General features: G+C 39.6%; 5 protein-coding genes and 1 long non-coding RNA gene across 10 annotated transcripts; 4 read left to right on the forward strand and 2 right to left on the reverse strand.

The window, feature by feature from the left end:
* Positions 1-449: 449 nt before the first annotated feature.
* On the reverse strand, positions 450-6,595 carry LOC104425808 (probable protein phosphatase 2C 8). Its single transcript, XM_010038612.3, is given in 11 exon segments — positions 450-853; positions 855-881; positions 1,580-1,627; positions 1,715-1,804; positions 2,994-3,077; positions 3,484-3,624; positions 4,072-4,124; positions 4,687-4,731; positions 4,839-4,875; positions 5,523-5,631; positions 6,214-6,595. Coding segments are annotated over 11 exon segments (1,008 nt in total). The 5' UTR covers positions 6,504-6,595; the 3' UTR covers positions 450-769.
* A 1,688-nt stretch (positions 6,596-8,283) lies between these two features.
* On the forward strand, positions 8,284-16,630 carry LOC104425807 (2-oxoglutarate and iron-dependent oxygenase domain-containing protein CP2). 2 transcript variants are annotated; one of them, XR_721729.3, is made up of 10 exons: positions 8,284-8,817; positions 9,653-9,700; positions 11,163-11,339; positions 11,423-11,573; positions 11,651-11,737; positions 13,610-13,734; positions 14,700-14,818; positions 15,543-15,654; positions 15,859-16,026; positions 16,160-16,630. XR_721729.3 is itself a non-coding variant. In XM_010038611.3 (9 exons), the coding sequence occupies exons 1-9, from the start codon at positions 8,515-8,517 to the stop codon at positions 16,193-16,195; spliced, it is 1,158 nt and encodes a 385-aa protein (XP_010036913.1). In that variant the 5' UTR covers positions 8,284-8,514; the 3' UTR covers positions 16,196-16,630. The 2 variants fall into 2 exon arrangements, 1 of the variants encoding a protein (XP_010036913.1); XM_010038611.3 differs by lacking the exon at positions 15,859-16,026.
* Positions 16,631-19,169: 2,539 nt separating this feature from the next.
* LOC104425805 (nuclear poly(A) polymerase 1) lies at positions 19,170-25,815 on the forward strand. The gene is made up of 12 exons (XM_039304656.1): positions 19,170-20,114; positions 20,205-20,282; positions 20,510-20,617; positions 21,396-21,458; positions 21,556-21,717; positions 22,380-22,493; positions 22,599-22,661; positions 22,739-23,068; positions 23,712-23,876; positions 23,957-24,835; positions 25,183-25,295; positions 25,495-25,815. Exons 1-12 carry the CDS (start codon positions 19,998-20,000, stop codon positions 25,538-25,540), a joined length of 2,238 nt encoding a protein of 745 aa, XP_039160590.1. The 5' UTR covers positions 19,170-19,997; the 3' UTR covers positions 25,541-25,815.
* A 5,109-nt stretch (positions 25,816-30,924) lies between these two features.
* Positions 30,925-33,072, forward strand: LOC104425804. 2 transcript variants are annotated; one of them, XM_039304846.1, is made up of 2 exons: positions 30,925-31,262; positions 32,343-33,072. In XM_039304846.1, the coding sequence occupies exons 1-2, from the start codon at positions 31,123-31,125 to the stop codon at positions 32,920-32,922; spliced, it is 720 nt and encodes a 239-aa protein (XP_039160780.1). In that variant the 5' UTR covers positions 30,925-31,122; the 3' UTR covers positions 32,923-33,072. The 2 variants fall into 2 exon arrangements, with proteins under 2 accessions (XP_039160780.1, XP_010036909.1); XM_010038607.2 differs by having other exon boundaries at positions 30,926-31,284; positions 32,365-33,072.
* A 423-nt stretch (positions 33,073-33,495) lies between these two features.
* On the reverse strand, positions 33,496-37,125 carry LOC104425803. 2 transcript variants are annotated; one of them, XR_001982501.2, is made up of 3 exons: positions 35,433-37,125; positions 35,146-35,325; positions 33,496-34,773 (listed from the first exon to the last, which is right to left on the reverse strand). It is a non-coding gene; the product is annotated as an uncharacterized LOC104425803 (long non-coding RNA). The 2 variants fall into 2 exon arrangements; XR_001982500.2 differs by having other exon boundaries at positions 35,146-37,125.
* Positions 37,126-45,081: 7,956 nt separating this feature from the next.
* LOC104427642 (UDP-N-acetylglucosamine--N-acetylmuramyl-(pentapeptide) pyrophosphoryl-undecaprenol N-acetylglucosamine transferase) lies at positions 45,082-48,501 on the forward strand. Of its 2 annotated transcripts, none has more exons than XR_005547904.1 (5): positions 45,082-45,285; positions 45,382-46,209; positions 46,936-47,012; positions 47,783-47,918; positions 48,011-48,501. XR_005547904.1 is itself a non-coding variant. In XM_010040704.3 (5 exons), exons 1-5 carry the CDS (start codon positions 45,194-45,196, stop codon positions 48,136-48,138), a joined length of 1,293 nt encoding a protein of 430 aa, XP_010039006.2. In that variant the 5' UTR covers positions 45,082-45,193; the 3' UTR covers positions 48,139-48,501. The 2 variants fall into 2 exon arrangements, 1 of the variants encoding a protein (XP_010039006.2); XM_010040704.3 differs by having other exon boundaries at positions 46,904-47,012.
* Positions 48,502-52,954: the final 4,453 nt, after the last annotated feature.

Consider the following 52,954-nt stretch of genomic DNA (forward strand, 5'->3'; position numbering starts at 1 on the left):
TGAGGAAAGAGAAATGCACATGACAATACAAGTGGGAGAATTTGTGTCTCTAACCTCATTAATCATCTCCAATCAACTGGGTTTTAAAAAAGCCCCAGTTTGGAGGAACAGTCAGAATATTCCCTCTTATGGCTCTGATTGGGGACAAACTGTCTGCCATGCCATTAAAATGAGGAAAATTGGCATTTTTTTTTTTAATTTCATAGACAAATCAGCCTTATCCTAATCTAATCATTTTCTATGGCCAACCAAACCATCAGGTCAGTAGCAACTGTTAATTCCAATCAAATTCAAAGAACAGGAACTGCTGAGAGGACTTCGGGTCAAACAATCTTCCCCCTCCGCTCCATTCTATAGGTTCAGCGCATTAGAGTGTCAACGCTACTGCTTTGCCGCAGTAACAAATTCAAGAGATCACTTACTCTGGAAAAAGCTACCAGTCTGATGCATGAAATAAGTAGCCTAAGAATGAATTGCCAATGATTTTCAAATGATTTTTTACATCGATTGATCCAGGACACCCCTTACCATTCAATACAAATGCATAGTGTTGCCAGGATGCCCTCTTCTTGAGTCACCTTCCCATTCAACAAAGTGGGTATAAGTTTCACAAACCAAACAACACTAAAACCTGGGGCTTCAATATTAGAGATCGGACACGCTTGCAAACATCAAGAACTCTAAGCCAAGAAGATGTTTGACAAATGACAACCATAATAAACAAATTGATTCACTTAAAACATTCCACATTTTCACAGACAATTCATGTCTACGTTGGCCTGAAGACAATAATAAGAGCAGTGCAATTGTCTTTGCAACGCCTTTCACGAACAGCTTCCCTTACCAGACGACGGAGCAACTGCTGTGACTGTTAATCCCTCCTGCTATGTGCCATAACAAACGGTTAGCAAGTACACCAGCCATTCAATCTAGTACACTCATATGTAAATAATGTAAGGCAAAATGTTGTGATTAATAGTGCAACCGATGAAGTCCTTTTATTTCCCTCTTCAGAATAATAATTTTCTCTGTAGTCAGACATAGAAGAGATTAGAAAAACTGCAACAGGAAAAAAATAGAAGACATCATCTAAGGCAGAAAAGGATGTGTTTTCTGCACTTATTTTTCCACTACAGATAGATTGCGCATGTATTTTTGCACATTTAAAGTAAAAGATGTCATCCAGTAAGAAACAAAAAATATCATTTGGTTTGTCTCACAAGCAAACCAAGTACCAGAAAACAAGGCCAAAAGTTCACAGAAGAGAATGTGCCATTACAGAAACAAAAACCTAGACTCTGCCAAATCAAACAATATGTGAGTTTCACAATCAAAACACGGGCTATCACTTCCACATACATGAAGATGATGATGCTAGAGAAATGGTAAATGAAGAACACCACAAAGTCAAAAGAGCAAATAATAGAAGTACACTTTCTCAAATCACCATTTATGTGTTGACACATAATATCAGCTACTTACAGAACTGAGCACCCCCAACATCAAGTTTTGGGGAGGTAAAGATCAAGATCTTGTTTGACCGGAATTAGCAAAAGATAAAATGAAATGCTGCACCAACCTTCAATAACTTGTGAACGAATTCAACTGCATCACTTGTTCCAAATACCTGAAATAATTTTTTCTCTCATAATCAACAAGTCTTAAAAGTTTTTCTCAGACCAGGAGATTGGTCATATTGAAAGTGGAAGCATACCCCCCATAAGCCATCACAACCAAGAATGAGGAACTGCTCTCTCCCTGTAAGCTCAAAAGAATGAATATCTGGAGTTGCAACAACACCTACCTGCAAAGTCGAAAAACTCTATGAATAGACAAAATAAAAATAATCATTGTATAGAGATTATCTTCCCATTATTATTTTCTTTTTTCAGAGGGGGAAGACCCATCTATTATCTTCCTATTCCTACTCCTTTTTCTGCTTTGTCTTTGCGAATCTGCTGTTAGGATAGGTCGTACCAAGTATCCAACAATAGCCATTATTAATTGCAGCAGTGTGCTGCAATTTTTTAGAGCCGTTGAATGCTAACTCAGTGTAGCAAAGTAGACATACCTCTTTTGCCTATCTAAATAATAATTCAAAAATAATTAAACATGGGACGAGGAAAAGAGAATTTCTTTTACTCCATGGCCATTTTATTCCACATATTATTTCATCTAAGATAATCGAATTTTTTTTCTGTTTACAGTGGCAGAAATTATTTTCCCCTGGGGACTGAGCATATTGACAACCATATACAGCTAACACAGTAGTCCCTAAAATCGAAAGACTTCCATACAGAGAGAAAAACTCCATGAATTCCCTTGCAGACATCACAGGTCAATCAGTCTTCATGACTATGTCATTCTTTTCCAATCATAATTGATGTCATGATTGTTACCATCATACATCAGAACCAACAAACTCAATTTAAGTAGAATGGTTCTTTCGTTCCTTGGCTTCACTTAGGCATATCTCTTTATGCTTAAAAAAAAGCAAAAAACAACTTTTTTCTTTCCCGCCAAAATTTAAAACATCATCCAAATTTAAAAAGAAATATGAAAAAATAATGTATAAATCAGGATGTCTATATTAAGAAAGTTTTGGGTGTTATGGGCTACACAAAAGTCAAAGTGAATCCGTCACAAGTTTTGGATTAAAGAAAAAGAATATAATAAAAGCTTATCCAGACACGCCCCAAGTTTCATGAGCTATACACTTGAATCTCATCTAGAAAAGCAACTGTGCACATGAAATAGAATATGGAGCTGGAGTACAGTTAATGCATTTGAAGAAGCAGATGCATATATAAAGCAGCAAATCCACGTCCACTAGTAACCACATAGCCTAGATATTGTATTGGCTGATCCTGTGATGCAATATGCAATGGCTAGACTATCAAATTAGGAGCCAAAGGCATGCACAAGTACTCTCATTTTAGATGCAACGACACTAAAATGGAACAACAGGACCAATGTTCAAATAAAAGCCAAACCTTTTTGAACTGGCGATCTCCAAAGGCCCTAGAAACTTCAAGGCGACCCTGTAATCGGCCATTGGAACCCACAACACCCCCAGCCTGAAATAACAACAGATGCAATAAATGGCAAGCAAAACCGTGATCATGTGTGAAGACAACTAGAAAGACAACTAGAAGTTCATATGGCATGTAAATATCAATTTCTTGGCACTAGCTAATAAAGAAGGCAGCTCTCCAACAAACAAAAGCAGCATAAGAATTCACATATTCCTAAATAACAAAATGTAGCTGCATGACCAAAACATTATCTCATCAGGGAAAAGAAGTTCATTAAAAAGGCACAGAACACTTGTGCTGATGACCAATATATCACAATACAAAGCATATGCATTATTTCAGATATCGTATCAGAAACAAGATAATCCCCATTTCATACATTGGAAGTCAACGGAAAATATTGGAGGAAACTGTTCAACCAAAAAGAAAGTTACACATACATCCTTACCTTTTGGATACGAGCACGCTCTAGAGGGTAAATGGCTTTGTGTTCCCTAGTCAGAACAATAGCCTTTACAGTACTATCACCATCTTCAGTCGATGAGCGGGCTAATACTGCTTTCGCATCCCCAATGTTAGCAATGAAAACCTATAAAATGCACTGAGACTTAGTCCACAAGCCAACATTGTTCTGACACTATTAAAGCATAACAAAATAAAAAGTAGCACAATCAAAAGATTAAGTTGCTGCCTCCATATCATCAACTATATGCAATTTATACGTCATCTTAGTCAGCAAATGTTAAAAATCTTAAATGACAAAATTATCCATTATATTCTTATTCTGGACACCTACATCCACATAGTTTTCAGCTTCCAAGGCTTTAAATGATTAGAAATTACTGATAGGTAAGAATATCAGACATTTGTTTCAAAAAGAGAAAACCTATTATATTAAGAGACCACCGCATTTGATCCAAGATTGGCACTTTTATATCATCTATAATTTTGATCTCAAGAACAAAATATATCCACGCTAGTGATTCCTCCGGTTACATCTGCCTAAACGCATGTGGGGACAAGGAAAGAAACTCACTCTTTGTCCCAATACCCAAACGCATACAGCTGTTGCACCATCCTGCCATCCCCCTGAAAAAGGATATGCACAGATATTATCTTAGGTAAATCCTTGTGGAAATAAAAATCCTTCATAAACTTCTCTAAACCAACGAGGCAAAAGAAGTACAGGAACCTGATATTTTCTAGGACGTTAGAAGAAAATTGTTAACAGAACTCTATAACAAACATTTCCTAGTATCTCTACCATCCAAAAAAAATTTAACATTATGTTAGTGAAAATAGCACCAAAATACGTTAGTTAACAATGGGAGTGAGAATGAACTAGTTGTTTCCGGTACAAGCTATATGACAGTCCCAAAGCGGATACAGGTGAATCCTGATTAATGTGGTATTAGTAGCCCATATTCCCTTGGAGTTGCAGTCACCACAAATCACAGATAGAAACCATAAGATGCTGCGAGTATCTAACAGTTCTAAGTCATCAAAAGGCTATCCAAGCACAATGAAATTTTAACTAGAGTCTCCCTACTGATTCAAACGGTTAGAGGAGCTCCTGTTTGACATCATGCATCACAAATTGAAAGACATATAATTAAGTGGACTCTATACAAATTAAATGTTTGATTGGTACCTGTAGCGCTCTCTTCAAGAAGAGATTCGTCGGTCTTTCGAAAACCTAGATAGCCAAAAAAAAAAAAAAAAAAAAAAAAAGAAGGCATGAAGATGGAAAATAAAAGTTGCAGTATTGGTGTCTGAATTAAGCATGCATGGAGAGAATTATACCATCAAGAATGGCCTTTTTGGCTGCTTTGACATCCATCTGCACCATCATGATAAAAACATCGGAGTCAGCCAAAAAAGAACAAAAAGAATCTCCCCCAAAGAATCTCCCCCGTTGAGCCACATGGTGCCAATAGTATTGAAACTTCATGAAGAAAGAAATAACAGAAACAATAGACAGTATGGGAGATAGATGTAAAAACAGTTCAACCAGGAAAATCTATAGCTCTAGTCTTCCTCGGAGATGAAAAGAAGTCTCTATACTAGAACATGGACATCAACCAAACAGAAAAGAAAGTACTCTAGGACATGAAAAGTGATCAACACAAAGAATTGCCCACGCATTTAACCATGATTGAGGTGAATCAAAGATCTCTTATAAACCCAAAGAAGCATCGACATGGAATCTTTCAACCTATAATCATCTCTGAAACTACAATAATAAAATAAAAGGTAACGTGCAGTGATGAAAAAAAGAGTACAATCACAAACCAAACTGCATTTTCATTTTCAAGTCCTGAACCCCAAATCCTAAACAATGGGAGACATAGATACGCTAAACACACTCCTATTAAAGGCTAAACTTTCTGGTTTTAATGGGCCAAGTGAACTTGGATAAGTAAATCAAGAAAACCCGGAGAAGGCTCATAAAGAATGTATACGTAAAATTAGACCAAGCACACACACCAACTCACGTGGTAAGCCTGCAGAAAGAACATTTGCATGTAAATTCTTCTGAGCATATTCTGCTGCTAGCCGACCTCCATGTCCGTCATATATCGCAAAATGTGCACATCTGTCCAGAGAAGCCAATATATTATCTTCCTGAAAGTTCCTTCTCATTGCAGAGAATTTTAAATGCACAGGAAAATGAGCTTTTCTATAGATTTGCGATGTAGACTCAATTTTGTTCGTGTAGATTTTTTAACACCCATTCGATGTGAATGGGAAGGAAAAGGAAATCTTATGAGATAGGACGACTACGTATCATTGGTGCAAAATTTGACAAAACTAATCATAAAATAAATAATACCACATAAACATTCTAGCATAACAAGCATTAAGCGATTAAATCAGTATATATATAACTTGATAATTTTGATGGGCATCGCCCTCCTCGTGACTGAAAAAAATACTGATAGCAAGTACAGAGCCGTGGACAAATCGCCCCTCGGTCTGTCATTGATTGCTGCTCGAAGTGAAGTAATACCTATAAAGTCTTGGTTTTTATTTTCAAAGAAACATTGATAAGCATGATTCTTGAGAGCATGAGCACTTTGCGGAAGACTATAACACCCATCCCACAAGCCATTTATCCTCAAACAGCAGAGCGAATAGAAAAACGGAACAGGAACTGCGGAAGAGAAGAGCCCAGAACCTCAGCTTCCCGGGGGAACCCAAGCCAGCGTCCTTGGGCAGGACCCACGCGTCCTCCATGGCGTGCCTCGTCCCCTTGTCCTCGGCCGCGTCCGCTTCGATCTCGAAAACCCTAGCCGCCTCCCCTCCCTCCTCGCCGGCGTCCTCGGCGGTCCTCGGCTTCTTCGCCGCCGCCGCCGCCGCCGCCGCCGCCGGCCCGGCGTCCCCGGGATCCGCCTCGCGCTTAGGGTTCCCCGCGACCTCGGAGGCGACTCCGTTCTCGTCTCCGGATTTGGCGGCGGCCTCGCTCATTCTTCTCCGCTCGTTCGCGTCGCGATGTCGATGGAGAGTTTCAGAGGGTGGGGGCGCGAATCGACGAGCCCCTCGCGATTTTGTTAAACCCTAGAAGTAGATGAGGTCGGTTCGACCGTTAATTAACGGTCGCAACCGTCGCAAGCAGAGGGCGCGGGGGACGTTAACGGCGACGAGCCGGTTTTTTCTGTTCCCGCGCGATTTCCATTCCAACGGCTCGATTCTCTCCCTTCCTTTCTTTTTCTTCCTTCTTGTCGAGAACGCTAGTTGTCTTAGATTTTACCGCGGTAAATAAAATGATATCGGCCGAGGGACATGGTTATGTTTGTTTTTTTTTTTTTTTTGGTAACTTTATGTTTTTCTTTCCGTTTTCTTTTTACCCTTTTTTTCTCTACTGCCATGCAGATTTGGTGCCATTTCACCTTCCTATGTGCATGAATAATGTTCACAAACCAGCATTTCTTGCCGTTCAAATTAAATTGCATTGAAAAAAGCCCTCAATTGCGCTAATTTATGATAGGAACGAGGAAATAGATTTGGAAAACATAATATTATTTGTAATGAGGTAAAAAGATAATGAGTGATGATGAGCGATCATGAAAACAAATTTCATGTATATTTTAAATCACTATAAATAACGAGGGATTTGTGTTTTGGTTGGCTCTTTTTGTTCACTCATACCTTATTTCTATCTATTTCTAAAACATAAAGGGTCTTTACATTGTAATCCAATTTTCTTTTCTTTTCCTTAGCAACGATATAATTCAATCATTTATCTTCTTTCTCTCATGATTATTTAAATCCCTTATTTTCCTTTTTATTCACCCTACCAAATGCAGTTTAATCGAAGTTTTAAAACTTAATTGTGCTATTTGTAAATTTCACTATACTTACATAATAAGTTAAAACTTCTTATTTGTTTCTCATCATGTATATTTTCAGTGATGAATGGAGAGAATTGAGTTGGTCATAACTCATAACTTGAAAAGTAATTGATCATTTTTTACTATAATTTAGAAAAAAAACAAAAAAACAATGCCCGCTTGAGTTTCATCAATATAATTACTTTACATAGTCAACCTTTAAAATCTCAAATTTGCATCTCATATTAGAACCGGATGAACAAATAAAAAAAAAAAAACAAAAGAAATAACTTCAACTTCCAAAATACATATAGAAATTAAATCCAACAATCTCGTTCAACTACTGCCATTTGCTGCAAAAGTCACTAGAGCAATAATCTATAATGGTCATGTTTAGAATAGTGGCTATCGTAGAAGAAAAATAATCTCACAATATCATGTAATCAACCAACGAAAATGTACATCATAAAATGTACATTTTATGATGTGAAAATGATTTATTTTTGAAGCAACGATTGCAGCGACTCAACGACTAATGATGATTGGAATTATTCCGATAATTTACATCTTCACTAGGCACAATGGCACGACAACACTAAACTTTGAACTACATCTTTACATGATCCAGGCGCGAGTGAAAATGTTACACCACGAGGGAAGCTCGGCAAAATTTGCCCTAATGCGAGCACCTAACGTTAACTAGCGGGGGGGGACTCTTCCCGGAGCGCAAAATAGATGGGGACCCCCCAACTGGAAACCTCACACCAACTCTCACTGCACGCGACTCCCGAGCACGCGCGATACCCGAGCCCTCGATCTCGTGCGTGCGGCACACGATCAAGCGCCCAGCTCGTCGACCCGGGCCTGCCCCCATTGAAAGGGAACAAAAAAAGAAAAAAAAAAAAAAACAACGGAGTAACTGAATCGGAAGGCGAAGCAGCACCACCACCACCAGTCCGAGGCGGAACCACGCGAAAAAAACCCTAACCTGCAAACCATCCTCACCTCCCCCGGCCATCCACCACCGTCGACCCTCCGATGGCGGTGGCGCCACCGCGCCCCTGATCCCGCTCCTCCGCGCCGCGTACCCTTCCCCATGCCCTGATCGCCCCCCGCCCCTCCCAGCGTCTCCCGGACACGCGGCGGCCATGTCCCTCGGCGCGGCCTCCGGCGACCTCCCGGCCACCGGAGGCGGAAACGGCGCGGTCCCGGGCGGAGAGCTGAGCAGGCCGTCGGTCGCGATGACGAGCCAGCAGAGGCTCAGGCCGAGCCCTAACAAGGACCACACGCCGGACAGCTACGACGACCTGCAGCTGGACTTCAGCCCCGCGATCTTCAGCTCGCTGGAGCGGTACCTGCCGTCGACCATGCTGGGGGTCTCGAGGGACGATAAGGTGAAGTTCATGAGGGGGATTCTGCTCAAGTACTTGCCTCACGGGGAGCGAAACAGAGTATGTACGATTCCTGCTTTGCATTGCATTGCATTGTAGTGCAATGCTGCTTCGTGATTTTCTGGTCCCCTTTCTCCTCATCGCTTTTCACTACCGAGTTGACCGAACTCGGTTTCATGCATTGAATTCTACGGAAGCAGATGATCCGAATTTTCGAGCTTCATTAGTTGTCGTATTCGTGGACGTCGAATTATTCGTTTTGCCCTTCTTGCTTCATCTTCTTTGCGCTGTTGATTGAATTGGGGCTCCCTTTTAACGTAATCCTTACTAACTTACGTTGGAATTTAAAGGAAATCTTTTGGACTCGAAGTTCATAATTGCCCTCACACTCAGCATATTCAGCCTGTCTCCACAGCGGGGTGTGGTCTTCTGCGTCCTCTCTGTGGCAATCCTCACTATTTTGAAGTATTCATTGAAGTGCTTACTGTTAGTCCGGACTTGATTTCCTGTGCTGAACCAGACTAGAGTGTCGGAAACTTTACTTCCATATGTTCTTTTTAAAACTGTTGTCGCAGCAATCAGTCTGTCGAGTGTTAATGCTTGGCTGTGTTCATATCTTGTTAGATGATAATATCTCATTCAGTTGGGCCTAGGTAAAATACCCGGTGCCTCCAATTAATAAAAAGGAATACTCAGTTCCTAGGATTTGCCAATATTTCTTTCCTTCTCAATTTCAAAATGCATCTTTGTAGGCTCATGTGTGTTTGAGGGTGTAGTTTCCTGCTTCATGTGTCACTTGTAGTTTCTTGAGGCATTAGGGTTTACAACCATATCGATTTTATTGATGTTTCCATGAGGAAGCTGGTTTTATGTTGCTTTGCTATATCTTTACCAGGCTCAAAGGCATAGAGAATACAGGCAGAAGATAATCTCAAATTATCAGGTACCTCACCAGCAATCTCTGAACGGTTTCTTACTTTTTGACTTGATGGGTAATGTCAGCGTCACACTTCACCTCTCTTAGATATTGCAAAATCTTGTTTTCCTCCTTTGGCAAACTTCAAGTTGCTGATTGGAGCTCCTATTAATAAAACTTGATATGTACATTTATTTATTTATTTATTTTTATTTTTTTGGCCGTCTTTACTTTTTGTGGTGGTGCTGAGGTTTTGGTGTTTAGAGGCAATGACATGATAGAACTTAATGATTGGGATCACTGTCTTAGCTGAAGAAGAGAATGAGATAATATTTTGATTTGCGATACCATGTTTATCATGTAGATAAACTCTTGACTTGTGGATGTCGAAATTTTAGAGGCATATATTAAGCAGAAAATTTTCAGATGTGCACACTCTGTTGGTTTCTCTTCTGCATAGTTGTTGACTAATGATTAACTTCGAAAACTGCGTACCTCCATGTCATGAAAACTTACCATTTAGATACTTGGTCTCCACTGGCTTTGTAGTTGCTTTCATTTTGAACTCTCATGTCTTGTCTTGATCACATTGGCTGTTTAGTCTAGTTGTGATATTGCTTTACCTCCATTTATCTAAAATGCCTACTCTATGGAGGTGTTACTAGCGTTCAGACTCTTGCCCTGTCTATGATACTCATCTGTGATAGTATGTTAGACCTCTTTTTGGAAAACGTTTCCCTTTTCCCTTCGCCTGAAACAATTTAGATTGTGGATTGCTTCAGCAAAGAGATGAACATGCTGTTATTTGGGAGAACTAAAGAAACTGAGTGAATGAGGCAAGAGTGTTTGCTCTCATAAAACTTGAATTCACCTGGCATCCTGCCATATAGATGCTCCAATTGGTTTTTTAAAGATGCAGTCGTGTGTGGAATCAGAGAGAGACCCTAAAACTGAGCCAAAAAAGTTATCTTCTCTTTGCAAGATAATGAACTGATGTGGCTTGTGGTTCATGTCTTATATTTAGATGGAATTTCCCTATATAAATAGAGGTAAGGGGATGTTAATGATCTGTTCTTGGGTGCCAAATTTTCATGACTCTCTTTCTTGGAAAGAAGGACCTGAGTTATGATGAAAAGATTTGAGTGTTGATTTTATTATGCTTGATCTAAATGGATATGCTGGGAATAATGTAGATACCTGAAGTTTGAGATTGTATGAGATTGTGCATCTTTGGAAACTCATCTTATTACAGTGCCTTGGGTTCCTTCCATCTCCTCACCTTGTCCGCTTCCGTCTTTCAGTGATTGATTTAGTTTTGAGCGCCCCATTCAATTCTCTTAATTCTACTCTGAAGTGCTTGGTCCATCTGATTGTGAAGTCACTTTGGTTTCCCGGGTTTGATGGAAAGGCCCAAGTTTTTGATGTAATTTTTCTCCATTCTTGCTTTTTTGTTGAGGCCTTTTCCAACAAAAGATCTTCTGTTTTGCAGCCTTTACATAGAGACATATACATCATGCACCCTTCAGCATTCTTTGTCCCAACGTTTCTCAAAGCAATCAATGATAATACAGAGGAGAGTTTGAGAAATATTATGTCTGAACCGTCTCCTGGTGTCTTTACATTTGAGATGTTTCAACCGCAATTCTGTGAATTGTTGCTCTCTGAGGTATCTTCTGATTCAATATATTCTGTTAAATGACTGTTATTTTATTGTCTTCTTGCCTTATGATTTGTGCTTTGACTGAGTAGGTGAAAAATTTTGAGCAATGGGTAAATGAGGTAAGATTTAGGATAATGAGGCCCAATACCATGAATAAATATGGAGCTGTGCTTGATGATTTTGGCCTAGAGACAATGTTGGACAAACTGATGGAGCAATTTGTTCGTCCTATATCAAAAGGTTGTTCTGTGCTACTATACTTGCTGGAGCATTCAAGAGCTTATAATTTACTGAGGGAGAAATATTACTTTGTGCAGTATTCTTTCATGAAGTTGGTGGATCCACCCTTGATTCTCATCATGGCTTTGTTGTCGAGTATGGTAACGATAGGGATGTTGACTTAGGTGAGTACTGTTTATGCAATTTATTTGACACTTACTCTGAAAAGTAATGTTGTCCATCCACGTGCTTTGGTGATTTTCATGATTAATCTAATGTTCAAATATTAGTAGAGGATAGATGATTTCAGGCTGTTGAGTGATCAAATATTTGGTTGATTTTCATTCTTCACAAAATCGAAAATGCTTTCTCGAGCTGCACTGTTATTTCTGTGTATAATTTTGGGAAATGCGATATTCTGGTCTTTATGGTGAGGCATGTGCTATTGCAGTGTGAGAAGTATGTTGAACATAATGACTTTGCTGGTAAATTTTCTTTTAGGTTTGTGCATTTCCTATTAGAAGTAGATGTATTAGCGGTTTTTTTTTTTGTTTCTGACTCTCAATTCAAGTATGAATGTTGAGCTTCTTTAGTAAATATAGACCATAAAAAGTATGATAAATTGCTGTAGCCTGTGAGCTGGCAGGCTTAGTATTATAGCTCCTCAAAATTGTTCGACTCATGTATTCTCAGAAGATTCTGTTACGGATTCTAAATGATTGCTGAGGTTAGTGGCTCAACCATGTTCTAAAAAAAGTTTTTTCCAATTTGGTTGATTTCTTAATTCGGTGTTTCACTATGGCCATGGTGGAGTTTGGGTTTATTAAGAGATGTCAAAATAACTAAAAAGTTAGAGAGAATATTATTTTGAAGGAAGGATCTCAATGAAAGTCAGGTATCTGAAATGAGGCATTCTAATTTGAATGCTTAGCCTTTGGGAGTTGCATCCTTTGAAGGAATATTCTCCCCCAACAATGTTAAGTGATGGAGTAGTTGCAAAGTATTACATATATGCAGGTTGGCCTTTTGGCGTATGTCTTATTTCTTTCTTAAGTTAATGACTGGGGGGTTATATGCCGCACATATGTGTCCTAGATCTTCCATTATGTCAGCAAATGGCAATTATGCATTACTTCCCTGAGATGTCAGTGTTTGGAAGTCCATGCTTGTCTTTGGTATTACCTTTAGCTTAGAGGAGAAGATTTAAGGGAGAAGGGGCGACAAAATTCTTTTGTAAAACCCAAGAATTTTAGTCAAATGGTTCCTGGTTTCTTATTTTTTTTCTTTTGTCCTTTCTTATACTCATATAGTTATGCTTATGCATAATTTGTGTATCTTATTGCACAACATCTTCCCTGAAAGAGTATCACTCATCAGCCTTGGGCAACCAGTCTTGCAGAAAAAAGTAGTAGCCATAATTTAGAAATCAATGCAAGTGAGACCTTTGTGGTTTTGGGTGGCTTGAAGAGTGAAGTTAATTGTATTTGTCATTTGCAACTGGTTAAGTGCACAGGCTTCTTGCTATCACTCTTAGAATAGTGGTTGGTCTGTCTGTTTGGTGCTGAAATCTTCTTTGCTAGCAATCTGGCTAGCCATTTCTTAAGCAATATTCTTCGGAAACACGTGGCATTCAATATGCTGGGCTATTTCTTTTCCTCTCTTTTTTATTTATGTTTTTCTGCCTTTCGAGCTCTTTTTTATGGATGACTTCAATCACCTTGAAATTGCTTTCCAATTTTCTGCTTTCTTTATTTGATTCTCTGTAATATATTTTGCATATCATGGTCCAAATACTTGCATGCAAGCACACATATGTACACCTGCAAGCTCAATTGACTCAAGTATTTTCATTTTGGTATATTGTTCTTGTTTGTGCTGACTGGGGAATTACGGAAACAATTCTAGTAGCTCATATGATAAGTTTCAAGAAAGTATGAAAAGTACTACTTATTGACATGGTGAATTGCAGGAAATCATCATACATCATATATGCAATTTGTAGGCTGAAACCTTTCCCCATGGATGACTGACTTTCTCAGTTTCATTTACACTTGCAGGTTTTCATGTTGATGACTCAGAAGTAACTCTAAATGTGTGCTTGGGTAAGCAATTTTCTGGTGGAGAGCTGTTTTTCCGGGGCACACGTTGTGATAAGCATGTGAACACAGGCACTCATTCAGAGGTACATTACTAGTTAAATGTGAATCAGCATGTAAAATGCTAACAAGATTTTGTTATCTTACTATTTAAACAAGCCTTTGCTTGGGATGGAGGCCCTACTTCCCCTTAAATTATTGATGGTTTAATTTAGCTATCTGGGCAACTAAAATTCTCTTTTCAGAGGCAGTGGAATCGTATTGTTCTCCTAATTGTATGATACAAACGTGCCAATCAGCATTGATCTACCTTTAATTATTCTTTTGATCTCTGTGAAAAGTTTCTTCATTTCTGTTCCTGGCATTGCGCTTTGTTCACTATGGCTTAAACCACGAATCTCTGGATTACTTACGGTGGACAAGCAATTGATAATTGAACACACCAAAGTTTAGATTCTCGTGATGTGTCATGATCTTAGCTTGAGTGGCCGGGGGCCACACCACCTAGACAAGCTTAGAACATAGCCTGATGCCTTTGCTTGTGTTAGTTGTTGCATAAGGAATAGGTTATACATGTAATCAAGCTATGTTGAATTGATTTATTGTTTTAGAGTAATGTTTCATGTACATTTCATTTGATTTTGCTTACTTTGTATATCCACAGAGATGCATGTTAAGTCTGTAAATTTTAGAACAAGCCATGTGCACGTGATGCACATGGTAAAGTACAAATATCCATCACCATTGCTTGCTGCTAAAGCTAGTGGGGTCAAGTATAAAGGTCTGGATTCTACCGGTCTGATCACGTTGTTTCATCACTTAACTTGTTGCACACATTGATATTTATTCAATGGACATGTAAGTGCTCACATATGCACATGCATCCCTGTCCACTGATATTCAGGCTTTTATGCTTCTTTCTAATTGATAATGCCATTTACTTTGGCAAGTTATGTATGTCTTGTATGTCTTGTTCGTCACTTGGATATTTTCTTGCTTCCCTGTGCTTGTACTGATACTCTTTCTTGGCACTGTTTGTTGCTCAAATTAGGAGATTTTCGACTATAGCCATGTACCTGGGAGAGCAGTGCTTCATCGTGGTCGTCACCGACATGGTGCTCGGGCCACAACTTCTGGTCACAGGATTAATCTACTCCTGTGGTGTAGAAGGTAGTTCTCACTTCTTTTGTTGAGCCATTGGTGTGTTAAGGATTTCATTGATCCTTCTTTCCTTTTTTGGACTGCTTAAGGGCAGGGTAGATTATAGTAATGGAAGACTTGATGAGTTAGAAACAATCAGCTATCTATGTTGACAGGGTGACTGATGATAAACTTTGATAAACTTATAATAAGTCATTCGAAACTGTTTTGGGGCGTATTAATATTGTTTATGATGAGATCAAAGTTTGTCTACATTCACTTCTGGTACATGTTCGGTTGCAGCTGGGCATTCGCTGGTTTTTATTGTCTCTGTCTCCATGGGAGGTCCCTGTTATGTTGGATTAGACTGTGCTTGCCTGGGGTATTGATTATTGAATAGATCATTACGTATCCACTAATTGAGGGTCTGCTGATAGCTACCTTACAGCTCTATCTCCTTTGACTCAGGGCTGCTATACCATACTGGTTTAGATCCTTCAACTTGCTTTCTTTGTGGGATTGATTACAAGGCTAGGTAGACACAGTTGCAAAAATTGGACATTTGATAGAAAGCCAGTCAAGGAATGATATTCCTAATAGTGGTCCCTTTCATTTCTTTCTCTCTGTTTGGTGCGCTAGAAAACTGCTGGAATCTTGTCAGTTCAGATAAAATGTGCAGGCACTTCTCTCTTTTCTGCATATGAATTCAGAGTCTGCTCTATGTGCTCAACCCCCCTCCATTTTCTTGGCACAGTTCAATGTTTAGGGAGATGAAGAAGTATCAAAAGGATTTCTCCAGTTGGTGTGGAGAGTGCTTGCGTGAGAAAAAGGAGAGGCAGCAACAATCAGTAGTTGCTACCAGATCGGTAAACATTCCGTTATTTATGCAATCATTTGGTTGATTCTGTGGAACTAACAAATGCTAATTCAGCTCCACAGTTCACCTAAAGATTCAGTTGGATTTACTTAAAGTTTTAATCCCTCTAAATGGAAAAGATTAACTCTTTTTTATTATGAAAGAAACACTTAGTTCTTAGTTCCTAATCCTGAAAACTTCTTATCCCTGAAAGCTTTTCAATTCAGCATTGATGGGGGACCTATTACGTGTGCTCTGGACTTCATGAAGAAAGTTAGATCCAAAGGTCGTAGAAGATCTAGCACACTAGCTCAATCATCCCTCTGCAATCTCATTGAGTTGTGCGGATCCAATAAAACAGTTATGTAAATAGGGTTTGATGGTATGCTTGCTTTGCTCAATTAGGCCACTCTTCTCACCAAGATTTTGTTACTCCCTTGGCGATGCTCCCTCTTGATGTTTACATGGATCCGGAAGTGTGTTGATAATTATTTGCTCTTATCATGCTGCTGCAGGAGCTGCTTAGAAGGGAAGGAGAATCAAAGGCCTGACTTGATCCAGTACCAATTTGTGCTTGGGCTCTTTTTCAATAAGCTAGGCTTCGTTGAGACACCAAAGCTGCTGCTCGGAGAAACTAAACATTGCTTTGTGCTTTGCAGCGATGCACAACCAGTGTACGTAAAGAATTGTTAAAATAAGGGGGAGTATTTATCCGAGTATCCAAATGGAAATGATCATCTGTTCGACTACGTATCATTTGTCTTTCTTCAGGAGGAAATTTAGCAGCTTCTAGGTGGACGTTGTATATCTGCTATCTCTAACGAATTCTGCTTATGTCTTCTTCTTTTTTATTATGTAATATTGTGCTTTTTTCCGCCTTTGACATCAAATAGCAGCAGCGGTGAAATGTACATTATTTCCTTTGCTAGTGTTTCTTGTCGGATGTTTTGATCCACTGATGTGATGAAGATTCATTGATTTGATCCCTTGTTTTTCTTCATGCTCGGTGCTGCTTCTCTTTTCAAGTTTCTATTTACGGTATCATTATGCCAAGAGGTTTTAAAAGTTCCCATTGACTTTCTCCATGACATCAATATGTTCGATTAAGGTCGTGAAAATTAATTTTTTTAACATTATAATGTTTAATAAAGTACTTTTGAGATTAATAATATATTAATTGATAGTTACATGGAATACATTAAACATGTCTCATGAAGAAAGTTTCACATTTCAAGGTGCCGATCATACAATTAGTATTTTGGAATTGGCCTTTATATCGAGCCTTTCAAAACTTATGTTTTTTCTGTTTCTGGTATTCGAAAGTTTAGGAGGAGAGAGAGTAAATCCTACGCTAAGGTCATGGTATATTATAGGCCCACTGGCAGCCGGATTTGAACCTGACATGGCATGCGGACAGTTTAAACTTTACCAACTAAGCCAAGCCACTTTTGGTTTCGAAACTTCAGTTAAGTACCTCTAATATCGGTTTGATTAACAGAAAATGTGACATTTCTAGAATACATTTTTCAAGAAGTTATTTTTGAGGAAAATAATAATATTTTGAATGTTTGATTGAGATATGAAAATAATTTGTAAATACATTTAATCGTTTGGTAAGGAAAATCTGATTTAATTTTCCTAAATAGAGATATATTATTTGAGAGTTAGTAACTTGCACTAAGGTAGTTGGGAAGTTGGGCATGAGCAGAGAGGTCTTAAGCCCAAATCCCCAGCTTTTGAGCACAAGCACAAATAGCGATTTCAAGTCCACCAAAGCTGAGCTTGAGAATTCGGTAGTAATGCTTGGCTTACTAGCCACTTTAGCCGATATCCCTAGAGGCTTGGGCAAGGACTCTTGCGCCTAAGGCCGAGTCCATCAAGGTTGGGTTCGATACCGTCACGTCTGTGCTTAGGCTTGGGTTCATTGATGCTAAACCTCGAGTCCATCAAGGTGGGTTTTGGGTCCCCAACACCTTGACTTAGATAAATTGAGGTTGGTTTTAGGACCCTTGTGCCTATGCTCGGATCCATTGAGGTTGAGCCAATGTCCATTGAGGCCAAGCTCGAGTCCATCAAGGTCGAGCTCCAGATGTCAATGTCGAGGACAGGGTGCCTAGGGCTAGAGCCCATGTTCATTGAGACCAGGCTCGGGCACCTAGGACTAGGTTCTTGGCATTAGGGACTTAGGCTCGACCTCGATAGACTTAAGCTCGACCTCTAGCAACTTTGGCTCAGCCTTGATGAATTATGGTCTAGACACTGGGGACTTGATCTCAAGTGTCAGCCTTAGGCTCAATAGATACGTGCATGGGCATTAGGGTCAATCTCAATGAACTTGGGCATCGGTCACGGGATCCCAAGCCCAATTTGGATGTACTTGGGCATGGGCATTGGGGTTCTGGGTTTTGGCCTTGATGGACTTGGCTTGGCCTCAATGAGTTGGGCATGGATGCAAGGACCAAGGCACGAGTGCCTAAGTCCATCCTCAATGGACCTAGTTGTGACGTTGGGGACTTAGGGCATGGGTAGAGCCCAGCCTAAATGGACTTAGGCTTGGCCACGACGAACTTAGACTAGGGCGCTGAGATCTTAAGCCTAGGCATGGGCATCAAGTTTTAGAGCATTAGCACGGGAGTCTCTAGACTAGGTGTCAAAGTCTTGGGCATGAGTGTTGGACTCTTGAGCACAAGCATTGAGGTCATGGCCATGCCTTGATAGACCTAGCCCTAATCTCTAGATCTAACCCTATTGCCTAGGCCGATGAACTAACGTTGAGGCTTTCATGCTCAAATGTAAAGTGTCTGATCTAAGAACTAGTCATGTATTGAAAAATGATTTCCAATTCTTTAAAGAGAAAATTATTTTTTCAAATTTAAGTATAGATTTTTCGTGACTCATTTTTTAAAATGATTCAAATGCCAAAAATAAGAAGAAAAATACTTTTCCCAAAACAAAAGTAACCTGCTCAATTTCCCAATCATTTATTACACAGTGCGCGAAAAAAATCAAAATATTAGAAATCGTAGAATTACCTAATATTATTTAGTTAGTGACTATTGTATCAATAACATTTTTTTCTTTCAAATTTAGAAGCTTGTCGGTCGTTTTTCCCCATTATCTAACGAAATTTCCTACAATATTCCAGCCAGCAAAAGGAAAATGAAATATATATAAATATGTTATGAAATATATAAATATTCATTCATCTTATCTAATGTACTTATTATGATACATTTATATCATACATTTTAAGTACATCTTCTTATACAATGAATGTTCATGTCCCTATTATTCAATACACTAATATTAATGTTAAATATATTCTCATTTTTTTTATAAATAGGAGTTTAGTTTTTGTTGTAAATGATATACTGGAAATAGAATCTTCTTCTTTGACTGTCTCTGCTATTTTTGGTGTTTACTTACTCTTTTCTCAATTTTTTTTTTATTTTCTCTATTGCGTATTTATAACGCAATATTTTACAACAAAATATATAATAATAAAGTTCTCTCTCTCTCTCTCTCTCTCTCTCACTAGAAACGCCCCACCCCTTCCCGAACTTCCCTTCTTCTCCTCCTTCTCCTCCGTCTTCATCTCGACGTTGTAATCTCTCTCTCTTGTCTCTCTCTCTCTCTCTTTCTCTCTCTACCCAATTGTCAGCACCTCTCAATTGATATCTGCGTTATCTGCCGACCTCGCAGGTTTCAGTAGTAATTTCCCCGCTGAAAACCGGGGGGAAATTCCGAACCCGCACCGCTCGAGATTCTGCAGAGGCGACCGGGTGGGGGGGAAAACGATTCGAGATCTTTGAAGCCCTTTTGATCGGTGGGAGGCTCTCTTTCGTTCTGGGTCGTCGTTACTCGCTCCTCTGCCGTTAGGGTTTTACCTTTTTTGTTGGGGGAAAAGGGAGGGAGGAGAAGAACCGGCGGCGGCGGCAAGATCAATTGTATTCAGTTGCTTAGTCGTAGGAAAGCAATCGCGGGTTTATTAATTACCCTGTTGGGGGATTTCCCTTCTTGTGGGTTTCTTTTGAAAGTTGCAAATTTTGTTTCTTTTTTGTAGCTTCGGGCTCAATTTCTAAGTGGATTCTTCCTCCACGCTCTGTACAGTGACGACTCGTTCATTGCGATTATCTTTTTTCTTGCTTGTTAAGTTCCTTTTGATTTTCTAGTAGGGAAATTGGTAATATACTTTAAATTGTGCTAACATTTCCCTGCCACTCCGTGAAAGAAACTCTGAACAAAGAAAGAAAGAAGGAAAGGAACAAAAAAAATTAAAGAGGAAAAAGAACACCAAAAAAAAAAAAAAAGTGAGTATTTGAGGGGAAAAAAGATTTTGTACCCAATTTCTAAATGGGGAGTCCCTTATTAAGCAATCGTAGTGGTGGCCAGCGCTTGGGGATCACAGAACCCATTTCTTTGAGTGGACCAACAGAGTATGATGTGATAAAGACCTGCGAACTCGAAAAGGTTTTTCCTTTTGCCATATTGTCTACTTTGGCTGTATGAATCTTAAATGTTCTTTGACAGTTTATTAACCTGCGAATTCTGGTATGTTAGTATTTGCAAGATGCTGGATTGTATGAAAGTCAAGCGGAGGCTGTGAGAAGAGAGGAAGTGCTTGGCAGGCTGGACCAGGTTAGGCCCTTCATTAAATGTCTGTTAGCTTAGGCAAATAAAAGTAATTCAAAAGATATGTTGTGCCTTGAACTGTTTCTCAACTTCCTTGTGTTTCTTTCTGCAAAGTTAAATACTGCTTTTGCCAATACATTTGCTGTTGCTTCATTGTATGTGTCATGTAAGAGGGTACTGTTGCATCTGTCGAATTAAATTCTGATGTTGTTTATTATCTCGTATTGTGGCAGATTGTGAAGATATGGGTCAAATCAATAAGCCGTGCAAAGGGGTTGAATGAGCAACTGGTTCAAGAAGCAAATGCAAAAATATTCACATTTGGTTCTTATCGGCTTGGGGTACCATAACCTTCTTACTGTTCTTACTCATCCAGATTAAGAACTTTAAAGTTGTCAGGACTCCTTATTATAGCACTTTAGAGGATATTCGGTTCATTTTTAGTGCTCTATCGTGAATTGAATTATAAAGGATATGAACATATGATCCTCGCGAGGGAGGAAGAGAATAGTGGTGCGATTTAGTATGTTCACGTTCAGGGGTTAAAATTGGCAATAATATGTCGCATACATCTTAAATTCTCCTTCTGTCGGAGCTTGTTTGCTAGTTTTGTTTCTTGGCTCTTATCCCATCTTTCAGACATTCTATTTGGAAATGCTGATTCTTCTTTTCCGTAGATAAAGCTTTTCTATCGCTTATTCTTGTTATGCACCTCTATGGTTGGGTTCTCTCATAGGTTTCTTTTGTCTGTTTAAATCCTGGAGATGCTGTTTAATATGTGGAAGAGGGGGTGGGGGTGATTCCATCATTGAATTGTTTTGCTTGAAACTATATCACGGTCTAGAATTTGGGACTCAAGCTGCTGCTAGAGCGCTTGAGGTGAGCACTTACCCTGAAGTTATGTCTTGTTTGATGTAAGTTTGTAATTGTGTCAGTCTTTCCAAGACAAGATGAGTATTTCCTGGGTAGTAGTGATTCTATTCGGTTATAGAAGCCTATTGTTTGAATGACTTTCCTATAGCTGCCTACATATTTATAAGTTTTTGTTGCACTGTTCTGATGTCCCGATTGAGTTTACAGTAGAGCTCAACTTTTCTTTCTTCTTTTTAATATTTTTAGGTGCATGGCCCTGGTGCAGATATAGATACACTATGCGTGGGACCTAGACATGCAACAAGAGAAGTGCGATCTGCTTTCATAACCTCCATTGCTACGATTTTTCCATTGATTAATTCTTGTTGTTTGATGCACTAAGGACTGTTTCTCTAACTGCATTCAGGAAGATTTCTTTGGTGAGCTACAGAGAATGCTGTCTGAAATGAGTGAAGTCTCAGAACTGCGCCCTGTACCTGACGCTTACGTTCCTGTGATGGGCTTCAAATTTAATGGCGTTTCAATTGATCTTCTATATGCGAAGTTGTCTCTTTGGGTTATCCCTGAAGTAAGTGACGTCCTTGGATTTTGCTAATAATCATGCATTTGGTGCTACACCTTGTCTGAAACTTGCTTTTTCTTGCATTTATCACTGCATCTATTAGAAAGAACCATGTGGTGTTTTGGTCGGGTATTTTGTTACCTTCACTTTAATTACTGTACTGCAATTTTACATACATTACCATCAGCATTATTCTGTAGATGGTGGACTGTTTTTCCTCTTTTAAAATTAAACTCTGTAGCTTTCTTTAATATCAGTGGTAGCTCTGGACCTATTCCATTTGCGAAGTAATGTCTCAGTAAGTACTCTTGGTTTTACCGTATTGGAGAATGGAAATTGGGAGAACATTCCGAAAGTCAAAAAAGAAAGTATAATTTGGGGGAGGAGCACTTGCATGAATAGAAAGACGCATGTTGATGACAGTTAGTATGTACTAACTACTGTTGTAGCTTATTTAGTCAAATGTAGTGAAGTCAAAATTGCTGCATAATTGTAACTGTTATGGGATTGGTGCTTTGTTGGGGTGTCCAGGAGGTGTAGGGACTATAATGAGAACTTCTTCACTTATTGATGTTCCTTCTATCACGCTTGACTGTGTTATAGTTTACTTTCTAGATTAGTCTGACTATTTGTTTAAAACATTTGAATGAAATATTATTCTCGAGCAGGACTTGGATATTTCGCAAGATTCAATTTTACAGAATGCAGATGACCAGACAGTTCGTAGTCTTAATGGATGTAGAGTGACTGACCAGATTCTGCGACTGGTTCCTAATATACAGGTTGCCATCCATTGAATCTGAATTTTAGGCACATGGAGAGACCTATTGGCTTTACTCTTTGCTGAATTATTTTTTACTAATTGCATCTCTCTTTCTGGACTTCAGAATTTCCGTACGACATTGAGATGCATGAAGTTTTGGGCGAAGCGCCGTGGAGTCTATTCCAATGTAAGTAATTTTTTCCGCTCGACTTATTTGATCTGAATACTTTGCAGTTTCTTATCTCCTTTTTTTTGTCATGATAGGTTGCAGGATTTCTTGGCGGTGTAAATTGGGCTCTGCTTGTTGCTCGTATATGCCAGCTATATCCTAATGCTTTACCCAATATGCTGGTCTCCCGTTTCTTCAGGGTCTATACACAGTGGCGTTGGCCAAACCCTGTCATGCTGTGTAATATTGAAGAAGGATCTCTTGGGCTGCAGATCTGGGATCCTAGAAGAAATCCAAAGGACAGGTTCCATTTGATGCCGATAATAACTCCTGCATACCCTTGCATGAATTCTAGCTACAATGTCTCTGCAAGTACTCTGCAAATTATGTCAGAAGAGTTTCAAAGGGGGAGTGATGTATGTGAGGTATGATGGTTTGGTCTTCTGTATACATTTAAAGTTTTGTGTTTTGCCTGGAACTTTCAGTTATAATGGCTCAATATTTCAAATGTTCACTTAGTGTTTAATCTGGGGGAAGATTAAGTTGATTGGTGCATGGATTGTAATTGACATCGGTTCCACTGTCAATATGAATGTTATCTTCCTAGTATCTATTGGTTGTTCCATTTCTTCTGCATTTTCTATATGCCTTACTCTTGGTAGTGGATTTGCAGTTTCTGCAGCAGTGCCTCTCTGAAAAAATCCAACTCCTGTGCTGCACATCCCCCTCCCCTAAAAAGGAAAAATTAAAACCAAAATGAAAAAAAGGCGAATTTGGTTTGGAATTTGATCATTTAATAGGACGTGGATGCTCCTGTTGATTCATAGTGAGCCATGCTCACATGTCCTTTAAATCGCCCAGGTTATTGCTTTAGTTGTATTGGGTGTTACGTGTCTCGTTTCACCCCTTAGCACAACAGGTGGACAGCTTAATCTATTAATGGGCACAGGACCTATTTAACCTGTTTTTCTGTTGTCCCTCTGGCATTCATGCCTGCAGATATTGATATGCTAAATCTTCCTCCAGATTAACCTTGGCCATAAATAAGATATTTCTGCCTGGTGGCAGGCTATGGAGGCTGGCAAGGTTGAGTGGGATACACTCTTTGAGCCTTTTGGCTTTTTTGAAGCATACAAGAATTATCTGCAGATAGATATCTCTGCAGAAAATGCCGATGATTTAAGAAAGTGGAAAGGTTGGGTTGAGTCTCGCTTACGTCAGCTCACATTGAAGGTAAAACATTTTTTCTTTATGTTTTCCTTTTCCATGAGACATGTGCCTATAATGATTAAGCTGCTGACATGAAAATGTAGATTGAGAGGCACACTTATAACATGCTTCAGTGCCATCCCCACCCTGGTGATTTTTCAGACAAGTCCAGACCTTTTCATCACTGTTTTTTTATGGGTCTGCAACGAAAACAGGGGGTTCCAGTGAATGAAGGTGAACAGTTTGACATTAGGGTAACTGTTGAGGAATTTAAGCAAGCTGTCAATTTGTACACATCATGGAAGCCTGGGATGGAGATTTATGTAAGTCATGTACGGCGGAAGAATATCCCTGACTTCGTCTTTCCTGGTGGTGCTCGACCTCCTCGTCCGTCAAAAGCTACTTGGGATTCTAGGCGGGCTGCGGAATTGAAAGCTGCTAGTAGTAGTCAAGTAGATAAATCTTCTGAAGGACAGGGTACTCCTGATGAAAAGGATGATGGAAGGAAAAGAAAGCGAGAGGAGGAGGTAGAGTCAAACTTAAAAAGTGTGAAAGTTGTGGCTGCTTTACCTTCATCCACTGGAGAAGCTCAAGAAAGTGCCCTTGCTTCTGATGCAACTAATGGAGCTGGGGATATAGGGCATGATGTGGTTCAAAATCACATAACTGGTACTGGTGGCTCTGCCTATGGAAAACCTTCGGGTTCTGTTGCTGATGAGTCAAATTCGAGGGAAGCAGAGAACATAGCAATTGAAAAGATCACATCTGTACCATATGTTGGTCACCAAGATTTTTCCCAAGAACTTGATGAACTTGAAGATGATGTCCAACAGAAAGACAAATATGAAGATACGGCTAAAGGTGGGAAAAGCCCTCCAATGGTGTCTTTGACATCAAATGCGTCATCAACGTCAGTAACGTCTAGCAATGGAATGAGTACCTCAGTTAGTTTCTACACTAGTGGAGATTTAGAGGAGCTCGAGGTAATCTCTGCTAACCTTTCTTGGTAATATTCAAGTTAAAATTATTATGCTGTCATTCATGTGAGAGGTTATTTGGTATGAATTTTCAGTGGTGGTACACATTTTTCTTCTTTTGAGTTGATCTTAAATGTTTCTAGCTTAAAATAATTGTTTGTGGATGCTGTCCTGCTTATTTCCCCTAATAAAAGTTGTACAGGCAGTTTTTGGGACGTTACTGGCAGATCTTGAAAACCCACTTTTCTTGTTGCTTCTGACTTTTGTTGGTTTTGCTTGGCATATACTTTTTCATTTTTTTGGTATGGTGCATGGTAAATAAGCTGGAAACGATATTGCTGTTTTATCTCCAGATATTGCCTGTATCTTATATTTTCTGTTTCCTGCCCAAGCCTGCTGAACTTATGGCACCACCACCTATTGTGAATCCCCCAGCGCCTCCAACACAACGGAAACCGCTCATTAGGTAAATCACCTTTGCTTTTGGTTGAGCTGTTGTCTTTTTATAGGTTCTTTAGCTTCTACCGGTAGTATTTGGAAATGTATCGGCAAATTACCGCTGGATCTAGGACTTGGGGGTATTGTCCTATTGTAACTAATGATCCACCATATGGGGGAACTTAGGGCCTCTCCTTTTCTCTTTCTTTTTTTTTTTTTTTTGGCAGATTGAGCTTAACTTCCCTGGGAAAAGCTACGGGAAAAGGCACTTGAAGAGTTCGAGCACAACTAGACAAAGCTTGCATGGTTAAGCGGCTCGAACCGTCACTCAGACAAAAGCTGCACCGATTCCAGATCTTTGGCTTAGCCTTTGTGTAAAAAACAAACTGAAAATTTTGTTCCCTTGTATTCCTCTATAATTTAAAGAGCTCATAATTTGTCGAAAGCCTCTCTAGAATAATTGACTTATATCGTGTACATCGATTTGTGACTTCCTCCTGAGGACCTTTATTTTTCATATCATAATGGAGAAGGAGATTATTAATGCCCGGTTCAGTGTGACTAAGAGATTAGTTCTTCGGCGTTTCTCTGTCATTTCTTTGTACACTTCATTATTCCTGCATGTTATGCTACAAATGGGGAACACTTAGTGGACTTTGCTTATCCCTCGATGCTACATCATTCCTGGTGATGGTGTTTCACAATTCAAGTTAACATCCCTCCTTTTCTTTTATAAAGAGGATGGTCTCCCACTTGCAGTTTGCGCTAGTGTCCCCGAAAGATAAGCGGCTGAATTCCTCTTGGACAGTTGCACTATTGTTAGCTTTGACATGAACCAAATCGAGTCAGTTGCGTTCGATCGATCAACGGTCGAGCTAAGTAAGATAGGGCACAAGCTACTTGCTAACTCTCACCATGTTGCTAGAGCTTTTCTTTACTCATGCCGGCGTTGGGTTGCTATGGCTTCTTGCCGGTCGCTTGATATGAGACAACTAAACACTTGGAAGTTATAAAAAAATTGCATAAACTCTAGCGACCGGCCTACGATCGTTCTTTTTCTGATTTTGTATCTATTGAGCACTCACGGATATTCTCAACAAGGCATCAAGGCATCGCTCTGTACATTTCCTAGAATAGTGACATTTTTCATCTCTAGGAAAAAAAAAAATAATGTTTCGTTTTGGATCTTGTTCAAGAGAGAGATTCAAGGAAATTAGTGGAACAACGAAGCAAGTCGCACGAACATGGACGCAGGACCTCGTGACATTCAACAGCCAGCGAAAAGCTTAAATGAGCTGTGCAGTTGTCTGCTGCTGAGGTTCGCGTATAAACAGACAAACCAACAAAAGCAAAAAGCACGAGAACGAGGACAGGAACTCCCTAAATTGGCATCTGAACATCATCTTTTGCCATTAATTAGAAAAGTGCCAGATTGGCCAACAACAATGGCGCAAGATTGTCCCACCTCAGCATGGATTTGCAAGGAAAATCAGTAATATTATGTTTGCACGCATGTGTCAGATCTCTCTCTCTCTCTCTCTCTCTCTCTGACCTTGTAATGAGAAGAGCTCTTGTCATTGGCGGTGTATCAGTTTGAATCAAAGACAATGTGCACGACACATTAGGTCCAATGTGGACCCCAGCCACAATGAAAAGGCTGATCAGAAATCCACCATCCACTTGTTTTTCTAATAATGACTCTGGACGACCTATTAAACGACTAAATGTTAAAAATTCATTTTTCAGTGTAAGGTTTCTTTTTTGTATGATGCGGGATCTGTAACGCCAAACTAATGTTTATAATGTTACTCGGAAGCATTGTTTAGCAGGATGAATTATTGAATATGGCAAATCTCATATGTGTTCAATAAGTTTGACCCATCAACAAGGCCTTATATGAACTTTTTTTTTCTTGAATTCAGATTCATGATGTTTATGCTCTATATCAATCATTGATCATAGTGAAAATTGTCCAAAAAGTTCTACACCTATTGCACTTTTGTCAATTCAGTCTCAAATTTTTTAATTTTACCAATTGAGTTTGAAATCTTTTCAGGTCTTGTCAATTGAGTCAATCTGATCAATTTTGCTTGAAAATCACTAATGTGGATGTTAAGCGTCTTACTTGGTATGATCGGCATTATGACAGATAATTTTTAATAGTATTAAAATATTTTTTGAATAATCTATTGTTTATTATTTTTTCTTCTTCTCTTCCTCCTCTCGCTGGCCGCTAATGTAGGTGAGGGCTAACGAGTTCTACCTCAGGTGAAGCTTGCCCTTGCGGACCCTTGGCAAAGCTTGATCTCATTATCGTTAGGCGAGCTCGAGCCTCACCAGTGGTTGGGTGAGGCTCGCCTTAGGCTGGTGAATTTGACCTCGCCAGTCCTTGCCTTCGGTTGGTTTTTGGTAATGGTGGGCCAATGGTGGCAAGGCCCTACAAGCCCTTGCCATTTTACCTTCCTTCCTTCCTTCCTTCCTTCCTTCTTCTTCTTCTTCTTATTTTTTAATCGAAATTAAATAATTTTTAGATTAAAAAATCATATGTGGCAAATGATATCTTTTTAACCTTATACTTCATGTTTTAGTCATGTCAGCACCACATAGGAGAGAAAAAATAATATAAAAAAGCAATGCTAGCATTTTCTATTACTCACATTGGAAGAGTTAATGGCATTAGTTGATTGTAGCAATTTAATAAGTTTTAGGAAAATTTCAAATAAAAATCTAAAGTGCCATCATTTTCTCAAGTAAGAGCATAAATTTGACATTATTTTAAATAAGGGCTTAAAGTGTCATCATTTTCTTAAATAAAGAGCTTGAAGTGAACCTTGTTTCAAATAAGAATTCAAAGTTTTCATATCAGTTTTAAAGAAAGGCCTCAACACACTATTTGATAAGGGCAATTTTGTCTTTTAAGTATTTTTTCCATAAAAAACAAAATAAAAAAATTAAGGAAAAAAATAAATATTCATATGTTTTAGATTATAAATGAAGGGATAAGTATCTTTTGAAAGTTCTAAAACTTGTCACAAAGATGCAGTCAAATCCTAAAATCTTCAAAAAATATAATTAAATCCTAAAATTTAGGAAAAAATTCAAATAAGGGCTCGAAGTGCACTCATTTTCTCAAATAATGGCATGAAATGGATCTTGTTTCAAATAATGATCAAGAGTGGTCATATTAATCTTAAAAAAAAAGACCTGAACTAGTTATATTTGTTTTAAATAAAGGCTTAACCTCTTATGCTAGCAAAAAATTCTGGCCGATCGGGAGTATTTTTGTTAAAACATAATTTAAATTTAGACCAAATTAGATTTTTTTGGTTTGAAAATTACATTAAAAATTAAGAAAAACTTAAACTTGAAAAAAAAAAAAAAACAGAGGTGAGAGAACTCCTCTCGCTTGTGGCCGCCTCCTCATCACCGGTGGGGCAATGGTGCCGACTAGTGACGTCGCCAACGCCTGGGCGAGGGCTAGCGACCCTTGTCGATCGAAGATGAGGCCCTTGCTAGAGGCAGGAGAGGGCAGTGATCCTCTCCCAAATTTGGGCAAGGGTCGCGCTCTCTTGCCTCGGCTTGGACAAGGGTCGTCAATCCTCATGCAAGGGGGCAAGGTTCGAGGGTGCTGGGTGAGGGTGGGTGATCCTCGCCCAGTTTTAAGAGAGGGTTGCCGCCCTCTCCTACCTTTGGCGAGGGCTTGTTGGCCCTCGTCTTCGATCGACGAGGATCGTCGGCCCTCACCCAGGCGTCAATGACGTCACTGGTCGACGTCATCACCCCACTGGCGATGGGGCGGTGGCCACAGGAGCCCCTCTCACCTCTTATATATATATAAATTTTAATTTTAACTTTTTCTTAATTTTTAATCTATTTTTCAGGTAAAAAAATCTAATTTAATCTCAATTTAAATTGTTTTTTGACGAAAATACTCCCAGTCGACAAGAATTTTTTTGCCAACCCGGGAGGTTAGGTCCTAACTAGTTCGAGTCCTTTTTTGAGATTGATATGATTACTCTCGGTCCTTATTTGAAATAATGTCAATTTCAAGTTATTATTTGAGAAAATGAGTGCACTTCGAGCCATTATTTTAATTTTTCCCTAAATTTTAGGATTTAATTGCATTTTTTGAAGATTTTAGGATTCGACTACATCTTTGTGACAAGTTTTAGAGCTTTCAGTGTATTTGTCCCTTCATTTATAATCTAAAACATATAAATATTTCATTTACATTATAGACATGCCACGATTTTACAAAATTACCAAAACATCCCATTTTTAAATGAAAGGTGCAAAAAGGTCTATAAATGAATTATCTAGATTAAGCAATTTTTTTCTGAAAACAATTTAACTACCTATCATCATAAGGTTTCTAATTTTGCGAACAGCCCCATAATTTTTAATTTTTGCAAGTTTCTAATACTTTTTCGCAAGATGCACAAGCTCACATCTAGCAAGCATGATGCCCTATTTGATATTAAGTTAACCACTTCAAAGTTTTGGAGATGAGGTCCATTCTTATACCTTCTTTTGATATAATGGTGTCATTTCATGCTATTATTTGAATTTCCACAAAAGATTATAAGCAAAAATAAAGAAAAAGAGTCAACTTTTTGAAGCAAGTTAAGAATAATGCAGAAAACAGGATTGCAAATTTTTTTTTTATTTCGATATATATATATAGAAAAAGAATGTATGAGGCTATTTATAGTGTTTATAGATGACTCTAAAATAATATATCAATCAAAGATATGTATAATTAAAGAAAGATATACGCATAATCTTGAACGATACAAAAAATCAATAGAATTGTCAAAATATCTCCATCATAAGACACCAGCCTAAATAAATCCCTAATTATCCCCAATAAAGCACAAGAGAATCATGTCTCTTTCCCAATTGCTGTCATGTCCTTAACTTTCCACTTTTGTTCCTCTCCGAATGCGCATTTTGCTATTCCAATCTCCCCTGATCAAAGAGAGAGAAAAATCACTTAACCGAATGATTTTCACTCTTTTATTTCGTTTTGTCAGGTGTCAAATCTCTCGCTCTAACTGTCAAACTGTCTGAATTAGGACAGACAAATTGTCGTCAGTGAAGAAAGGGCAAGAAGATACATATGAAATCGCATGACGCGTGTGCAACGCAAAAACCATATATATAAAGTGTACATTGATGCTTTCGTTGGAATCCCATTTTGTTGATAATTTTTTCTTTCCTTTTTCGAAGAAAAAGAATGGTGATAGAATCAGTGAGCTGTATTCATCCAAAGCCTCCTCTGAAGTTTATCTTCCACAAATATATTTTGTAACGATTGAAATTCTCTGGATGACCCATTTAGATAACTAAATATGAAAAACTTATCTTTTCTAATGAAAGAACTTCCTTTTTCAGATAATGCGTGATCACTCGTTAGTAAATTATTTCGATCCATTCTTTAACGCCATTTTTTGGAAAGCCATTTCCTTGAATTTTTTTTAAAATTTTTTTTTGGGGGGTCGGAACCATTTTTTTTTTCCTCTGAATTTCAATCGTTGCTGATATGATTGCACAACGTCGAGATGGAACCCACAAAAAAAATGAAGGGCTGAGATGAACCCAATTCCCCCACCCAATCGTCGTCATCAGGGTGGCGATAAGTCTCAATGGTCAACTTCTTCTCTCTCCACCTTTTGGAGCATTTGGCAGCTCCTCCATTGAAGCAGAAGAAGCGCGGATCGCCCCCGCTTCCTCTGTCGCTGTCGCCGTCGTTAACCTTTCCCTTTCCCTTTCTGTTTACTTCATCTCTCTGAATTCCCATTGTACTGTTCCTGTCTCGCCGATCCCCCCCGCGCGCAGAGGAGTGAAGAAAAAATATGGAGGAAGAGAGACTGGACTACGTGTTGGTCCCGCTCGGGCTGCTGATGCTGGCGGTGTACCACGCCTGGCTGCTGGTCGCCATCGTTCGGAATCCTAGGAGCACCGTCGTTGGCCTCAACGCCGAGTCTCGCCACCAGTGGGTTCACTCTCTCATGGCCGTCAGTCTCTCTCCCTCCCTCTGACCCATGGTTTGCTCTTGAAAGAGTAGAGCTTTCGTTTCGTCTTGTCATGCGTTCTGGGCTCATCCCATCTCCCTGCTTGCGATCCGTGTCGTCTCAGTGTTCTGTTTCGCTCGATGGGTGTTTGGAATTCACGGGTATCTCTGTAACGGGCACAAGCAGAGCTAGCTCTTGTGTTTATTAACTTTAAGATACTGAGATGCTAGAACGGTAGAACTGCCCAAAACTAGGAAAGAAGAGGAGAAAAAGGGTGAACTTGGTGTGCGCCTTTATTGTGATTAATGTCTGAATTCAACCTATGTGAGAGGCCGGTAAGTACTACATGTATGACAAAGCAATTGCTGTTCATGGGGTCAGAAGACTAGCTCCAAAACTCGGTGTGCCTCTTCGATTACTAAGTCCTTTTGTCCTCCTCGGATTACTTGTTGAGAGATAGGCAAATGCTTTATAGACAGGTGAACCTTTTGGTTCTGCTTCATAGACAGGTTAAATTTTGTCAGTCCAATCGTGCCCCGTTTTTGGCCACTTAAAAAAAATTCTTAAGGTGTTTTGTACTTTTGGGAGGACTTCATCAGATTCAGAAAGAATATCTGAACTCACCGTTCATATGCTATTAGAATCGGGGGAAAAAAAATCAACCTGTTTATGCTGCTCTTTCATCTATGGAGAAATGCTTAACCTGTGATCCTGCACTGTCTTGTCGTAAATTTTCTTTATTTCGTCCAAAGCATCATTGTTAAGTTACAAGATAGCAGACGCAGAACAAGAAATAAACCTATTTTTTCAGATCAGAGGATGGAATATAGTATTGTGACGCTGATATCTGTTATTTGGGGCACAGCTATGTTTCTTTCCAATCAACATAGTTGTAGGTCATGCGTGAATATATCCGTTCAATGTGAGAGCATGACCCAATTTCGATTTTACAAAGTAGATTTCAATCAACTCCAAACTCTTGTTCGAAAATGGCACCTCGATATCAGCTGCTTTGCCAGTTGCGTCATTGTGATGTGAATCATACCTGACTTTTGAAGCAGTCCGTCCATTTTGGTGTTTCAGGATCCCCTGAAGAATGGTGTTTTGGTAGTACAGACAATACGCAACAACATTATGGCATCGACACTCTTGGCAACGACGGCAATCACTCTCAGTTCACTGATCAGTGTTTTTGTGAGCAGCTCATCCAGCTCTACTGCCGCAGCTTCGCAATTGGTTTATGGCAACCAGACTGCTATAATCTCTTCTATAAAGTACTTTGCTATACTCGTATGCTTCCTTGTCGCTTTCCTCTGCAATGTGCAGTCCATCAGATACTATGCTCATGTCAGTTTCTTGGCCACCCTGCCCACATCCAAAGGTAAAAAGGATTCCATTGAATACGTTGCCCGAAACTTGAACCGGGGAAGCTTCTTTTGGTCCTTGGGATTACGGGCATTCTATGTGTCTTTTCCTCTCTTCCTCTGGATCTTTGGGCCGATACCGATGTTTGTCTGCTCCGTCATGATGTTATCTGTTCTTTATTTCTTGGACACAACAACCAGTTTTACGCGGGAACTGCACTGTCAATCACTGATAGAGGAGATAAAGCCCAATGATCTCGAGTCGTCAGCTTCGTAAGCGCCGATGGTAACGGATTAGTCTGTAGTGATTAAATGGTTATGAGCTTGTTAAAGGAATGAAACTCGCATTGCCTTATGCACTTATATTGTAATCTAATTGGTGGCGGTGAAAATTAGTGATTGGCATCATATTGACTGCACTTTGGTAGTGGATGTCGTGTGGTTTGCATGTAGCTTCCATTTTTTACTACTTGGCGTTCTTTTATTTGCTTATACCTGTTCACAGTAAAGAAGACGGGAAGAGCCATGGAAGTATATTTGCTTTGTATGTGATACCATCTAGTAATCAGCAAATTTCGAAACCAGGCATTCGGTGTTTCCATGTAACTCGTAGAAGTCTTAGGTCCTCAACATGAACTTCTGAATCATGACAAAACAACTTCCTTTGTGTGTAATTTGTGAATGCTTGTGGCTCTGTTCTTGATTCTTGTTTCCCATCACAGGGAAGTGGACGAACTTGAGGATATCCATCTCCACTCTCCTCTACTCAGAGGAAAGAATTGAGGCTCAACCTCCGGTGTCACTGGTTAATCTGCAAAATCTCGTGTCTTTGCGTATATGGTGACTCCAATTTTTTTTTCCCTCTTTAGGCTCCCATCGAAGCACAACATCGTTGTCTCCGAACCGAATTTGTTCCAGGCACACATACTCTTAAATCCTTTCCTTGTACTTCTTCATGCTTAGCCTGATGCACCTCCTGAGCTCAAGGCATTTCTGATTCTTAATGGTGCCATTGCTTCGACCATCCATCCATCCTCAGCTTCTCAGCTTCTTAGACCTTCTCAGTTGATATCTTCTTACTCATGTCACGTCATTCCGGTGATCAATCATGTCATTATGATAGATTTGAAATCTTGCCACTTGTACTTGATTTGATTCTGCAAGTTGATCATTTGGGGTCATGAGTCCAAAAGCATGGAAACTGAAGACTCTATACAACTTTTGCATTGACAATTTTAAGTACACATCTTGGACACAAACCTTTTCCCACATTGGCGCGACTGGATGTGTATACTTATGCATGCAATATTGAAGAATGGCTGTGGAGTGCGCATTTTTTACTTGTGTCGATGTGATGTCATATTATGAGCTGATAATCAAGTGCAACATTCAGAGTGATCATTTGAATGATGATCTTTTCGTCTCTAAACGACGGTAAAACAAAAAGGAAAGCTAAATAAACCGTAAACAATGAATTGACGATAGAGAAATGCGGAGCGTAAGGGATATTGTTTTGCACCATAACCATTATCATGTCACTTAATCATGTTGCTTAGACAGCTTAAGCAATGTCTCATGGATATATCTTAATGAAATTATTCAAAGATTAATATTAGTTTCATCGAAGAATTATGACTTGCTGTGTTCTAAAATGTTGCAGACTTTCTTGATCAGATTTGCCTTGTAAAACCAGCGTGAGAGCAATCTCAAGTCTGTAACTCCTCTTCTCCACCACCACAACCAACGATTCTGATTTCTTAAATCCCCATGTTTAAATTTTTCATGTTCGAGCTACACAGAGATTTTGGCTCGCGGCTTACATGGTCCATGAGCTCTGCGGTGCGGTAATTTCCACACCATAATGAATAAAACAACAGAATTATGTTTGGAGGGCCTAAGGGTGGGAATTCACAAAAAAGAAAGCCACGTCAAACAGACTAGAGCCTCAAAAGCAATTTCTTTGATTTTCGTGAAGTCCATGCTCTAAACTCGTAGCACTTCATGTCTTGATGAACCTCTGACCAAAGTGGAAGGCCTTTAGACAATTTCCTTTCTTATAGACCCTAGTCCATCAGTCAAATGTCTGTATAGATGTACATACCACGAGAAATCGCGTTCCCCAGCAAACCTAGCACACGTCATTAGACTGTATCAATAGTAGATTTGAAAAAGGCGAGGGATGAGATCTAGAGCGGGAACAATTGAGAGAACCTACATGGGGTGGAAATCTTTGTTTAGACAAATATCACTGCCAGTTTTGTCATGATATTCTTTCACTTTCATGTAAATTTTTAGGGCAAAATCTATCCCAAAAATATGTCAAGGGACGTAAAAAAAAAGTACAAATCAAAGTCAAAACGTACAAATGAGAGATCTTGAAATGCAAGACCAATCATCAACCTGGGGATTCCGAGGTGATGATAAGTGGTAACACAGTGGAAAATGATAATGATGACAATAGGCTGAGTGAACATGGATTCTAAGATATCTCTTTACTTACCTTTAATCTCGAACTCCCTCAAGTCCTCTCCATTCCATAGCGGGCTTGTGACGCTCTTATCGAAACATTAGCCCAAGATATACATGCATGCTAATCATTCTGCTCTATCATCAGTTAGAAGCTTAATGCTGATTAGGGCGATGAATTTTCATTGCAAAACACCACCAGCCGATGTATTTTCTGCAGGCAATGTGAATTTAGTGGTGAGTGTGTACGACTGAACTAAACAAACTATTGTAAATGCCTCAATGCCGCTTGTGAAAACTAACTTCTCTAGTTAACATTACCAGAAGTAGTAATACTTGTATACACAAGCTCCCCTCTTCTTGATGAAATTTTCTGCGCCATAGCTGTTAGTCCGGCTCCCTGATGTTTGGGATAACATGACATGCCAGTTTACTACAAAGATAAAAAGACAGATTTCTAAGCTCGAGTTGGTTGTGTTCTATCCACCTCAAAAGGATTAAGCGTAACTGTAGGTAAAAACAGTTGAAAGATTGCTCGCAAAGGTTAATTAAGCTTCTAACCTTGCACATCAAATGCATAATTTTGCCCAACATTTGTAGATGCTTCACACCTCGATCATAATCGCAACAAAGAAGAACAGGAAGAAAGAACAAACCTAACCCACTGACAAAGCTAAACCATTGTCCACTGTCACTATTACCACGCTGTCATTGTAACTTCTAAACGAATGTTTGATGCCATTGAGGCTTCCAATTAGCATTGGCAGTTCTCAGAACAATAAAAAAGAATAATCCCTGACCACACATGTAACTTAGAATAGGCACCTCTCCCACCAACCAAGTGGTACTTTGGTTTCCACATCTAGCTACTTATTGTTTTGTTGGCGAATCATCCCTGCTATTTGTAATGGGGAAGTGAAGCATGTATTAAGTTCATCAGATCAATAAAAGAGGCCATTTATTTCTCAATGAGATGGAACCTATGCATCTGAACCATGATGCGTTGGTGTGCACACAACAATTTAGAGCACGCAACTTATACCGATGGTCTAATATCTGATTATTCTTTCCCATCCAACTTGTAGTTCGATTTCTTTCCAAGGGAGGCAATTCCCAATAGAAGATAGACTTCAGTTACGTGTGAAAAAGCATAAAAGATCAGAGCCAAAGACCTAACAAACAATGACCAGCTATCAAGATGTAGTTCCTAAAAATAATTATGAACTTCAGGGATTCTGCTCCAGATCATGAGCCCTCATAAACTTTAGTGGGTATCTTCAATTCATTCTCTATGAACAAAGGCTGACTTTAAGTTTCCAGACCCGAACGCTTCATCATCTGTCCTCTTATTTTTTACCTCAATATTGTATACAAGCTTCCATAACTCTATATCGAGTGAATCACTTGCTAAAAGCTAGTCGTTCGGGTGAGAGAGCCCCAAACTATATAAACCACACATTACCTTCAATGTGGAATCCAAGTTCAATACCTTGCAAATAGGATCAGAAACTGTCTAAGTTGCTCTCTTCCTTCTCCAGTAGCGGACTGCAAAAAGGGAGCTGAAGAAGAAGCTATAAATGATTCAGCGGGCAAGAAAGGCCTAATGTTTGAATGGAGGACACAACCCAGATCAGTTAGATTTCACAAAACAAAACGAGAAAAAAAAAAAAATAGAGGGACTGAAGAGGGTGAGATGACAGAAGCATAAAGAGCACAAAGGAGGGAGATGCAGAAACACTCTCTAATGGCACATCCTCATCTGTGCTCTCTATCTTCTGTCAACAGCACCGGGGTACCTCTCTCTTTCTCTCTCTTTCTCTTGCACACAAAGATCAAAACAATTTTGACAAGTTAAGCAGAAAGGACAAAACAGACAGCCTTTTGATGAGATGTGATCTTCTTCCCTCCCTGCTGGCTGGCCACTGCCTCTAGGGTTTCAGATGATTAAAGTGAAAAGAAAGTTAATTTACTTTATGAGGAAAGGATAGGGTTTCTTGGGTTGGGAGATGATGACCTACGAGAGACTCCAACAGGCCGTAGCTTCTATTTATAGTAAAAAGAGGTAATGGAAATTAGTGAAAGATGGGTGTAGATTCTGGTTTTTGAGTGTACATTGCAAACAGATTCGTCTTCTCTGTCCCATCTCTATTTTATTAGCCTTTTCATTTTTTTTCCCCGAACAGTAAAAAGTAAATTTGTTGATAAGTCTTAATAAATCATACCCAGTTCACACAGGACATTTGCACCATTTAAGGTAACCACACATTATGCCGACACTTTGCTCGACTGTCCCCATGCCCAAGGAATAATGCTAGACTTACTAAAATTTCTTTATAAAATAATTTACTAAATAATGTGTTAGATTATGAAGGACTCTCTAAAAGTACGTTATATTTAAGAATTAATAACGGTCTGACACATAATTTAGTAAATCAATTTTGTGAATCACTTTTGATAAGTCTAAGCAATTTTCAAGTCAAAAAATATTGCTTGGCAAAGACCTAGATTTACTTGTAAAAAAGATCAAATTTTAGGGTTTTAAGGTAGGTTGATTCATCCGATCCCTCATAGGATCTAAATTGTTTACTCTTTTATTGATATGTGTGAAACGCAAAGAACTTTATTACCTCATTTATTAGCTTTCCTGATCACGAATTCAATGGAGGTGCATTGAATGATTAGATATAATGACAATTTATGTAGATATCCATGGACTCTTAAGAATTTTCAAACTTTCACTTTCCTATGACAACACCTTTCCAAGTGGGTGAATTACTCAAGAATCACACATTTCACCAGAATGATGTAGAAGCATCTAGACAAACCGCTCCTTTATTGCCGGGCAAGTGCCGATGTAACATGCCCTAGCTAAGAAGACATCTCTCTCTCTCTCTCTCTCTCTCTCTCTCTCTCTCCCTGTTTTTTCAGTTTCTTTATTTCTTGAAGATAGATTCTTTCGAAACCCTAATGGCCCCTCCACAAGCACTAGAATCTTTGCAAGATGCTACGTGGTTGAACAGCAACCAACGAGAGCATTGAGTCACTGCCCGAACATTCTGGAAGTGGACGAAAGAGTCCTTTCGCAGATAATTACGTTTACATATATCTAGAGACCGAACCTAGTCACAGCCAGCTAAAATCATGGCGAAAGACCAGTGACCATCTGTCGCTCGTGATCGCTTTAGTCTGCAATGAGCCATCTTAGAAAGCATGAACGTCAAGTTTGTAGAGCTCACAGCGTGCAACATTTGCTTGGGAGTAATATATATGTTCCCTCATCTACACTTTTCTCTAATTACATTGTAACTAAACGATCTTTTTGGACCAATGATAATTTCCATAGCATACATATGAGTAAGGATACACCAGCATATTTTGGCGGGTTATGCCACCATTTATTCTAAAGTATATTGAAACAGCTTAAACATCGAGTTGTAATGTGAGTTTTATGTTCATGTGAATTTTCCTTTATCTAACTGTTAAAAACTTTCGGACCATCCTTTCTAATAATTTATATAATTTAATGTGGACTCGATGATATTGTCATCAAATTATTAAGAGGTGAAAGAAAGTGATTGTCTTATTTAAAGGCCCGAATCAGAGTCCGTCATTGATTTGATTAATAACAGAAAGATTAAAAACATTAAGGTGATTGTCATTATCTTTGTGAGTCAAATATATCTGGACTGTTCTCCAGCATCGATTTAAAAAGTATTGGAGAATCAAAAGATCACAAAGCACAAACTTATCTCTCTCATCTTTGCTTTGCAACTTGCCAAGAAGCATGGAAAAATATACTGGCACAAAAAAAAAAAAAAAAAAAAAAAAGGACAGAGGCCCAAAGCATTGTTGAGCATATACTTTTCCTCCTCCTGTCACTGCTGAAGTGAGATGGACCAATTTGGGTTACTGATTATGTCCCCTACGTGTCGACACCCTGACTTCGTCCCTCCATTATTGACCTTTGATGTTCTCATTTGCTTCCCCCCATGAAAAAAAAAAAAAAAAACTCGGTTTTCTAAGGAATATTATAACCTGAATGACATTTAATAATCTCTGTTCTTCTCGATAAAAGGAAAAAAAGAGGAGGACATTAGCAGGTTAACTTGAAAATTGGAATGCTATGGAGAGAGAATCCATGCCAAATGCATGCGCACTTTGGAGTATATGTTGCACATTCTTCAAAGACTATATCATTAGGTTTGTACCCCATTACTAAAGTGGTTAGGCCAATACTTATCATGCCGATACACCACCACATAAGTTGCATTGGAATGAGTACGTTATTTCATATCTTCTCTTTTGTCGAGAAAAAAGAAACCATTCTTTATGCTTACCGAAAATTAAAATTTAAAAATAATAAAGATCCGAATTTGATTTGTCGATGCCACATAATTTACCCTTTTAATAAGGAAGATACTGGATGGAGTTAGGGCCCCAAGAAAATGGCCATTTCAAATTTTTGTTAAATTTAGCAGAAATGTGTTGTCTGATCTAGTTCCAGCATTTCTCAACAGGTCTTTCTCTATGAAGATCTCATGGCCGTGTTACGGAATATTGGATACTTTCTTAAAGTTTATTCTTAAAGTTTATTCTTTCCCCTTTTGGCTTGCAATTGTGGGTGCGCTGGGGTCTCGCATGAACGAGAGATCAGAAAGAAGAACGAATGATATCATTGGCATCGAATTCTAGTTGATCTTGGCCATTTTCCATTTGACCGATTAGGAATTTTTGAAATGTGAATATTCACCACACCTTGTGTTATAGTGCGCACGTATGCATAGCGTCTGAAGCACGCCGATTTTCAGTTGTGGTCAAGTAGGACATGGCTGTCGAAATGTGGAACTAGGCTTAGGACTTAGGACTCTAGAATAAGTTCCATGGATATCACGTGTTATGTAAATTGCCCTTGTCACAGCCATTGCCCAGATCTGATCTCACGTCTTGGACCACGACGATGCGAATCGAACCGAGGCCGTAACTTGCGTGGACTGTTAGAGTATTGATTCTTGGGATATTTTCCCCTCGTTGAGATGCAGCCGTGTCCAGAACGAGAGCCGGATTTAAAGAATTATGTCCAGGAAACCCAGGTTCCCGGCAATTCAACATAACCGAGTAAAAAGGAAAAGCCATTGATACGTGTAGTGGCTGCTTCTTCCGTCACGACGTCGAAAGATTGAAACATGTCGTGACGCGTACGTGATCGACTTTAGGAATGAATGGGGATGAGCTGAGGAGGGATTTGATTCTGCAATTTGCCTGGGTTTGGAGGTGGAGGTGGAGGTGGAGGTGGGCTTGGCATGATCAGATATCAATGACGAAATTACATCAATTAGACTCACACGACAGAGAAAAGAGAAATAAATCATACAACCTACTTGCCGGAGCATATAGAAAGTAAACATATCATCAAATCGACCCCATGCAATCAAGTCTTTTAACTTGTTTAGCGACCTGTAATCGAAAAAAGAAGGGACAAAGCGGAACCAAAAATCGAACGAAACGTCTTCTTCGATGATCTCACCTGCATGAAGCTGCAGTGGGCGTGTGGCCAGAAGCAGGGTCGTGACGAAAACCGTCTTCAACAAGAGGAGGCATGACTTGTCGCGCTTCGCTTCGCTTCAATCCACGAGTCTTGTCTTGCTTCCTCCGACCTCAGAAAACGTCGTCATCTTCATTGACTCGACATCAGCAAGATCATCAAACGACCGATGATGCGAATTTCGACGTTTCACGGACATCTTGATCCGCTCATAGCTTCCCCGACTTGACAGACATCATCCTCTTCGTTGACACATCATGAACAAGATTGTCAAATAGCCAATGACCTGGAATTCAACGGGTTCACACACATTCAGATCCCTTCAAGGCCCTCGCTGAAAACGATCTTTCTTATTTGTTAAATCACATAATGTCGTCAGTCGAACCCCAGCCAGAACCCACGTCGTAGTTTGTTGTTTTTTTTTTTTTTTTTCTGACTTTCCTAGGTAACTAATAAATTATATTCAAATAGCGACACTTGGATCGCGTTTTCTCTCATCATACGTAAGATTGGATTAGTGGGCCTGGGATTTTGCAGCCTGAGCTTATCCTGTGCTGAACAGAATGGAGTCGTTTTGACAATTTCAAAGCCCAAGTCCGTTTAATTGTAGACCCATGAAGGAGCCCAATGAAGCTAAGGATTCCCGAATGGGTCAAAATGCGCCAAAAAAAAAAAAAAAAAAAATCTTTCTCTAGTGCTTATTTCCCATAAATGAAACATCACGGACCCCATTAATTTTTCATCTTTTGCACGCGATAGTTTAGGCTCTATTGGGAGAGCTTTGGGAGGAAATGGATTGTCATTTCCTCAAAGATCTTTGACTGAAGATGTATTTGCTGAGAGTGAATAGCATTTAGATGAGTCACTTTTCGTATATATTTTGTGAAGCAGCATCTTGACAAAAAAAAGAAAAAGGAAATTGAAAAAAGAAAAAGAAAAAAAAAAGAGAAGAAGAAAGAAACAAGAAAGGGTAAGTTCTTGGTTGAGAGCATTGGCAATGAGGGCAGGGATACTAGGTGAGCTTCGATGGCAATCATCAGCTAGGCGAGTGTCCATGGGAAAACCTCATCATGGTAGCATTTCGAAAAAACCCATTTACTTCAAAGGTATTTGTATTCTCCCAATGTTATTTTCCCAAAGCCGAACCAAATGGGTATTAGACCTCCACCGCTCAATGCTAAGGTTAATTGACCCTTGTCACGTTGCCGACGAGACTTGAGGCCATTGGTTTGAGATTGCGGCCTTGTTTGGTTCAGCTTTGGGGATGAGTATTTGGACTCTAAAGTCCCCTGGCCAAATGCAAATCTGTTTGGTTCGAGTTTTTGAGCGACTTTGGCAAGATGCAATTGCATCTCCAAAGGGCCCTAAGGGCCCTTAGGCCAAGTAGTAGGTTCGAAGGTCCTTTGGAAACTTGCATTTATGGAATGCAAGTTTTGGTTACTGTTCACTTCGTGGTTACTGTTCATTCGCGAGGAAAACCATCGCACGAAGGCTGATGACCATTAGCCAAGGGGGTTGTCCACACTAGCGACGCACCGGCAACTGCCGCCTGACTTGAGGGTCGCTTGACCCCGGTGATCGTCGCCAGACTTTAGGCAACGCCTGGGTTGTGCGAACCCAAGCAATGGTTGCCAGGTCGCGCGAGCCGGGCGACTCGCCGGGTTCGCGCGACCTCCGCGACGGGTTCCGCGACCTCGGGCGGCGGCCGTCGCCCGGGTTCACGCGACCTCTCGACCGGGCGGGCGACTGGGTTCAAGCGGCCATCGCTTGGGTTCGTGCGACCTTAGGCAATGAGGTCGCATGACCTAGGCGACCCTCCAATGGCGAGACTTAAAAAAAAAAAAAAAAAATAGTGTATTTTTATTTTTTTAATTTAATAAAAGTTAATTGCAAATGTAAATTTTACCGAACGGTATTTTGGTCAAAGTTGTTTTTCAATGTAAATTTTACCAAACGATATTTGCATTTCAGAAAACCTCCTTCACCCAAAGGTATTTCCATTACTGCAAATGCATTTCCCAAAAGCCAAATCAAATGGGCCCTGCGTGCGTCTACTCGAGTTTGCAGTACCTAAGGGGCACTTGAGGGGTAAGAGTGGAGTCTTTGTAAGTTTTTGAGGACAAGAAATGCAACTGAAAAAATTCATTGATTCTGAGAGAAGGGTTTGAGCTTCGCCAATGCTAGCTTTCATTCAAAGTGTTTGATTTTTTTTTTTTTACTAAATGTCCCAACTTTTCACTCAAATGACTTTAGTGGCCCAAAGCTATTACAAATCCAGCCTTTTTATCTATTTCGCATTTTTTTTTTTTTAATTCCGCAAGAATCCCTCGACACTTCCATCATTATTTCATGAGTGTTTTCTGAGGCACAAATAAACGACGAATCCACGAGCTTCAATTCAAACGCAATACTATGCTCGAAGGCAGCTCTTAAAATAAGTAGCCACGATCGACGCACCTCATCCGTTTTCCCCATTTTGCTAACGAAGTTAAACTTGAGCGATTGGTTGCATGTTAAATGACCTAGGTATGCGTTCAATGATACCATAGGTTCTGAGTGGGAATTTCAATTAGTAATTAATTATGCATGAATAAGCAAATCGACTCAATAAGTCAATCATAGAATATTTAGATTTTGCGAAATCCCCGTCGACTGTTTTAAGAATTTAAATTGTCGGATCAAGGCGCGAATTAATGTTCAGATATACTGATGGAATCCATAACGCGACACGAGTGGAGGCCCGCCTAATTTTAGTGTTTACGGGGGACGAGACAAGGTGCCCTTTCCTATTGGAGAATATGTTGCTTGGTTGTTTGTGGGCTTGCCCATCCAAACAGATCCGGACCCCCAAAAACCATTCCCAATTGGGGGGGAATCGAGATCGAGTGGATCGGAGTGCGCCACGTCATACCTCGGGCCCACCGACGCCCCCCGCTTATCCTCTGCCCGCCTTTTGTTCTCCGAGAAGGGCCGAGGGGCTTCCACGATAGCCGTTGGATCGAGCATCGGCTAAATTTTACTCCAAATTATCGTAATATTAAGATTAATATAATAAAAAATTCTAAATTGATACACCTATAACGGAATGAAAAATCATAAATTAATATATATGTAATAAATTTACTTTTCGTTAATTTCGGTTAAATTAGATTAATATCATGAAATGTTACAAATTTATACATCTCGTGACAAATGACGGGATGTAAAATTCTAAATTAATATACTCATTGACTGCTACATATAATCCAATTTAATGATTTGACGATAATATTTAATAGAAACTGACATGTGATAAATTTGTTATAAATATAATAATTTGAGATTTTTGTGATAAAAAAAAGACATATTTATCAAGATTAATTTGTGATAAATTTGTCACAAGTGTTAAGTATTTGATTTTTTATGATAAAAAAAATACATATAGTTACCAAAATTAGTTTGAAATAAATTTGTCATAAGTATATAAATTTGTGATTTTTTTTTTTGTGATAAAAAAGGCATATAGTTACCATCTATATATTTACAATCCGATGATTATCAATTTCTATGAGGATAATTTTCTTTTTTTGAGGGATCGTAGAAAACTCCGAATTTGTGTATTGTCTCATTCTTTTCTTCCTTCCAATTTCTTTGCAAGAAGGTTATGAGTTTAATCACACATATCAGCTCGCGTACTGCAAATAACGTTCGATCGTATTGCTACGTTATGCAAGTCCCCAATGTGGTAGCAGTTGATCAAGTGGTACAAGACTTACTTGAGTGATTCAGAGAGATCTTGATCATAGATTTCTTCTCGACCTCAAAAAATGTTTACTTATACATACAAAGGATGCTCGGGGCGGGCATAAGCTTTCGGCTCTCCTTGTGCGCTTGCACTTTTGTAAGGCAATGATGATTGGGCTATCCAATGGAACACTGTTATGAATGGGCATTTCAGGGGTCATGGAGGGAAGAACCCTTATCACAATTCATTGTAATCATGTGTGTATATAATAAAGTTATTTTTTTTTTTTGTGACCTAGTTAACCCCGCATGGCCGACAGTCGAAGGTAAATCATTAGAAGCGACACATGCTAGCCATCACACATGTGCCACCGAGTAAGTTATCAAGAAATTCAAAACTAGCCTTTTTGCAACGCTTGCAGGAGCTTCGAACACTAGACCTCCTCGATGGAAGTCCAGCGCCTACCAATTGAGCCACCGTGACGAGTGGTTATATAATAAAGTTATTATAAATACATAAGTTTGTGATTTTTGGTAGGTTGTAGGTTTATTGTGGTATTAGAAAAAGGGAAGTTTTAACAAATGAGATTTGTTTTCATAAAATCAATCCAACGGCTGCTAATGTGTTTGAGGAACAGTTATTCAGAGGGTTGACCCCACCACCGGTTTGTCTTCTTCAGCTTCAGTTCAACTGTCCTTCTCAGTCCGGCCGCTAAAACCCGGGATCTCTTAGGTACTTGTCGCGCTGAATCTTCTCCGGAGAAACCCAATGCAGCATCACCTCCTCCGGCTCCGCCCCCGCTCCGACCCCTGAAACATGGCCTCCGCCGTTGCCGTCCCTCGCTTCTTCCTCTCCACCAACCCTTCTCTCCGTCCGCCGGATCGCCGCTCCTTTCGCAGACCCCCCAGGCAACCTCTCTATCTCTTACTCTCTCTCTCTCTCTCTGTCTCTCTCTGTCTCTCTTTCTGAGCACGAATTATGTGACTGACTCGTTGTTCTTGCAGGTCCTTCAAGCTTGTCTGTTGCCTGGCTGCCGAAAGCTCCGATGGGTCGGCCCCGGCCGGCAACCTCCGGGTGGCGTTCGCGGCGGGCGGCACCGGCGGCCACATACTTCCGGCCCTGGCGATCGCGGAGGAGCTCAGGATCATGAGACCTGGGACCCGGGTCCTCTTCGTCGGCACCCCCAAGAGCATGGAGAGCACGGTGGTCGCGGCCGGGGGCTACGACTTCGTCCCCATCCCCGCCGCTCCGTTGTACCGCCCGGTACTCTCTCCCCGGAACGCCTTCTTTCCTTACCGTTTGGTTAAGTCGCTGATTCGTAGCTACCGGAGATTGGAAGAATTCGATCCTGATATCGTCGTTGGTACCGGCGGATATGTGTCGTTTCCTGTTTGCCTAGCGGCGGTCTTGAAAGGGATTAGGCTCGTGATTCAAGAGCAGAACGCGCTCCCTGGTTTGGCTAATTGGATCCTCGCGCATCTTGCGGATGTCGTGTTTGTCGCGTTCAATTCGACGGTTGATTCCTTTCCGAAGCATAAGTGCGTGGTGTGCGGGAACCCGGTGAGGCTGGCCATGAAGAAGTCTGTTTCGCAGGTGGAGGCGAGGTTACATTTCTTCCCGAAAGTGGAGAGCGTGGGTGATTCGGGGGTGAAAGTGGTTTTGGTGCTCGGCGGCTCTCTGGGTGCTTATACCATTAACATCGCCTTGCTGAATTTGTATTATCAGATGCTGATGGAGAGCGAGAACTTGTTCATCATATGGCAAACTGGGGTGGAGTCCTTCAATGAGATGGAAAGCCTCGTTAGAAATCATCCCCACTTGATGATGCGGCCGTGAGTACTGTCAAATTTGATGGTTGATTAGTAATCTACCTTTATCATTATGGCATGGTCCGACCTGTGGTTGTCTACTTTCTTTGTTGAGGGTAAAATTTGCCTTGCTAAAGGAAGTCTTGAATTGAATCGACACGCCGTCAATTCCTTAATGGGATAGAGGAATTAATCTGGCAATACTAGACTAACTATATGCATGATAGAAACATGAAAGTGTGGATGGAATGGGACAATCAAGAAAGAGCCATCATTGAAGATTTGCTATCATAAAAGAGTTTTGAGGAAACATTACCTACTTATGCTGCAGTCAGCATCAGGGTATGCCACTTTTATATGTTGTGAACAAAATTACCACCTATCCTCATATACTATATCATTGAGAAGAGAAGGTTTCAAGACTTTGAATAGGGGGTAACCCAAGTCTGTTCTGCCAATAATAAGCAGCTGTAGCATCATAGGCAAGTCACTTTTTTCCTTAAGGTAGCTATATAAGTTAGCAGTAACTTCATTTTTCCTGTGGGATAGATGTTATCTTTGTCATAGGCACCTCTGAGTCCTGTGAATATTCTCCGCATCATCTGGTCTGAGGGATAAAGTATGTCTACTGTAGTGTATGTATTTTGTCTCATGGTGCCTGGTTTTTCTTGATGACACTTATTTTATTTGTCGATCTGAGTTATTTGCAAAATTTAAGGTTCTTGCGCTCCATGGATATGGCATATGCAGCTTCCGACCTGATTGTCTCCAGAGCTGGTGCAATGACCTGTTCCGAAATTTTGGCAACTGGAAAACCTTCCATTCTGGTAGTACAAGAATTCTTTTGTTACCAGTTTCTCCATCACTGTATGATCACTGCATACTGTTGTCATAGTTTATAATAAAATGACTACACAAAATAGAGTTTCTGTTCATTGGCTTTGCGAGTCCTCTTTCATTCGAAAATTTTAACGGGTGTAAATATCGGGAGAAAGGTGCTTGACATAAATCATCTTTCTGGATAATCACTTATCTAAATTACAGAGAAGAACTCAACAAGATTTTGGAGAGCAATCATCATATCTGGAAAGTGTTATGAATGTCATCGTTGCTAGCAAGTTCCACGGTTTTCATCCTTAGTAATCTAATGTTAACCAAAATGCCGTGGTTGGTCTCAAGTGATTTGGGTTCAGAACTAGTGCTAAGTAACTATTCATTCATCAATGGGTAATTTGTTCTCCGATAGATGTAATTTATGCTTAATGTAGATATTCGTGTTCTTTCTGTCTCCCATCAAACGCTTGTTTTTCTTCTTCCTTTTTTTGAGGGTTGGATAAAAAGTGTGAGGACTAAGTGTTGAATTACTCTATAGTAGTAGTTCTCCTCAATCCGTGCAATATTTTTGATATCTAGCCATCAGGTACTTCATGCATGGAAATAACTAAATAATGTAGAGTAAGCAATCTTGCTTGATGTCACATATTGAGTGAACCATACAACCACTAGTTAGATAGCAGTTAAGCAATCCTCTCATACAGAGTTTGATGCTTTCGTTTCTCTGAGCTGAAGTGACAGTGATCTCTTGCTGGCTTTGTAGATCCCATCACCCAATGTTGCCGAGGGACATCAGTTCAAAAATGCTGCTTTAATGGCAGATTTAGCAGGAACAAGGATTATAAATGAAGATGAACTTGATTCAACCACCCTCAAAGTGGCAATTGAAGAGATGTTAGGTAAGATGCAACTGGATTGAGATAATTTTTATGGACCTGAAATTAGCAGATGGAGTATGATCGTTTTTTTTTTTTTTTTTGCCTCTTTTCAGGAGACGAAAATCAGTTGGCTGTGATGTCAGAGAGGGCTCTCAAAGCAGCAAAGCCTGAGGCTTCGGCAGAGATTTCAAAGCGCATTCTCTCTCTGGTGAACTCATCCCCAAGAACATCACAAGGTTGAGCAAATTTAGCGAAGGAAAACGAGTTGAACATGCAGTAAATTGGGCACTGTCATACTCATTAATTGCCTAGTGCTTCACTGGTAACACTCAGTGACTCAACCGCATTAGCATGGCTCTACAGCAACGCTGATAGGGGAGTTTGTTCCATTGTCTTAGGTTTGTTAACTGTCTTGGCCAAGCTAACATTCAGCACAGCCAAATTGCTTGCTGATTTGATCATGGAGAATGAGAGCAAGTCTCCTTTTTCAGGGTAGGAGGACTGTGGTCCGCATCCTGTATCAATGAAATTAATTTGGATAAACAGGTATTACTGCCTGATAAATGTGGCGAATGCCGGTATAAGCTGAAGTAACTTCCCCTCCTGTCTCTCCTCTCTGTTTCCCATCCCAAGGAAAGAAGTAACTAATTCTTTTGCTGCTGCTGCTTGGTGTCTTTCCTTTCTCATCATCAGCAGCCATCTCAAAATGAAGATCATCTTCTCTTGATTTGGTCATGTGGATCAGTGGCACTTATAATTCTTCTTTACCCGACTCTGGCATACCAAGAAAAGACTTGGGAGTGGGAAACTTGAAGGAACTCACGATTGTCCTCAGGCAATGAGAAAATCTTTGATTTTCAAAGCATTTGTCGTGTGTATCAATAGGAGATTAGTGCTTTGAAAATTGCAATATTTCTTCATTCAATTAGTTAACGAGAGTTTAGGAACATTTTGCAACGATAGTCATCTCAGTATGATTGCATTGCGTGTAGATTCTTAGATTAGCAGATTAACAGACATTATATGAAATGAGTCCTTCCATGGTCGAAATTCCTTTCATGAATGAAGATCTTAATTCATGGTGAAAGATCCTGATCAATTCAAATCATGTTCATGGCAAGAGACTAAAACTTTTCGCATGTTGCACGTGAGTTCTAAAACTCTCATTTCATACATTTTTTTTTCAAAAGCTACGCTCCGCTTCTCTCTCATTAGGCAGAGCTTATCTCTACCAATAATGGTGGTAGCCTACCCCCCAAAACTCTACCCCCTTTTTGGTGTCCCATAAACCCTAAACCCTTACAGTCCCCTTTCCCGATTGTGACAATGCAATCCTCACACTGAACCCATGGAAGACTTAACACTTTTTACCTTGCCACATAATGCGGGAAAACCCCCCACAAATCCTATTTTGCCCGATTCCATTATTGGTGGCTGAAATTGATTGCTCTTTCACAAAAACGGTCAGTGTAGTTTGTAATCCTTGCTTTGGGTCTCGTCTGAATCTTCCTCTCTACTGCAATCGTCTCTTTTTTTTTTTTTCTTTTAAAACTCGGCTGGATGAATGTAGTTGAAACTGGTGGTTCTGGTCTATCCCCCGCGATCTGGCCTCTGGCCTCGCATTGTCTTCTATTTCTAAGACGGAGTAAATGAAAGAATCTAGAGGGGAAGATAATCGCCTAGCAATACTTTGTCGAAGATTGGGTAATCTAAGGACGGAAGTTAATGCCCCACCACGAGAAAGAGTGATTTCTGATGAGATTATGGATGAATGTAACCGTATAGTGTTTGGAAAGCTGTTGGGAAGCTACATTCAGGAGGCAACATCAATTATCAAGCATTTCTCAATACAATGAAGAGAGTGTGGAAGGTAGATTCAGTTACCTTTGCGCAGCGGGAATCGGGTATATTATCCTTCACCTTTGGTTCTGAGATGGATAAAGAAAGAGTGTTAGTGAATAACCATGGTCTTTTACGAGCAATTTACTAATCTTTAAACCATGGGAACCCAACAAACTTGTCCAATGTTATAAATTCACAAACTGTGCTTTTTGGGTTCAAGTTCATGGCCTCCTTATTGAATGTTGTTCTGAGGAGGTAGTTTCCCATATAACTCAAATCTTAGGTTGTGTTTAGGAAGTTCAAGTAGAAAAAAAAGGGAGTGACTTTTCAGAAAGTGGGAAGGGCAAGGGTAGTTACATGGATATTCTATTAAGCCTAGGAACTTATATAACCTAGGAGATGGAAAAGTATGACTGGATTTTAAGTATGAAAGGTTACCTTGCTTTTGTTACTTTTGTGGTAAAGTTGGGCATTTTGCGACTAATTATATTGAAGTTCCCTTTGATGAAGCCAAATATGAAGAAAAGAGTTCGAATCGATTTGGGCATTGGCTAAAAGTAGAGGCCAAAGAGACTAGTCCATTTTGACAAATTTTTTTATGGTGATAGTGTGGAAGATAATGAGGAAGAACAAGTAGCTATTAACACACCAGCCCAAAACACCCAAATAGTTATTTTTGTGGGGGAGTATATAGCAATAGAACCCACAATTAAAAGGGCATAAACTGACATTACCATTCGAGGTGACCAAGAGGAACAACAGCAAGACACTAGAAAATGTCCAATGAGCGTTGAGGAGGCAGAACAATAGAAGTTGCAGGTTGAGAAATCGTTGTCCTGGCCAAAAAAAGAAGGGTCAGAAAAACCAAAAGGGCTTTAAAATGTTCATCGGAAAAAAAAATTAAAGAGGTACAATCCTTATAACTCTACCCTTATAGAGTTGCCTGAATTTGATGAATCTAAACTTCAAGAGACACTTATTAGTATTTACACTTATTAGTATTTCGGATGTTATCACGAGATGGGCTTTGATGGTTAAATCTAACAAGCCATCGAGTTACAAATGAAGATATTGTGTTGGAACTGTCGAGGGTTGAGCACACCATGGACAGTCCAAGACTTGAGAGCCATTACGACTCATGAAAGGCTCGATTTGGTTCTGTTAATGGAGACTAAAAATCAAGAAAATGTGATTTCTCGTATTAAAAGACAACTGAAATTCAAATATAGCTTTGTGGAGAACCCAATAGGAATCGCAGGGGGTTTAGTGACTCCGGAGCGAGGGAGTGGTAGTTACAGTGGAATCAACTTCCCAGGAAATGTTAAATTTGGTGTGTGAAGATTATCACAACCAAAACAAAATGCAGCTCACTTGTATTCATACTCTTAATTTTTTTTTTTTGGGAGAGACTAAACTTGTGGGAAAAAATGAGGCAGGTGAATGTATCAGATGCTTTACTGTGGGTTTGTTTGGGGGATTTTAACGAAGTTCTCTATCACTGAGAAAATGTGGGAAATAGAATGGCCGAAAACTATCGTATGTAGGCTTTCCAAAAGTGCTTAAATGAGTGTTTGTTGATGGAAATAGATTGCAAATTGTGTGCTTTTACCTAGTCAAATAATAGGGAAGGAGCTGACCTTGTTAAGGAGAAGTTGGATAGGGTGCTGTGCAATTTAGATTGGAGGCTCATGTTCTCTCAAGTATAAGCGTATGCTCTCTCAGCTATCAGGTCTGATCATAACCCTTTACTATGTGCATGTAGTGCTAAACCTGTTAAGAAAAGAAAAGTATTTCGATTTGGAACCTTCTGGATTGATGATGCTGAATGTAGAGAAGTTGTAAAATAATCATGGCAATCTCTTAGTCTAAGATTAAGCTGGTTTGAGGGACGAATTGAAGGCTGTAACCCATGCTTTGTGGGAATGGAACAAATAAAAACTTCCAAACAGTCATCTTCGTATTAATGCCCTCAAGCAGGAGTTACAATCCCTAACAAATAGTGTAAACCAGACTCAAAACCCTAATCGGGTTCGGCTCTTAAAGGAGGAAATTGAAACTTTATGGAGAAGAGATGAGATGTTTTGGGGGTTAAGATTCAGAGTAAATTGGCTTGGCTGAGATGAGGAGATAAAAATATGAAATATTTTCATGTAGCAACTATCCAAATGAGACAAAAAAACATAATTACTATGCTGAATGACACAGAAGAGCTTTAGATAAGGGACAAACAACATCTTTAGAACCTCAACATCTCATTTTTTTAGAGATTTATACATCTCGATAAGGCCTAGAAATTGTCAACTGATACTGGATCAATGCCCCACATTAGTTGGAGATGATATAAATGCATGTCTTGTGGTGGAAGTATCCATGAAAGAAGTTCATGATGCTATTTTTCAACTAGGTGCACAAAAAGCTCCAAGTCCATATGGCTTAAATGAAATATTTTATCAACACTATTGGGATGTAATCAATAGGGACATCTTTGAAGAAGTTATGGGGTTTTTTCGCGGTGTTTTAGAACCAGCCCTAAATAGAATCCATATAACCCTTATTTTGAAGACACCCAATACAAAAAAACTTGACCAATATCACCCTATTAGCTTTTGCAACTTCGCATATAAGATTATATAGAAGATTATGGCAAATAGACTTAAAAGATGGCTACCGCCATACAAAGGGTCGCCGGAGGTGGATTTAAGTGGGAACAATATATATATACCCTTATTTTATATATATATATATATATATATATATATATATATATATATATATATATATATATATATATAGTACAAGAGGTGCTACATCAGCTAAGAATGAGGAAAAGGAAAAAACATTTTCAAGCAGTATTGAAATTAGACATGCATAAAGCCTATGATAGAGTGGAATGTGATTTTCTTGAAGGATGTTTACGGAAAATGGGTTTCTGTGAAAAATGGATCACTTGGGTCATGCAATGTGTTACAACGGTCACTTTTAGCATCAATTTTAATGGGGAACCTCTTCTGTATTTCAACCCTTCTCGAGGCATTAGACAAGGGGACCCGTTATTATCCCTATCTCTTTATCCTAGTAGCAAATTGTTTGTCTTTTTCGATAGGGAAAGCTCTAAATGATGGGAGTATAAAAGGAATCCAGCTGAACAGGTTTTGTCCCACCTTGACCCATTTATTTGTATATGGCTATATTTTTTCTTGATGGGACCATTCGGG

This window comes from Eucalyptus grandis, chromosome 11, assembly GCF_016545825.1.
Source record: "Eucalyptus grandis isolate ANBG69807.140 chromosome 11, ASM1654582v1, whole genome shotgun sequence".
Classification (NCBI taxonomy): domain Eukaryota; kingdom Viridiplantae; phylum Streptophyta; class Magnoliopsida; order Myrtales; family Myrtaceae; genus Eucalyptus; species Eucalyptus grandis.

What these genes read in the sequence shown, in the direction of transcription:
- LOC104425807 (XM_010038611.3), top strand. Translation starts at nt 8,515, where the DNA reads ATGTCCCTCGGCGCGGCCTCCGGCGACCTCCCGGCCACCGGAGGCGGA. An exon ending in CTCACGGGGAGCGAAACAGA is followed by an intron (nt 8,818 to 9,652) that starts GTATGTACGATT and finishes TATCTTTACCAG; the next exon opens with GCTCAAAGGCATAGAGAATA. An exon ending in GTGAATTGTTGCTCTCTGAG is followed by an intron (nt 11,340 to 11,422) that starts GTATCTTCTGAT and finishes TTGACTGAGTAG; the next exon opens with GTGAAAAATTTTGAGCAATG.
- LOC104425805 (XM_039304656.1), top strand. Translation starts at nt 19,998, where the DNA reads ATGGGGAGTCCCTTATTAAGCAATCGTAGTGGTGGCCAGCGCTTGGGG. An exon ending in GCCGTGGAGTCTATTCCAAT is followed by an intron (nt 22,662 to 22,738) that starts GTAAGTAATTTT and finishes TTGTCATGATAG; the next exon opens with GTTGCAGGATTTCTTGGCGG. An exon ending in GAGATTTAGAGGAGCTCGAG is followed by an intron (nt 24,836 to 25,182) that starts GTAATCTCTGCT and finishes TTTTATCTCCAG; the next exon opens with ATATTGCCTGTATCTTATAT.
- LOC104425804 (XM_039304846.1), top strand. Translation starts at nt 31,123, where the DNA reads ATGGAGGAAGAGAGACTGGACTACGTGTTGGTCCCGCTCGGGCTGCTG. An exon ending in AACGCCGAGTCTCGCCACCA is followed by an intron (nt 31,263 to 32,342) that starts GTGGGTTCACTC and finishes CTTTTGAAGCAG; the next exon opens with TCCGTCCATTTTGGTGTTTC.
- LOC104427642 (XM_010040704.3), top strand. Translation starts at nt 45,194, where the DNA reads ATGGCCTCCGCCGTTGCCGTCCCTCGCTTCTTCCTCTCCACCAACCCT. An exon ending in CTGGAAAACCTTCCATTCTG is followed by an intron (nt 47,013 to 47,782) that starts GTAGTACAAGAA and finishes CTGGCTTTGTAG; the next exon opens with ATCCCATCACCCAATGTTGC. An exon ending in GGCAATTGAAGAGATGTTAG is followed by an intron (nt 47,919 to 48,010) that starts GTAAGATGCAAC and finishes GCCTCTTTTCAG; the next exon opens with GAGACGAAAATCAGTTGGCT.